The sequence below is a fragment of the Thalia democratica genome, chromosome 8 (assembly GCF_965202585.1).
Source record: "Thalia democratica chromosome 8, ktThaDemo2.hap1.1, whole genome shotgun sequence".
In the NCBI taxonomy this organism is placed as follows: domain Eukaryota; kingdom Metazoa; phylum Chordata; class Thaliacea; order Salpida; family Salpidae; genus Thalia; species Thalia democratica.
Window position 1 is genome coordinate 34,542,592 of NC_139172.1, and position 62,903 is coordinate 34,605,494.

Sequence of the window (62,903 nt, forward strand, 5' to 3'; positions counted from 1 at the left end):
ATTTAGTTTATTATTATGACGTAATTATACTTGTAAAGCTTAGATTTAAACTTTGTTCAAAACTATAGATAAGTTTACATATTTTTCATTATGATTGTAATTTTTTTGTTTTTAAACATAAATTTAATTTATTTCGTCTTTTAAACAAAAATTATTCTTTTTTTAATTTTGAGTTAGTGCAGCTGGAACTAAAAATAATTAATTTTACTTGCTTTAGTGCTTGACCCTTAAAAACGTATTTCGTTGCAGAGGGTTAGTAAGTCTAATGTTTCTCTACCTTAAAAATAAAATTTAATAAATTGACCTAAAGTATTGCTTTTATTATTAATAATTTTATTACCTTTTAATCATAATTACTATCTGTCTTCACTATAAAGTTTTTATTATTTGTTATGAATTGCATAAAATACAGCAGTTATACTATTTTACAAAAAGACCTTTTTGTACTTATCTGGAAAAATTTATATCCGGACATGTTTACAAAAAAATATTGCCCAACATGTCTGGATAAGTGAATAAGAACTGTACTGATTTAGTATTTTAATTACATTTTGATAAATTTTTGAATAGCGTTCAAAAATAAATTCTAAAATGATGTGTATTTTTGTTTAAACTATACACAGTACAGAAAACTACTAGTTATAAAAAACACACAAACAAACTATTTAATATTTACAGTTTGAGCCCTTATCTAAAAAAACACTAAACGCAAAAATAAAAGGACTGATTGGAAAAGATGCAGTTTCAGCAGGGATGCACGCTGGTGATGGCCGTCGTGGAGCAGATCCTGTACAGCGGGATCATCAACGGGTGGACCGCATTAGTCCCCGTCCTCCACGACCAAGGCTACTTCTCCTGCAACCACACCGCCCCCGACGAGCCCTGCCACCGCCAAACGGAAAGCTTCAACCTCGTCTTCACCCTGTCGACGGCCGTCGCTCAGCTGGCGTGCGTCCTGAACGGCTGGGCGCTGGACAACCGCGGCACGTGGACCCTGAGGACCGCGGACTTCCTCCTCGAGAGCTTCGGCTTCCTCCTCCTCAGCCTTTCCTCCCCCTCGTCCTCGTGGGTCCTGTTCGTGGCCTTCCCCCTCATCGTCAACGGCGGCTACGGCCTGTGCACGGCCAACCTCAAGACCTGCAACCTCTTCCCCGCCAACAAGTCCGCCGTCATCGCCTGCCTGTGCGGCTGCATCAGCACCTCCGCCCTCACCTTCCTGGCCGTTAACAAAATTTATTTCACTTTAGGGGCTTCTTTTCACGGGATGATGTTCGGGTTCGCAATGCTGAGTGTTGTTTTTCACCTTTACACTTTTGCGCTGACGCCCAAGTTCCAAGCGCCGAAAGACGTCACTGCGGACTTTAAGTACGGGTATAAAGAGTTGCCTTGCTACGCAGCGGATCTAAAAAGTACTCGTGAAGCAAAAGAAGACGAAGAAGTGTTGCTGAGTAAAACTGAAAAACGCCAAATCGTAAGCATCTGGACGAGCCTCAAGAAGCCGTACTTTTGGAGCAACGCCTTCCACAACTGCTTCCTGAACTTTTTACTGAACTACTTCCTGGGAGTCTTCAACCCCTGGATAGCGACGAAAGTGGAAGGGGACCGCGTGGAAAAGTTCGTCACCTTCATGAACACGACGGTGGCGATGGGGGCAGTGCTCGCCCCTTTGGCCGGAGGCCTGCTGGACTTCAACAGAAACAGGTTGGCGAAAAAAAACACAAAGACGGCTTCCACCATGATGTCTTCGGCCGTCAACTTTCTCGTCTGCGACTTCTCCATGGTCGCGATGTTCGCGCTGAGCCTGGTGGACAGCGGCGACGCGCAGTTCCTGACCGTCTCCTTCAAGGTGCTCGCCAGGGCCTTCCTGTACTCGACCACGGCCAGCTTCATCAGCCACTGCTTCCCGGAAAGCCACTTCGGCACGCTGTACTCTTTGAACAGCTTCCTCTCGGGGGTTTCCCTCTTCGCGCAGTACCCCCTGACCCTGCTCGCCACCAGGGTGCCCGGTTCTTCGTTCGAGGCGGTGTTCGCGGCCTGCCTGGCGCTCAGCTCGTTCTGCTTGCTCCACCCGGTGGCGCTGTTTTCGAAGGCGGGAAAGCACGGCGAGTATGAGCGACTGCAGCGGGCGGACGGTTTGTAGGCTGAACTGTTGCAGACTTAAACAAGTAAAGTTCTTTTGAACTTTGGTAGCTTCAAAATAAGCTCGTTGTCGTAAATAAACACTGATTTTTTTTTGGTGTAATCAAAATAAGCGTTTACTGCTGTTTAGTTTTTCATCGCAATTTTTCAATTAGAGGAAATTACTTAAAATCGCTGTTAGTGTTAGTCGTGCTTAATATATGCATGTTGTTTAAAGGAATTTTTATGTATAGTTTTATTTTTGCGCAAGTTTTGAAACTTTTAATAAACTGATAGCTTTAATCCACAAAAAAAAAACTTTTGTGATTTTATTAAAGCTTTTATTCTTCTAAAGTACGAGACTGAAACAGATAACTTAAAAATCAATTTGCTGTCGCTACAGAAAAAACTTGTTGTTCACTTTTGTAGAAGCAACTTATTTGGTCTAATCAAAATAAAACTGTTTTATTTTTAGTGTGTTATAATTTAAATTGTGGTAACAATTTTAAAGTGGTGTTTGTGTTAGTTGTGCTTGATAAGTCGCACACGAGTTTTTACTTGGACATCAGCTTGTTGTGAAAAACTTGAAAACTTGCTGCTGGCTTTTGAACTTTAGTAGCTTTAAAGTAAGCTCGTTGTCGTAAATAAACACTGATTTTTATGGTGTAATAAAAATAAGCGTGTACTGCTGTTTACTTTTCATCGCATTGCAATTTCAATTTGAGGAACTTTGCTTAAAACCGCTGTTTATAAGCGCTTTATAACCACATACATTTATGGATATTTTTTGATTGAAATTTGTCAAAGTTATCCATGTTTCTATGTATCTACCACAAGATGATTAAAAATTAAATCTAATAGTTCGTAAGAAATTCTATAAGCATGTGTTTTACGACTCGATAACCGAAAGGTTCTTTTGTACACCAGGTCCTTAGACCAAACTTTTTAAGCGCTTTTTTTATTGTTCAATAAACAATATATGCAACTTTTTTGCAGAGATAAATACTTTTTAATAAATATAAAGTAAGTATATATACTCGTATATGTGAACTTGTTTCGATAAAAAATTATATATATATTTTTTTCACAAGTCTATTAAAATTCTTATCTTATTTTCTTTGAACCAAAAACAAACATTTTCTTTAGATAAAGATTGTCTATTTCTCAAGCACGAGAAACTGAAAAAGATGGTGTTGAAACCACTGTTCTGTCGTGACGGACAAAACAAAATTTTGTTGACTTTAGTAAACTCAATTTTTTTTTGGTAAAATTCAAATAAAACTGTTTTGCCTTTTGTTATTCAGTGCATTGCAATTCTAAATTGTGAAAGTTTTTATGAAGTGCAACTGCGTATGTCGGCTATGATGATTTCGTTCATGTTGTTTTGTGAAATTTTGGATGCAACATACTTTTGCGCGAGTGTTTAAAATTTAAAAGTATTAAGGTGTTTGTTTAACAAAAAGTTTGAAAAATAGCAAATAAGCGTATCGATTTCTATCTATCAGTAGTTTGGTAAAAGTAAATTTTAAACAAAAATTTGAAAATTTAAATATCTTGAGATCAGTAGTTTTTATTAAGCTTTTGCTGAACTGCTGCAAGCAAAACCAAATCAAGTACAACGAATACATAAACTGTAACATTTCACATAAACAATTTTTTATTTTTTCTTTAAAAACTTTTCTTGGTTGAATCACAATTTGAAAAAACTGTAACATCTTACATAAAACTGCTTTTTATATCTTATTTAAAAACTTATCTTGGCTAAAACACAATTAAAAAACTGTAACAGCTTACATAAAACCGTTTTATTAATTTTTTTTTTTGACAACATTTCTTGGTTTGATCACAATTTGAAAAAACTTTAACATCTTACTTAAAACTTTTTTTTTAATTTTAAACCTTATCTTGGTTGAATCACAATTTGAAAAAACTGTAACATCTTACATAAAACTGTTTTTTAATTTTTAATTAAAAAAATTTTCGTTGCTAAAACACAATTTAAAAAAACTGTAACATCTTACATAAAAATATTTTTTTAATTTTTTCTTTGAAAACTTTTCTTGGCTAAAATACAATTTAAAAAAACTGTACGTCTTACATGAAACTTTTTTTTAATTTTTTTTGCAAGTTTTCTCGGTTGAATCTTGTTTGAAAAAACTGCTTTTAGCCTTGAAAAAATACAGCCGAGAAAACCTCGATTTTGGTATTGAAAAAGCTTACTTACTATTAATTTGTATTTCTCCCGTTGTGTGTCTATAAATATTTCGATATGTTGTATTATTGATTCCTTTTTTATCAAAAACTTTAAAGAATAAGCAAACTTAAAAATAAAATTAATTTAGTTCGATCTACGTGTTATTATTGCTGCCGACGAAAATATTAAATTATTCGAATTAACGGGTGTATATTCCGTGACAGGTGAAACCGAGTCATAATTTAAAATAAAAAGAGTTGGTGCGCGTTAATACTTTAATAATTTATACTTCTTTCCACAGCGTTGTTGAAATCTAAACAAGCGCACACTTTTGGCTTGACATTAAGGAAATAAAAAATCAAGTGTGTGTTATACAACGTTGTTTAAACGAGGTTGAAAGCGACAGAAGCGTATAAGTAGAACTTTCGTTTGAAATCAATCTACAGTTTTGTTTCGAACGGCCCGGAGGCTTTCGCCGTCAGTTTTAATTTTTGGTAGGGTTTTCGTTACAAAGTCGAAACTGTAGAAAAAATACTAGTTTAAATATTTAATTTGTTCATAGATGAACTAAGGTTTTATTTTTACCATTTAAAAGTATCATGTTAATTAGTTTAGTTAATTTTTGTAGTTCAAGTTACCGATAAATCTCAAAAAGAATTTTAAAAGTATTCTCTATTGGAGCTTCAAATAATAGGTCAAAGTATAGTAAAATAGAAAATGGTCAAACTTTTAACTTTTATTTTGTTAAAAAGTTCATTATTTTTGTTTTAAATCGAATTTTTGTATAATTTTAAAAACGGTTTTATTTTCTAGTTTGTGTAGTGACTTTAAAGTTTAAAACAAACACTTTTGTTAAAAGGAAACCACAGAAAGTGTTTGTCTTTAGAAATACATATAACAAGCGACAAATGTAATGCTAAGGACTTAGAATCAAATTTAAGCTTTTGTAACAATCTATCTTGGATATTTTCAGACTTTAAAGCTTGAAAATCTTAAGATAGTCATTGAATTTAATAATATTATTAAACTAAAAACATTTTTTAACAAAAATTATAACGAAATAAAGATAAAAGCATATTAATATTCATATTTAGACTCAATAAAAGTTATTTTTGCTATTGGACTTATATATCGTAGCTAATACCTAAATTATTATAACTCAGCACGTATTTTGGCGTAAACATATTTTTTAAGAACAAAAATATCTATTGCAGTAAGTACATAGTACTTGTATACAAAAAAACATGCTAAGAGTATATAAAAATAAGAACAATTAATTTCCTACAGCTTCAATGGCTTGGCGGCGTGTCAAAACACTAAATCATTTTGGTCTTTTTTAGCTTAAAAAACATTAAAACAGTTGTAAAAATTAAAAGATTAGCAATTTTTATTTAATCTGAACAAAAAATATTAAAACATTATAATAAAAAAAATGTCTTGATTTTTTTATACGGTTTCTTGAAACAAATATTTGGTAGTTGTTGAAACAAGTTTTAAAGACAGATAAAGCATTTCTTCTGCTTGAGCTGATTACGGTCACTCAATGATAGTAAATTTGCTAGTACAACACCTTTTTCTTGTTAAGTAAATATCTAAAAACATTTTGAACATTTTACCATCAAAGTTTAGGAGCATCGAAACTGTGTTGTTTTCATATTAGCTTTTACTAAGTTAGTAATATTCAAAAAAACCAAATATGTTCCTTATGTAATTTCTAGAAACTAACATTGTAGTGTTAAAAGTACTATGGTCATAAAACATGAAGTGACCGTTCTGCCCACTCTTCAAAACGAAACAGCCAACCAGAACTCCACGGCCGAATCCTACAACCAATCGCTGAGGAGCGCGGTGTCGCTCGTCTCGACCGGAACGGACCTGGTAGCCGCCCTGTACCTGACCGCGGCGCTGATCCACCACAAGCACAAGTCCCCCCGGACCCAGGTCAGCAGCGTCACTAACAAAATGAACGTCTTCGGCCTCTTCAGCTCCTTGCTGGCGTCGGCGAACGCGTTGGTGAACTTTCTGTTTCCCATCTTGGTCGAAACTTTTCACTCCCCGCCCTTCTGCAAGGCCTTCTTCTCCTTCCAGATCGGCACCGTGCTGCTGTCCCGCTCCTTCACCTACGCGCTCTTCTGGGTCAGGCAGCACCACTTTTACAAGCGGCCGGAGCAGCGGCTGAAGTGCCTCATGCTCTTCCAGAAGAGCTGCTCCGGCCCCCTCTTCGTGCTGGGGGTTTTCCTGCCCTTCGTCGAGTTCTACCTGCTGTACAGGCACACGTCCGTTCGCTCCTACCTGCACCCGGCCGGATTCTGGTACTGCGGGAGCCGCGGCTTCTCGGACGAGGCCAGGAGCCTGGCCTACGTCGTCTACCTCCTGCAGACCTTCTTCTCCGTGACCCTGATCGTGCTGGTGCTGGTCCCCATAGTGGTCTACCAGCGGAAGAAGAAGATCTTGTCGAGCAAGAGGTCCAGGGTAGGAGAAAACATCCGGAGGCTGTCGGCGTCCATTTTGGTGGCGTCGGTTTCCGACCTGGGCTTCATCAGCGTGGCCGTCACGGTCCAGCGCGAAAACGTCATAATCGACAAGACTCTGCTGGTCTCGCTGGTGCTCAACGCCAACATGATCTGCAACATAGTCTGTTTGCAGTGCTCCTTCAGCGACTACAAGCGGAGGCTCATGTTCGGGAAAGTCCCCAATGCCAGGAGCAACTCGAAATTTGAGCTTAAGCGGAGGGTGGGGAGGAGTAAGGAGGACAAGCGGGCGCAGAAGGTTTCGTCGATCGCCACCAACTACACCCAGGAAATAACCACTCTCAGCTGCGAAAGAAAAAGCACAAAGCTTTGAACCGAAGTAAAAGCATGCCTGTTTTGAAACAAACAAATTAACATTGAATAAAAGCGTTGTCGAGATATTTCGTCATGTTTCTTTTGTGAAAGCGTTTTCGTGTGTCTTTTCTGCGACATCGACAACTAAATGTTCAAACATTTTTATTAAGAGGTTGTTAATATGAAAAAAATTTGAATAAACTATTTAAAATATAAATTAAAGCCTTTGCTAATAAAGATCCTAGTGAAAAAAATCACTGTAATAAATAATAACAAACTTAAACAGTATTCTTTTGGTATTTATTTTTTCACAGAGATCCGTTAAAGTGTGTTGACTTGTTAACACACAGAAATATGTCTTCGTGCAATAAAGAAAGAATACTGTTTAAATTTGTTAACATTTAGAGTATTGATTTTAATTTTTCATAGTTTAAATGCATACGATAAAAACATTTTTGTTTGTCTTTGAAATTTAAACTTGCTATTTAATTTACTTTAAAGTGTTAAAATCAATATGTTGTCGGAACAAATAAACACTGGTCATTTGCTTCTCAAAAACTAAAATGACCTGATTATTTTTGTTTTGCTTTTTCATTATTTTTTTCAGTGAAAGTTATATTTTGTGTATGTGTTGCTTACTTTTTACTAATATGTACAATCTTCTACTCTAATTGTCAAAATAAAAAACAGTTTATGTTTAGAAACGTGTAGTTTTGTGAAAATTGTTTAAGAGTTGGATTGAATATTGCAAAAAATAAACATAACTTTTTCCTCCAAACTGTTTTTTTAAGCAACATATTTGCACTAATAACTTCTTTTAAATTACGTTTTAAAAAGTTCTTGGTTTTATAAAAAAAGTGTTTTACTTTAATTATAAATTATGTGCATGAGATTAATTCTAATTAACTTTGAAAACTTGAATTTACTAAAGTTTTATAAATTAATTTTTTAAACTTTATATACAAAAACTAAAAAGAGATAACTATTTGTTATAAAGATAGTTTAATTTTTTAACGGTATTACACACTAGTTATAAATTTCCGGACAAAAAAAAACAATTTATAATCAAAAATAAAAAGTGTTTATCTGCGTCCATGTTTTAATTATTCATACTTACAACGTCAATTAACTGTTTGTGCCTGATTAAGTAGTTTGTTTATACTTGTCATGGAGAAATAAAAGTGAATCAGATGTATTTATTATTAAACTGTCGGGTTTTTTTTTTATTCTGTAAATTCAATAAAGTGTTTTGTTTCGTAACATAAAAAATTTCAAAAATGTTTTAATCAATTTTCTTTTTTAAAATGCAAGAGTAGTTGTTGTTGTTGTAAACAAAGTAAGTTTGAAGCTTTTTAGTTTATGTAATTTTTTTTTATGTTCTATGTTTATTTAATCTCTAAATTTATTGATTTCTTTTTAAAACTTTAAAATATAAGTATTAGTTTTTTGAGAAAGAATTACGCACACTATTAAATTAAAAACAATGTTATAAAAAATTTATTAAAATACATCCTTTTTTTCGAAACAATTAAAAGTGACCCAATGTCAATAAAGTATTGTTTTAGAAAGATTTTTTCTTAATAAGCTTACGTAAACTAACTTAATGTTTATCTAACCAATCTTTATTAAGAATAAGTCAACAAGTATCTTAACTTAAAACTATTGTGTTTTGGTAGTAAGAAATATTTTTTTGTAGTGAACGGTTATAACTTAACGCAAATTAAAATAATTATTACTTCTGAAAATATTGGTTAATACCTTTTAAAAATGTTATCTATTGTAATCAATTCTATGTTTTTTTTTGTTTTAAAAATGTTTATTTTAAACTGGTACATTTATAAATAAATCTATTAAGAATCGATTGTCAAATATTTAATTGTAAAAAAAATGAGTAAACATTGTTTATTATTTGATACACACCAACACTGTTATTTTTTTTGATAGACTTTTGTTTACAGGAAAATTTGTTACATTTTCTTACACTCTAAGGTTAACATTTGTAGCAGTTTAAGTCTACACGACTGATAATCAAATAAAATGAGAAATTGTATATTTTTAGGTAGTATAGTTTGAAATAAAGTAAAAACTGATATTTTGTTCAACTTTAGCACTAAATGTTTATTATTTTTAGCTACTAACATGATTCTTTAAGTAGAACTTGAAATCCTAAGTCCTTAAAATTGTTTAAAGTTTAAAAAAAAAAAAAGGATTGATCATACCAATTCGATTAAAAAAAAAACACACATCAAAATTTAGCCTTCACTCCTTTCCATAAATAAACTATAGATAACTGATTATGAATAACATTATATAGAATGGTATGTTTTAAAAACTATATACACAGTAAATACTTGTCTGAAATTGAAAACTAATCTTAGTAAGAACTAAAACTTTTTTATTGTAAAGTTTAGGCTTTCTGAAACTAAGTTTAAGTTTTAAAGTGCAAGCAAATTTTCAACACAGCCCAAAAATGCGTGCCCCAAATTGTTAGCTCTAATTTGAAAACTGCAAATACTGCATTTTTAAGATAAAACTTTTTGATTCAATAATGCCTCTCAACCAGAAGTGCTACTTCATAATTGCGTAATCAGAGGTAAGACTACCTTTTTTAAGTTTTTTTTTAATAAACAATGTTTTTTGCATAACTAAAACTTGGCAAGTTTGGAATCCCTTTTTTCAACGGCTATTTATTTAACAGTAATGTTGTTAAAAACCTGGAAACAAAAGTTGGTTAAATAAACTTTCACAAACTTCTTTTTAACTAACTTTGTAATATTTAATAAAAGTGGTTTTGAAAACTTTTCACTCGTTTAAATAACATTTTCAGTTGATTTTATTTACTTTAAGAAAAACGCTACTACAATACATAAAGCTTATTTGTTGTTTAACCACTTTTGAGACTAACGAATGTTTTTTTCTAATAATTCTAGATTTGTTTATTTGTTTAACAAGCAAAATTAATAAAAAAAAATCAAAGTTTCCTTAAGGCTACATTAAAACAACAAACTGTTTTATAAAAACCAGTTATAGTCCTGAATAAAGTACCTAGAATTTTTACACAACTCTAAAATGTTTTGTTTAAAATCATCTAAATTCTAGATACAGTTTAATTTGAACTAAATTTTTTATTTTTTAAGGAGTGCACGACTGTTCTATTTCTAACAATTTAAGTTTCGACATTTTAAACTCTAATAATTTAAAGTAACTTATATTATTCTCTTTTAATAATATTTTATTTTAGTTTGTTTCTCTATATTTTTAATTTGATCTTTAGGAGAATTTATTTTTAAGTTCGATTATTTTTGATCATTGCTTAAAAAATGTTTCATAACTTAATAAAAGAAGTGCATTTTTAGTAATTATTACTTTTTTGTATATCAATGCATTTTAGAATTTTTTATACTATCGTAATATCTTTAAGTAGGTCATCAGCTATCAAGTAAAGCATTTTGAAAAATGAAACTTCGTTTTTAAATATGGCTCTTAGAATCAAAAATAAAATTGGATTGTTGATATTTAAACAGTCATTATTTGAATTTTCATGTAAGTATAACACTCTTTGAGTAAGATACATAAGTAGGTAGAAAAATTTTAAAACTTTATGTAAATCAATCTATTTTATAAAGTCTGCAAAACTTTTTGTGAAACAAAACATATTTAAATACAAATCAACGGTTATGATATTTGGCATAGGTAACACAAATTCATTCTAAATAAGAGATGAAACTGTTTTTAGATAAGATAAGGTTTCGCATATGTTTGAAATTTTACATAAAATAGTTTAATAATGTTAAGAAGACCTAATGATTTAGTTGTAAACAATGCAAATTAGTTTAAATATACTTGTAAAATTTTAACTACTACTTCTAAAGCAAAATAACAGTTTTTCTAGTTTAATATATTCTTTATTGAAAGAAAATAAAGCGCTCAAATACTTGGTCCAAGAACCTGGTGTACGAAAAAACCTTTCGGTTATCGAGTCATACACCAGGATACAGTTTAAAGTCATGTCTAGGTTGACTTTTAGCTATTAATTTAATCAATTTAACACACAGGTCGGAGAAATTTTGCCCACATTTTTTGGCTTTAAACATACTTTGTTAACACAAATGATTTTTTTTTGTAAGAATTTTCAACTAAGCTGTATTTTTAACAATAACTTATTGCTAGTGCACTATTATAATTTTTATAACAGTTTTATTTTAAAATAGTATTTCTAAATTGATTACTAGATATTAAAAAAAAAACTAAATCTGGATTATTAAAGACTTTTTTTTACATAGTACGGTCTGCGAGTAACTTACCAAAGAAAAATTGCCTGCTGTTTATAGATGCTACCGTGCCGTGCCGACTGCCGACCTCTGAGCTATCACATAATCACCTCCAATTTTCTATGTTACTTCTGGAGATAATTTTTTTACATACTTTGTATTTTAAAAATAAATCTTATCTCTTTCTTTAAAAAAAACATCCTAAAGCTAATGTCACAATCTATATCTAAAAAACATAAAACGTATAATATAGTTAAAAACTTTATTTATCTAAGAAGTACCACTTGTGGTAAATCCCCTTGAATGCATACACAACTTTTGTGTAAATTGACATAAGCTTTTTCGAATGTCTGGTACTTTATACTTTGAAGATGAATAGAAAAGTCAGTAAAGTTTAATACTAATGTAATAGAACTAACTGAAGTTTCAATTCAGTAAATGTAATTTAGCACTGTAGTTTTTGTTAAAACATTCTTTATACTATAAGATATATAAGACACACAATTTCTATAAAACAAGATATATTTTGAGCAATTCTCATCAGTAGAGTACAAAGCTAACAATAGATAATATTTTACAAATTTTTATAGTATACAAATTATCAAAGAGTAATCAAAACATCTATTAAAAACAAAAGCAATTATTAATAATTAAACTCATTCAAGTTTACTTATGTTATAATTAATCTACAGTATAACTACAGGGTTGCCACTTTACCTGGAAACCTGGAAAAACCTCGAAAAACCTGGAATTTGACAATTTAGGCAAAAATAGCCTGAAAAAACCTGGAACTTGAGAAATTTTTAAAGAAACCTGGAAAAACCTGGAATTTTTAATAATTTTAATATTTTCAGTAGTAAAATTTTGATTTGACACAAAAAATCTATCATATAAATAAGATTTTTTTGTCATCATCAAAAAATTTTTTATTAAAAAAAACATTTGAAGTAACTTTACAGTATGTTTTCAATGTTTTTATACTATTTAACACAGTTTCTTATATAGAAATTAACATAAAACTAAAAATAGACCCAAAAATGTGTACTTTTAAAAACCTGGAAGAAATTTGGAAAACCTGGAAAAAATTTTGAAAAAATGAATTGCAACCCTGTAACTATGCATCAATATTCCCAAGAAAACGTTTATTGTTGCAAGGAGTAGAGTTTGAGACTGATGTTTTTTTCCATTAAAAAATATATATAATGAAAGTAACACTTATAAAGTACTACAATAATAAAGAAACAGTATAACCAACATCTTTTTTGCTTACATAAAACAGGTTTCCTTAACAAAATACAAATAGCTTCTAGTTTAATTAAATCAATAACATTACTACAAGTTTTAATAGCTTTAAATCTATTTAGATCAAAACTGTTTCCACATGTTGAATTGTTAACCAAATGTTCTGCAATGGATGCATTTAAAACCTTGACCAGTATACCATCTTTCTTTTCTGAAAAGCAAAAATATCTACACTCTTTGGGACATGCTCTTTTATCCTTCTCCTTGGATGTCTTGTTGTAAATCTATATAGCTTGCTTTACAACAGCAGCTGTATTGGTAAATTACCATACTTTTTTTTAAGTTTGATAATGGATTCTGAGCTTTTATTAATGAATGGGAGTTTTAAAATAACTACACTTTTTCAGGTCCTAATTAATTTATTCCAAATTTTTCTAATGTAACTGAATTGTTTTGTTAACTAACTCTTGTGGGTACCCGCATTTGTTTAAAAATAACTTGACCTTTTTATTTTCTTTTAGTAGCAACTCTAGTATGAATTTAATTGTTACTAAGGGCATAGGGTAGTCAAATATTTTTTTTTCACTGAATATAACATTGGCTCTTATATGAAAGCTTTAAGTACAAACTACAAGCTAGTTTTTATAGAATTGAAAATCTTATTCAACTTTTAAGATATTGTAATTTTTGTGGTGTGTCCGGTAAACATGTAAATTTTTTGGAATCAGTTTTCTCGGAAACTAAAAGAATTACTAAAAATCTGTCTTTTCCTTCAATTTATGAGCTAGAGACCTCAAACTTTCAGGAAACGTTCCTTTTATAGTTTAAAAGACTTTGAATGTTGTGATATTAAAATAAAAAAAAAAAAAAAAAAAAACAGATGGTTTATTTATTTTTTAGCACTAAAAAAAATCCTGTATTTATTTTTTAAAACTAAAAAAAATCCTGTATTTATTTTTTTTCTAATTTAATAATAGACTATTTGTGAAAATTTGAAGAAGATTGGTTAAAAAATGAAGGTGAAGATAGATTTTTAATAAAATAGTCATTTTTTGCGCCTTCCTTTAACAACCTATTGAATTTACCGACCTATTTTCCTAATATCTCAAAAACTACTTCAATTTTTTTTAAGCGGTTAAAAATGTCTAACAGCTCAGATAAAATTATACAAAATAAGATCTACTTGTAAAAATCATAATGGACCCCCCTCCCCCTATGCTCCTAATTGCTTTTGTCTTTAATTAATATTTTAATTACTTTATGATTACTTGATAACCATATAAATTTGTAAAATCTTATCTCTTGTTAGCTTTGTACTCTACTGATGAGAATTGCTCAAAACACATCAATTTTTATTGAAACTGTGTGCCTTGTATATTTTATTGTGTAATTACTGGTCACTTATATTCCAAAACAGTCGATCAAGTTTTGATTTGATGTTGTAAAAAAGGTTTAAATATCAAATACTTTGTATCCAATAATGCAAAATTTGATTTTTTATATTCAAAAAAATACTCAAAATATACTTTATTTGTTTATTAGTTTGTTCAACTTAGTTAGTTTCAAAAAAAATAATTAAAGACTGTGGAAAAAAATAAATTAATATAGTTGAATATTTGTTTTCATGAAATAAAGTGCTTGAGGTAGCTCTTCATGAAGGTACCTTTAAACTATCTATCCTTAATCTGTTAATTCTGAAAAGTAAAAAATAAATTAAAGCAACTTTTAGCTGGTTAAAAGTTTACTAATCGAGCTAACTTGTTCTTAAGCTGTCTTAGCTCTCTTAGGCCTAACATATGTGCACTACTCAAAAAAAGATTAAAACAATTCAGATTTTTTAAAAATTTATACTGTATAAGCTATACAATCAAGAATAGGTTGCTTTAAAGGTTTTTTATATTTCATTACAAATATGATAAAATCTTTTAGTAGGTAAAAGATGGACTTCCTAGTACAGTCGTATTTTAAAAACATATTCATATACGCTTATGCAACAAATTTTTCATCTATGTTGCTTTTTTATTCTGATATTAATTTTTATTTAAAAAAAGTGCTAGTGACTTTTGTATGTTTTCTGTATTCTAAACCAAGTTTTGGTATTTGCTTTTATACATTTTTATTTTTTGTTTTTATAAAAACTGAGAAGAGTATGTAAAGTAGCAAAAAAATTGTAAACCTATGAACTGCAAAATACTTCTGTGTTTTATACCAAGTATAAACAAAAGTTTAAGGTCTGTTTTGAGTTTAGTGAACAAATCTATATTTAATTACTTCAATCTTGTTAATTTTGAAAACTGATTTTGCTTATAGTTTTCAAGAAAACTGTCTTTGTTTTTATAAATTAACAGTGGTAACTTTATGTTTGATTACCTGTGAAAACAGGTAATAAAAACAGGAGAGTAAACTCAATAAAATGCTGCATTCTAAAAACCCAAACAAAATAAGTTTCTAAAAACTATTATAAAAAGTGCTAAATTATTGATATTTTATGTATAAAGACTTTTTATGAAAACTATGTGTACTCAAAAATTATAGCATAGATAAAAAAATTAGCGGGAATTATAAATTTAAAAGTGTTTAACTTTTACGTTATTATCATAAATCTCATTCTGTTTTTTTTGTAACAAAATTAAAGATATTTTTTACCAATTAAAATTAAATACCAGCTGTTTTGCTTAGTTAAAAACTATTGATACACTTTTAATAATTGCTAAAAAACTTGATATGAATATTTCAATAATTATTATACTTTTATAACAAGAACCGAAAAACTGTTATGAATAAAAGTGTTTTAACTTGTATTAATAAAATATTTTAATCTAAAATCCCATTTTAGGCGCTTCAAAAAGTGTTGTTACTACAAAAGAATTTTGAAAAACCAGCTTCATCTGCTTTGTGAGTTTATTTTTGTTTTGCATCAAAGATCTTATTGAAAATACAGTACGGACATTGATAACTTTGAACTCTGGAAAAAGCATGTCCTTTAAGTTGGATGCATACATAAGTTGGATGCATACATTACAGTTTTGAGACAAATTGTATCCTTTTCACACTGAGTAATAGATGATATGTACTTATTTTACAATAAAAATACGTGTTTTCTAATTTATTTTAATTGTTTTTTTTTAAATTAACTGTGTTGTATTTGTTATTATCATGTTAAGATAATTTTTTTTGCTTCATTCCATTTGTGAAATGAAATATTTTCAAAAATCCTCTGTCAAACTAAGTTTTGAGACTATTAACCAACTAACTTGAATGTTTAGTTAGCTCATTAATCAAATATTTAAATTGGTTTTCTGTAAAATTAAATGCTTCTTTTATATTTACAAACTTATTGAATTTTATGATAATGCTTTTTAATTAAAGCTGATTAAAAACAAAATTTATTAAGAAAATTGAAATTTTACTAGTTACAATTATACATATACTATTGTTATAAAACTTAAAATGAATAGTTGTTTAGCTGCTAAATTAGTTCATGTCTTTTACTAAAGCTACACCTTTTACAGGAGTCAAAGGTTTTACAGCTACAAAAACAAGGATCAACATAACTCAAATAGGTTAGGTATTGTTTAAACTAGTTTTCTTATGTTCCTCTACTTAAACTTTTTTTTATCTATTCATCAGAAACTTTAAAATAATTGTTATTGTTACAAAGAGTTTTATGAAAAGTTTAATATATCTTATCAAAAATAAAATACCTTGGAAAATGTACTACTAGACTTTTTTAACCTTTATTTTTTTTGTTGTTAAACTTCTTTTGATTTAAACTGATTATCCACTTGCAGATAAAAAAATATTGTTTAAAAGTTTTAAAAGCACTTAAAGTATAATTAAAGCGTAAAAAGAAATTTGATAATACGTATGTTGAATTTATATACATTTTAAACTAAATTATTTTTATAATTTTTTTATACAGGCTTGCCACACACTCAGGATAACTCAGAATATTTTGTTTTTTAATTAAAAAACTCAAGATAATTTTAGTTTATTTTCAATAATCTCAGGGCAAATTTTTTTTAGACTAAATTAGAAATTTCGTTTGTTTAGTTTTAATATTTGACAACCAGTTTTGTTGAAGAACTTGACTTTCATTAATTTTGAAAAGTAAATTAATTTTTTAAGATTTGAAAAGACTCAGGACAACTCAGGACAGTGTAAAGTCACTCAGTACAATTTTTTTTTGACTAAAAGAGTAGAAAACCCTATGTTTTTATTGCAACTATTCATCATGTTTAAATTGTTGCATATCTATTACTTATATTTGTTATTTAGTTGTAATTATTTAGTTGATGTCTCAGTACTAATTAGTGTTTTTCATTAAGTATAATATTTAAAGAAGTTAACCTATGAATAGCCTTTAAAATTATCATATAAATGCTAAGAAATCATTGTTATTCGAAAGTTGCACTGTAAGGCAAAAATAAAACAGTTCACGTCCAAAATATGTTTTTTTTTATTTGTAGTAGTAAAAAAAACCTTAACTATTGAAACTACAGTATTAGAATTCTATATAGTGTGTATATTTTATATATAATAAATTTAAATTCTTTGTATAAATGAAAAAAAGTTTCATTTACTGTATAAAAGCTGCATATTAATTATAAAAAATGCACGTGTTCTAAAATGAAAGGCTTTAAAAATAAAACTTGCTAGTTGGGGCAACAGAAAGTATGTTCTGACTGGAAGTGTGGGAGTGGCGGCCTCTTCTCTTTTCCTCTACGGTCTTTACAATGAAAATTTGAAGAAAAATAAAGTTGCTGTTGCAAAAGTGAGTGGTTAAAAAAAGTTTATTAACATACTAAACATTCAAATGTGTGCACATTTTGTAAACCTGCTACTGTGGTTTTAATTAAAAAATGTAGTTAGTTTTTATGTCAATGTGAAAAACATGTTTTATTGCTAAATCTTTCACCTAAAAACTAAGAGAGCAATGTTTTTTTTTGAAAAACCATACATTTCTTTAAGATATAAGCTTTGCTCAAGAATAGTTTTTCTGAAATGCTTTTTCTTAAATTGTGCCTTTATCTGTTTAAATTATTGTACTTATTCAATAATATTGTAATTTGTTTTAAATCAAACAATTCAAAGTTCTTGACTAAAATAGGTTTAAGGAGATTTTTATCTATTTTTTATTTCTACAGTTTATTATCAACAAAACAATGTTTCACTCCTTTATTAGCGTATAGGAGATCATCAGTTGTTATAAACAAATCTGAAAAAAGTTTTTGAAAAAAATAAATGGAAGTTATGTAAAAATATTAAATAAAACCAAATGAACAACAAAATATTGAACTTATGGTTAAAATATTTGTGGTTTAACAACAAAAAATAAAACTTAATGATGCTTAACTTAAGTAAGATTTTAATACTTATGTTACATATTTAAGAGTTTTATAGGTACTATAGACTAAAAAAATAATAATAATAGTTAATAAGTTAAAATAGTAAAAAAACAGGACTCACGTTGAAATTAGTTGCCAAAAAATAGAAATATAATAATAAACACAAGGTTTGCAATTAATAAGGTTTACATAGACTGTTGAATATTAAAGCTCAAAATATAATAAATTTTTTAAAAATTAAAACATTATTGTAGCAAGTAATATAAATATTAAGCTTAAGAAAATACCTGTTTTAAAATAATTCTGAATTTTTCATTCACGTTTTTAAATCATGTGAGCTAGTAAAAGTATACTTTATAGTTATATTTTTGAATAATTTTCAAAACTCAAAAAGTTGTAACTGTAAAGTTAAAAGAAAACACAAGGTTTTAACTATCCATTCAACATATGTAAGTGTGAGGCAAAATTAAGTTAAAAAAGTATGTAGATTGCTAACAATATCACTTTTAAAAATCTTTTTCAAGTTGAAAATACTGCATACTTCTGAATTAAATAAAAAGGAACTTATTTTAAAATTTTGCAGAGCTTGCCAGTTTACAGCGCGGACGAGGTGGCAAAACACTCTTCCATGGCAACTGGTATTTGGGTTTCGTACAAGGATGACGTTTATGACATCACAGAGTTCGTGGAATCTCATCCTGGAGGCTGGTTTTAAACATATATTAATAAAAAAAATATTTGAAATAAAGATAGGCAATATACTTTTTTAAAGTTTATGCAAGTTTTGTTTAAATATGTTGTGTTTGCTTGCTCCAGTTTTTAACTTTAAATTATTTTTAAAATCTAAAGTCAATAGATATAATTTTTTTATTTTGTTTTATTTTAAGAACTTGAAAAAATTCGAAAGTTTTAGCTGTTGTTTAGCTTATGTAAAAGATCTGTCACTATAAGTATTTTCAAGCAAGTTTAGTAAAAGTTTGATTGTATGATTTTATTGAAACATGAAACATTTTAACACTGACATATTACTATTCTATTTTTAACATATCAAAAAATTTTAACCTTGTCTGTAAGTTTTCCTTTTAATTAAAATTCACTTATTTTCTTGAAGGTTCCAAAATAATGTTGGCCGCCGGTGGCCCCATCGACCCGTTCTGGAACATGTACGCCGTCCACCAAAACGACGAGGTCCTCGAAATACTGGCAGAGTACAAAATCGGAAGTCTCTCCCCTCAAGACGTAAGCTTGTTTTATGGATTACCTTGATCGAATTTTGTTTATTCCATTAGATTTAACTAAAATATGTTGTGCAGTTTTGTTCATATTATTTTTTTGTACAATCAATCTTTAAAAAAAAAAAAATTCTGTGCCTAGATTCGCGTTGCTTTTAGTTTTGTGAGTTTTAATTTTCATCTTAACGAAATTTTAGTATACAAATGTTTGTTATAAAAAATATTTTGTTTTTTGAAAAATATTGCTGTACAGTAATAATAAAAAGAAAGCAACTTAATTTGTCTATGTATTAAGTGTATTACATATTTTTAAGTGCATTTGCCTTACTTTCATTCGACCTTCATTTTATTTAAGGAATGTACTTATTACAACTATTTTAAATTTTCAATAAAGTTTATAAAAACATTCTTAGGATTTAAAAAACATTAATGTTATTCAGTTGAAAAAAATAGTATATTGATTAATAGAATAAAGAATGATTTTATTTATTCTAAAAAATTCAATATTATTTTTGTAAGTACATCAGCATTTTGATTTAATTTTTATATGAAAAAGACAAACACTAGATATCAAAAACAAATCAAGAAAAAATTCAAACAGTATTAAAAATATCTTATTTTACCACCCATACAGATGCAAGGTATAAAAAAATTTAGTTGAAAACAACTTAAAACGCCTAAAAATTCTCATAACTAAAAACTTGTAGAAAATCAACACAACAAAAAAGTATAAAGCCAAATTCTTCACAGAAGAAGAAAAACTTGGACATGGACGATCCGTTCGCCCGGGAACCGTCCAGGCTTCCCGCCTTCAGGATCAACTCCAAGAAGCCGTTCAACGCGGAGCCGCCCCCGAAGCTGCTCAACGACTCCTTCGTCACTCCGAACGAGCTGTTCTACGTGAGAAACCATCTGCCCGTGCCGCAAGTCGACCCAGAAACTTTCAAGTGAGTTGGAAGTTGTGGTGTTGTTAGCTTTGCTTCTTCAAACCCGTCTTTTTTCCAATGTTTTAGTTTGAGCCTTATTAATTTGACTCATTCTAATTTAAGAGATTAAAGAAAACCAGTAAAGATTTTGTAATAAGAATAAGAACTATGCTAATTTTTTTGCCGCAGTTAGTAATCCAAAATTAACTTGTACACACTGAAATTTAAGTATATATATCTTTAAATATTAAAGCTAACTAAGTATTTGCTTGGTATTTGTTGAGATTAAAATAACACGCAGTTTATAAAAAGCTCTAACGTGATAATAATAAACTTTTTTAAAAACTTTGAAATTTATTATAAAAAGTTAAATGCAGTTGTCTTAAGTGCTTTGAGCTTTTCAAAAGATCCTTTTTTTACTTGTACAAAATTTAGCATAAATTCACTGAAAACAGGATGGGAGTGAAGATTGGTGACAAAACAGTTGAGCTGTCGCTCGAAGACCTCAAGAGCAAGTACAAGCCCTACACCATAACGACCACCATTCAGTGCGCTGGCAACCGCAGGGAAGAAATGTCCAAGGCCAAAACCGTCAAGGGGCTCAGCTGGGGGCTGTGCGCCATCGGCACCGCTAGGTGGACTGGCGCCAAGTGAGTAACCATAGTAAAAGTTACCATAGTAACCAGTTATTAGCATTGAATTTTAGGTATAAACGCTTCTAGGGATTTAGTTGGCTATATACACTGTTCACTAAAACAAAATCGTATACAGCATTGAGATCAAAACATGTATTGTACAGGGTTGCCAATTTACCTGGAATCCTTGAAAAACCTGGAAAAACCTGGAATTTTGAATAAAAGTCACTAAAAAAACCTGGAAAAACCTGGAATTTTAACAACTTTCACATGTTCATTTGTAAAATTTCGATCTGACTCAAAAATCTATCATATAAATAAAAAACATTTGTCATCATCAAAAGTTTTTTTATTAAAAAACATATTTAAAGTAGCTTTACAGTATATTTTCAATATTTTTATACTAGGTATGAGTCCTTAACTTTCAACTAAAAATAGACCCAAAAATGTGTACTTTTAAAAACCTGGAAGAAATTTGGAAAACTTGGAAAAAAATTTGAAAAAACGAATGGCAACCCTGATTTTAGTATTTTTGTAGAAAGTAAAAATTGTGAGATATGTTCAGTTTTATAATTCTTTTTGTTAACATAAGGAAGAATTTTTTTATTATTAATTTTCCTGGAAACTTGTAAAAATTCATTTAAAATCTATTTCTATTTAAAATTCTATGCTTAAGACCTCTTATTTTAGAAAATATTACTTGTATAATCATAACAAAAATATTTTAATGTTTTGAAAGTAAATAAATAAAGAGACTGGGAATAAAATTTAAAAATACTGTACATAATTTTATATTTTTTGACTACATTTTCTATAAAGATTTAGAAAAGCCCCTAAAATAATTTTTTTCTAAGAAAGTTAAGAGTAAAAAACCTTAATGAAAATAAATTTAACACAGTAGAAAATTATATACTTAAACAGTTAGTTTATTTTTGGCTATTAATGTTTTCTTTTGTACAGTATCATTTTTGGTTTCCAGTTTTGTTGATTTATGTTTCAAATAATTCTTTAAGTTTTAGAAAATTTTGAAACAAAATTGGTTGCTTGGTAAAAATATTCAAAACCAAGTTGTAAAAAAAACATTTTTTCACCTTGTATAGCCTTTTTTTTAATGCATGATGATCATAGTATATGAGAAATGTTTTCTTTGTCGATCTCATGAAATCTAAAGCTGGAACCTTTTATTTTAAATTAATAAGGTACACTTAAGTGGGTGCTTTCTTTTTAGTAACTAAAATGTGTTTGATAAGCCGAAAAGTGTAAATACGCAATGTATTATCTTTAGAATTAGGTATATGTATTTTTAACACAGGATTATAATTCTTATACGGATATTGCAGTTAAAATGATAATTTAAAACCCATTGTCGAGCTTATGTATAACTTACATCATTTTTTGATACGCACACAGTACTTTTCGGTTGATCTAGTTTGCCAAGTTTAAGAACAACTGACTAATAGTTTTGTTATAAAAACAATGTGGTTTACTGAAGTACTATATCTTGTGTTCTATTTAAATTCATTGCTATGAAAGTAAAGTTATTTATCAGTAAAAAAGTTTTCGGTCTTTTCAAGTTATTATATGTTTCAAATTTTAGAACACTTTACAGAATATCTCACTCCGAGAACAATTATAATTTTGGTTTTGAAATTAAAAAAAAAATATTATGGTTTTTACGATATAGTTAATTTTTTTCGTCTGTTTTATTTTTTATTATAAGTACCAAAGCTATCAGTCAGTTATTAGTTTTTACTAGTGAAGTTTTGATTAAACCAAAGTAATTTACTTACAGTTGTTACCCCTTTATTAGTACATAACTAAAATTGAAGTATGTAGTACTCAAAATAACCAAGTATTACAAATTATTTTGACGCAAAACCTGAGTTTGTAAAGGTTATAAGTCCATCAACAAATACCAATTAATTTTTGAAAGGAGTTTTTTAACAAAATTATCATAGGCGCCTATAAAACTTATTGACTGGCATCATAATTGCATCAAATAAAAAACACGACAGTTGCCCAAGGGTAAACAAGTTTTATGTCGTAAAACTAAAACACTTTGTACTATTTACACTGGAAAATGATTTGTTCACAGTTTTATTAAAGATTAAACATTGAACCAAAAACAGAATTGCAACCTTTTTTTTTGCCTTGGTAATACCGAAGTTGTTGAAGTAAATGTTTATAAAAGCTGAACTGTATTAACATTTACTAAAGACTAAATTTAGGTACTTAATTAACGTGACATAAAAACTAGTTAAACTAGCTTATTTTTAAGTTTCGGCTTTTGTTCGTACCACTTACAAAGTTGTTTTTACAGTTAAAAAATTTCTCCCCTTCTAATTGTATGCTAGAATGTAGAAATTATCTGTAAAATGTATTGTTTTTTATTATGTATTGTGTTGTATACCGTTTTTGAATAGTGTATATTTGAAAATAATCTTTATTCCAATATATTTTTAACGATAACAAGTACTCTTTTCAACTATACTTTTCATTATGAATAAAATTCATAAAAATTTAATAAACTTTAATTTAGTAGCTTTTTTTTTGATTTTTGAAGACTAATCAATATCAAACGGTTAAAGGCTTGATTTTTTTTTTGAAAATGTTTACAGAATTCTAAAACTGAGAAGTATGATGAATTATTTTAATTTTATCATGTTTATTTTTAGTTTAAAACTATCTAAATAAAACTTACAGAATTAAATACTAAAATTTTATATTTATTCTTTCAAAAATTTATTTTACAAACTAAGTTTCGGTCAAAGACCTCTTCAGTGCTTAAATAAATCTAAAAAAGATATGTGACAGTCATGGAAAATAGCATTTGAACAATTAAATTAAGATAAAAACAAAATATTACTGAAAATTTTTTACTTAAGAAACTAAACAAATCAAATTTTAATATTAAGACTGAGTTTTAGTAGAAGTTTAAATTTTTAGCTAAGTTTTAAAATCAATATAACAACAATAATAATAATAATCAAAGCTGTATGTAGCTTTCTTTTTTCTTCTAGATAATTTACAGACTAAACATTGCTTAAGTAAAAGTGTAATTAATGAAATGAGCTTAAAATTTAATTGAAATTGGTGTAGCTTATTTTAATTGTGACGTAATTATTAAAAATTTGAACAATCTTGTGCTTTTAATCGTTATTAAAATTTAAATTTCCGCTCAAATGCTTTATATGAAAGCTTACAATTAAAACAAATTTTTACCTTAAAACAAAACAAGTTAAATTACGGTACTAAGTTTGAATTTTTGGCAAAGTTTAAATTCTAGTTAAATTTAAAAATCAAAGAACAACACAAATAAATAAGAATAAGGTTAATAATAATAAGTAGGCTTAAGTTAAGATGCATTTTAATCAAGCTGAATTTTATTGTGACTTGAATATTGTAAATTTAAGTAGTTTTGTGCTTATAATAGTTACCAAAGTTTTAAAATTTTGCTTGAATAATTTAGAAAAAAAAAAAATTAACTTTAAGAAAATTATAGCTACAAAAATTAAAAAGCATGCATAAAACCTGTATTACGAGTAATTTAAGTTTTGAAGTGGAGATTTCGGAAGTGCGGGCAGGAATAAAATAGTTCGTACCGTTTGTTTAGATTATCCCTTCTGTCTGCTTTAGCGATCGCGACCTTTTCTAATATGCAAGTACTGCAAATGCTTTGTGGGTTTTTTGCTTTGCCAATGTGGTGGATAATTTCCCAATCTATTTTGTATTCGATGTTCTTATTTTTAAGCTTCCATATATACTTCGATAATTCTGTTCCGTTCTCTTTATAGTTTTTAAAGTCACTAATATGGTTGTACCATCTTTTTTTAAAAGTTCCACCCGTTGAGCCTAAATAGTTTTTTGTTTCGTTTTCCGATTTGATTGTCGCTTTATATACCACATTTTCAACTAAGCATTTATTCTTAAGAGGACATTTGTTTTTTGTTCGGCAGTTGCAAAGTGTTTCGTTTATATCATCGTTTCTTGTTAAAAGCACAAGATTGTTCAAATTTTTAATAATTACGTCACAATTAAAATAAGCTACACCAATTTCAATTAAATTTTAAGCTCATTTCATTAATTACACTTTAACTTAAGCAATGTTTAGTCTGTAAATTATCTAGAAGAAAAAAGAAAGCTACATACAGCTTTGATTATTATTATTATTGTTGTTATATTGATTTTAAAACTTAGCTAAAAATTTAAACTTCTACTAAAACTCAGTCTTAATATTAAAATTTGATTTGTTTAGTTTCTTAAGTAAAAATTTTCAGTAATATTTTGTTTTTATCTTAATTTAATTGTTCAAATGCTATTTTCCATGACTGTCACATATCTTTTTTAGATTTATTTAAGCGCTGAAGAGGTCTTTGACCGAAACTTAGTTTGTAAAATAAATTTTTGAAAGAATAAATATATTACTTCTCATCCAGCAGTTGAGATCTCTCTATTTGTTTTCTTAAAACCAAAACATATAATACTAAAATTTTATTTTAAGTTCAATTGTTTTCTAAAATTGCAATTGATCTTATGTTTTAAAACTATTGTTGTAAAACAAATTAGAAAATATGTGTTTGTCTCATTTACTTAAAAATATATTCAAACTCATGCAAACGATGTTTGTTAAATCCTTTTCTTTTTATTTACTTTTAAAACGAACGTAATCTGAGACAAGTTTACAAAATTTAACCTTTTTCAAGCAAACGAAAGTATAAAACTGAAGATTGATACGGTTGCCACTTTAAACATTCCTTTAAACAAAAAAAAAAACGCAATTGCCCATGCTCAACTATTTCCAATTAAGTTTAGGCAAGTACTACCTAGTATTAATTTCCCACAGGTTGAGAGCAATGCAGAAGCAAAATCCTAGAGGTCGCTACTTCAAAAACCCTGAAAAAAAAAAGAAAACTATTTATTAAACACCGCAGCATATCAATTTTTCCATATCAAATTCAGTCCAGCATTATTTAAATTTTTTCCTCCCCACACAGGTTGAGGGACGTGTTGCTGGACTTGGGAGTGGACGTCAACGACGAGCAGTTCAAGCACGTCCACCTGACCGGTCTGGACGCGGACATGACCAAATCGTCCTACGGCGCGTCCATACCCAAGCTGAAGGCCATGTCGGAGGAGGGTGACGTCATACTGGCGTACCAGATGAACGGTGTCGACATTCCAAGGTTTGTTTTTTATAGTTTTTGTGTTTTTTAATTGTTAACTAGTGTGTAGAACTAAGTGTAGGATGTCTAGCAAACTAAGATGCTTTAATTTTGTTTTGAATAGATAAATTTGTTTATATACCCAACTAAACTTAAAATATTTGGTAAGCATATTATCTTTTTTTCATAAAATTAAGTGCGCACATCTGTAATTTTAATTTAATAGCATAACGATGCTGATACTCTCAGGTTTTATGAAAAAATTAAATTGTGAAATAGTATGTCTAAAATTGTATTTTAGGTGACGACGAAATTTTGGTGATTTCATTAACTAAGTAGATGTTATTTATATTCCGGTTTGATTATATTATGTGCAATTATTAATTTATGAATTTTTTGATTTGATAAACGAATGGTACTAATATTTCAAGATTCGATTTTATTTTTAATACACAGTGTACTCAAACGTGTTTGCCTAGTTTTACGTAAACTTGTTATATAATATTTTAGTGTGCCCAGGATATTTTGGTGGTGGTTTTTTTTTTGTTTTAGCGAGGTCAATTTTTTTGATGTACTGATTTAAATATAGTGTGGTAAGTCATTGACTATAAATGCTTTGATTAGTTAAGTGAAATGTTCATGAAAAACGTTACCGATTACTACAATACTGATTATCTGGATTTTAAATATATTTTAAGCATACAGTTTGAAATTTTGTACTTTGATGATTTATTCTTTCAAGAATTTATTTTACAAACTAAGTTTCGGTCAAAGACCTCGTCAGTGTTTAAATAAATCTAAGCACTGACGAGGTCTTTGACCGATACTTAGTTTGTAAAATAAATTCTTGAAAGAACAAATTCATTATTTCTCCTCCAGTAGTTGAGATCTCCTTATTTTTTTCTTAAAACCAAAACATATATTATTTTGTACTTTAATGTAAAAAGGTGTTTAACTTGCGCCTAAAATGTTTACTTATTCATGCATATACTCATTTAAGTACACTAAACGTTTAGCTGTCAGGTGAAACCTGTATTTGAAACGACCAAAGTTAACCAAAAGTTTTTTTCAAGTTTAAGTTTGTACCATACTATGTGTAGGTATTTTTTATTTACAAAGTCAAGCCTAACTTGAATTTTTGACGGTATATTATTTTAATAAAGTTGGTTTTAAAAAACAAAACTTTTAAATGTTTACATTATTAGTAGCATTTTCCCATTCTGAAGTATATGGTTAGGTGCTAACATATATTTTAGAAAATTTTGGTAAGTGTACTTTAAATTATGACCTGTTTGAACTACTAAGCTACATAAATTAAAATAAACTTGTAAAGTAATTTAATAAATAGTTTAATAAGCCAAAAAATTCACCTAAAAAATCTTGTACCTTTTTAAAATCTTTATAATAAAAAATGCTGTATGTAACATCTTTTGGGTTATAAGCTTTCAGTTTTTTTATTTGATAAGATTAAGGTTATATTTTGTTATTAAAAAACTGTTTCAAAGAAATAAAAGAAAAATGCCTCCGCTTTTCAATGCTTGCTAGTGTTTGTGTTCTACTTAAAACAAGTGCAAGTAAAAATTTTTTATAAAAAATTGCATAGACTTAGCTTATTCAAAAACGTCCACAATAAATAAGTTTATAATTTTTAAACAAAACTTTGTTAGGTAGGTTGTTTTTTAGACACTTGTGTACATTAAGATTGATTTTTGAACGATTTTCAGTATATGATGATTCGAAAACTGTTTGTTTTAAGTTAACTTGAAATTTTCATGAGTTACATATGAACTTGAATGTTTAATTAATTAAAGAAAGGGTTGATCATGCCAATTCGATCATCAGACCACAAGTTTCGGTAGACTGAGACTTGTGGTCTGATGATCGAATTGGCATGATCAACCCTTTTGTTAAATTTGAGCTTGTCTCACGGCAAACGAAAGTCCGGACTTGTTCTGCAGACTTTCGCCGATTTTGTTGATTTAATTAATTAAATGCAAGTTACTTAGTAGAAGAACTGTTAACTATGTATACATATGTTTTTGGCTGTATTTTTAGTGATGAAGAAAAAATGTTAAAATATTTTTTTTTTCTCTTTGAGCTAGTTATGAGTTAAAAGTTTTATCATTATATTGTATAAAAAAGTTTTACAAGTCATAAGTTATAAAATTTTATACAGCACATGCGCTTATGTTGATAACTTTTTGTGTTCTTTTTTTCGTGTAAAGCTTAAAATTTAGATTTAATCACTTATTTTGGTATAGGTCAAATATCTTCTGCTATTACAAAAACTTAATGAGATTAATAAATGTTTGAGCTTTAGTTATCCAATAATTTATAAAACTTAGATACTCCTTAGTAAATTTAAACCTTTTATTTTTATTTGTCTTGTTTTATGTACAAACATAGTTTATTGTCTATATTATTAAAGTTTAAGTTTGATTAAATAAAGTTTCTTTTAAAAAATAATAAAAACGATTTGCTGCAATGAGCAAACTTTATTGACGCTACAATCAAAAACTCAATAATATTTGTCTCAAAACAATCAAGTTGTACTGTTTGCTTAGCTAATATTTGTTTTGTGTTTTATTTGTAAAAGAGTTTTACTTATTTTTTTTAAATTTAATGTTAATTAAGTTTTTTATCAGTTTGAAATACTGTATCCTATATTTAAGCATTGTAAAGTATAAAAAATACTTTATTAAGAAAGTTTTTAAACATAAAAAAAACTTTTATTTCAAGTTTTTAACCTTTATTGATAACATTTTACCTATTTGTATTGTTTTTTAGTTGAAATAAGTGAACAAAAATACAAAAAATATATTTGATAACCATTCAATTGGTAATTTTTTGTCATTGAGAACTTAAGAAAATATTTGAGACTAAAGTGTTAAAAAACAATTGTTGTTGTAAAATAAAAACAATATTTGATATCTAAAAAGCAAAATTCAGCTTGTGTACACGAAAAGTTAGATACATATTATTTAAACCTTACTACTCTAATTTTTTGATTTTAGTTTTTAAACGCAAACAGTCAAAATAAAAGTTGTTTACCCAAGTTTAAAGTTTGTTTAAAAAAAGTTTTTTAGTATCTATGATTTCAAAGAAAAATCAATAACGTATTCATTTTTACAATTTCAGGGTTGCTACAAAGTTAGAAAAAAAAAAAAAAACTAAAGTCAGGAAAAATTGGGGTTTTTGAAGGAAAGTCAGGAAAAGTCAGGAAGTTTTATGTAAACATGCTCTTAATAACAAAGATTATTATCACTAAAAACTGAATTTTGCTAATATTATTCTGTTAAAAAATTACTTTTGTAATTTTATTTGTTGTTTTAACCTGTATAAAAATAAGATTGAAAACTTGACATAATTTTAAGTCTTTGGTATTTTTGAATCGGTTTTGTTTAATAGTTTGATTTAGAAAAGTCCGGAATTTTTTTTCAGCTCGACCTGAGGCAATTTGAATAATGGCTATTTGTTAACCACAATTTTATTAACAATATCAATAACGATCAAGTCCAAGATTTAGTAAGTCGTAAAGTCAACATTAACTACTAAAATATTTTAGTTTTTAACTTTTTTATTAGTATTTTTTGAATGATAAAAATTTTAGAGCTAAGGTAATTGACAGCGTGTTAAAATATAACTAGTTAAAATAAGTTAAGCACCTTTTGAAAAGTGACAAAATCAAAAACTTTTTGACATTTTTACATTTGTGAATAGAATGTCTTTGCTAAAGTCACATAAACGCATATAATACGTATTTTAATATAAAAACAAGTTTTTTGAATGATTTTTAGCACACACTTGGCAAACAAAAAAGCTGGTGTTGTACAACAATCATTTAATTGTTGTAGTCTAGCTGTATTTCGTCTGAAAATGTTCAACGATTTGAAAGATACGCTGTAAAGATACAGCAAGTTTAGTACTTAATTCACAAATGTAAGTTTGTTTATAAAATTTAAGTACATACTGACACTATCACAATTTAAATGATGTAAAAATTTTGTTGCTAAATCTATTGAAATATTTAATTGTATGCATTGGTATTGTTGGAATTAATAAAATCAAACATTCAAGACTTTTGATTAAACCAAATTAGTTTAAGAAATTAACACTCTAAAAAGTGATTCTATTTGGTCGAACAGTAAATAACTCAGTTGAATAAACAAAAACCTATAAAAAACTCAACATTGAATGCGAATGACCACAGTATCTCAGTGTTTATAATATCTGACTTCGATTAAGTTTAAAAAAATCATTAAACCTGGCCATTGTTAAAGGTCTAAACTTTTCTATCTATTGCAATGAGATTTAAAGAATTTCTCAATCAGCTTGTTTTGAAGACGAAACTGTTTATATTTATAAATTTCACTTAAAAAATTTAAGCTACTAAGTTATTTGAAACTCGTGTATCTGCTACTAAGTGAACTTTTTGTTTCATTTTAATAACTAGTTTTTTTATATAATATTTATATAATTCATTTTGATAACTAGTTTCACTTCTATTGTTGTACCCACTTGTTGAACTGTGGTATAAAATGTTGAAGTAGGATTTCTTGCAACCTTCAAGCAATTGCAACTCATCCCGTGGATCTTTTATTTTTATTTTTTTATAAACATCTGTTGCTTAGCAACCAACTTGCCACAGGGACCACGGTTACCCGGTGAGGGCGATCGTGCCGGGTTGCGTGGGGGCCAGAAACGTCAAGTGGCTGAGCGAGGTCGTCATTAGCGACGTGGAGAGTTTCTCCTTCTGGCAGAGGAACGACTACAAGGGGTTTTCCCCCAACACGACACAGCAGACCGCAGATTACAACAAGGCGACTTCCATACAGGTGGGAAATGTTTAAAGTAATAATCTATGATGTTAAATAAAAAATAAATAATGTTTTATGATTCTTTTGGAAATTGTTACAAAGTTGCCACGCACTCGGGCTGTTAAGGTTGACTCAAGCTAGTTTACCTCCGGCCAGTTTTTTTGAAATTAAATGCTTTTTTAACTATGTTTTTGTTGTTATTTTGGTATGCAACAAGGTCACTTCCATGCAGGTGAGAAAATTAAGTTTATATTTATGTTTTACAAAAGACATGTTTAAGTTATGAAATTTAGCGCATAGGGGGAGTGCGACATTTTTTACTAAAAATAATATCGGATCTTATATGAAAGCTTGAAGTACAAACTATAAGCCAATTTTTATAGAAATGAAAAATCTTATTTAACTTTTGAGATATTGTAAGTAAAAAAAAAGTTTCCGGTAAAAATGTATAGACCGCAAATTTTTCGGGGTCAATTTTCTCGGAAATTTAAAAAATAGCTGAAAATCTATCTTCTCCTTCATTTTTTGAGCTAGAGACCTCAAAATTTCAGGAAAATCAAATTTGAAAAATAAAAGTTTTAGATAGAAAAAAACAAAAAAAAAACAGGTGGTTTTTTTAATAAAAATTTAATTTTTCAAAGTTGAAAAAATCCTGCTTTGAATCTTTTTCAAATATAATAATACGCTTTCTGTGAAAATTTGAAAAAGATTGCTTAAAAAATGAAAGAGGAGATAGATTTTTAGTGAAATGGTCTTTTTTGCGTTTTTAGTTTGCGCCTTCCATTAGGAACCTATTGAGGTCACCTACGTTGATCGCTCATATCTAAAAAAATACTTTGAATTTTTTCAAGCGGTTAAAAATGTCTGAAAGCTCAGATAAAATTCTATAAAATAAGATCAACTTGTAAAAATCAAGGTGGACTCCCCTGAGCCATCTTTGACTGTAAAACTTAACCTGATGATATTTCCAAGAGCTTTTATGCAATATACCAATTGAATCTTATTTTTTTTTCTCCTTTGCAACAAAATAAGTTTTTATTTAAAATGAAAATAATGTTATGTTTTTGAATAAAACAGTTATTGTTCGCTTTGGTAATTTTAGCCGAAAAAAAAAAACAATGTTCAATTGTTTTAAGAAAATAATGGCATTTGTTGTGACTACTTCACGACTTCATTAATAAAAATATTTTTATATAAGTCAATATATTGTAATGTTCAATAAAACTATGTTCGTCTAAAAAAAATTGTGAAATTTAAAAAGTGTTTTATTGTTCTTCTGTAAAATGTTGCTATTTTAATTGTCATTAAGCGGTTCTTATCTGAAAAAAGTTGTATAAGTATAACATTGTGTTGTAATGTTCTTTTGCTAACTGGTGTTTTATTAATTTTACTTTTGTAAGTCACTATTTTAAGTAAAACCTAAAAAGGACACCTCAAAGTTTTTAGGTACATGAAATTAAGATTATGTCAACTTAATTTCTTATGAAATTGTTTTAGTACCCGTATCTTGAAAGTAGTTTTAAATTTAAAAAGCAAAGTAAGAATTACCTGAAAATCTAACTATAAAGTTATGATAGTAAAAAACTTTTGAACAAAATTATCAAAAGAAAAAAAGCTTATTTATTTAAATATTGAATAATGATAAAAACATTTTTTGAAGGTCTAGTTTAGGGGTCGATAGGCATTTGATAGTCTAGGGCCAAGTTAAAAAAAAAGGCCCCAGTCGTAGTTTTAAAAACGTCAACATTTTTTTTTTAATCTCCCGTTAATTATGCCTTTTTCTTATTATTCATTTCAGGTGCCAGAATATATAGTGTAAGTTTTAAAAATTTGCGTGCTAGCGGGCAGCACTTTTACTTTTCATGGGTCACAACTGGATGATACCTGGCCTAATTGATAAAACTGTAGTATTATTTTTTAAGTTTATTGGATAAGGTAAACTACAATAGCTAAGAATTATTTAAATTTGAAAGTTAGTAATTTAAACTATTGTTCATCCAAATTTTTCAAGCGCCAACAGTCAGTATTGAGCTAACTCAAAAAAAAATTATTAATGTCATAAGACCTTAAAATTATGAGAAAAAGAACTAAAAGACTAATTGAAATAAAAATTTTAACCACTGGCAGGCGGTAGAGACTAACTGTTTAGCCTGAAAGAACACTTTCTGAAAGCTAAATGTTGTAATTTTAAAGCCTAAACAAAAAGCCAATCACAACTAACTAAACAATCAAACATATCACCGCTAGATATCCGTACAGAGCAAACATATTTTCGCAGGAACTTCCCGTGGTGTCGGCGATCACGGACCCTATGGAGGGTGACGTCATAGAGGGAGACGATGACGTCATAGAGGTGAAGGGGTACGCGTGGTCGGGAGGCGGGAGGGACATCATCAGGGTGGAGGTTTCAACGGACGGGGGCGAAAGCTGGCAGGTGATAATTTTTTTCGGATTTTAAACTATCTAAAACTTTTTGTTTAAAAAGTTTTTCAATTATTTAAAACCATGTTTGTTTATGACTTGGGTTTTAAGATTAAAATATAAAAAAAATCAAAATGAGGAAATGACAGAAGATTTTTTAGGTTGTTTTAATACTTGGAAAATACAAATAAAAATTATCAGAAAGTAGTTAAACAAATTTGAAACTAGATTTAATGTGAGGATGATTCCGTCATTAATGTTTTCTCATTAAAATTTTCAGTATGGTTTTAATGGTTTTTTTAGAGTAAAAAAACTTTTTTTTTTGTCTAATTTTCAAGGGTCTGAAGAAAAGAATGATATGTAGTCTGGTGAACATATAATTATGTTTTTGTAATCTAAAAATGTTAAAAGTATATTTTAATAAAAGTTTTTATTAAATAACATTTATACTGTAATGTAAAGTAATGTTAAAACTTTAGAATGCTGTTGATAAAAAAAAAAACTAGTTTTAAAGTAAATTACAATAGTAGTTGTAAACGTACTTACTCTATGTTGTATTTTAAATTAAATCTTTAATAGTATTTCTTGCATTTGTTTTTGGAATATTTAAAATATGTACAGTTTGAAGTTTCATCTATAAAAAATTAAAAAAAAAGTTAAGTCTAGACAATTATAGTATATATATTTTCGATAACTTTAAAAAGTTACAAAATAACAACGGTTTGATATAGGCTTGCTAATACATTTTAAGTCATTTTTAAAGGTTTTGTGACTGTAATTTATTTGTCATTCAGACAAATAAAATTCAAATCATCCGATTTTAACACTATTAAATTTAGAAAAAAAGTGTAATCGTTTTACAGTTTGGTTTTTCTAAAAATAGCAAACAAAAATGTATGAAGTGTATAAGAATGTGCGTGTTTGTTGTGCAAGCTTCTATATATAAAGCAGTTTTGTGGTAAGTAACTATTATTTGGGATTTAACTTCAAAGTTTTTTATTTAATTATTAATAGATAATTTTAGTAAAGCGAAGCAGTTATCTTAAGGTATTTCTGAAGCCTCAAATTTAAACGAGTAACAATCACGTTTTACTTCATGCAAATTACAATACAAAGTTTATAACTCTACAACTATTCATAACTTAATTAGCTTAGTTTTAAATTATGTGGAAAGTATACAAAAAATAAAACTTTAATAATTGTTACACAGTTTTAAAAGTATTTCAAAACTCGATTGAAAATTTATATTAAAAATATCATAATGAAAAACCAGCATATTGTTTATTTTTTATATAAACAGTTAGTTATCTTGCACAGTTTGTACTTTTTACCAACTTCAAAACTTTTAATAAAGCAAAAACCAACCTTTAAACTTAATTAAAATAATTTTACAATTTCAACAAGGCAGTTCAAAAACAACGAGAAAATTTCCAACAGGAGGCGACGATGCAGAAGAACCCGCACAGGGACGACTCGAGCAGAAACTGGGCGTGGACGCTGTGGAGCTTGGACGTCCCGGTGGCCGAGGACGGCGACAAGATGCAGTTCGTGTGCCGCGTGAGTTGTGACGTCATAAAGAATAACTTTTTATATTAGTCTTTAAATCAACAAGTGTTGTTTAGTTTGTTGCAAGTTCACTCACTGTTGGTAGCATTGAAAGCAATAGTAGTTGTTAAAACAAAAATTCCAGTTGTGTTTACGACAAATAGTTTGTCAAGTTATTAAAAACTGACTGTTTGTCAAGTTATTAAAACTGACTGTTTGTCAAGTTATTAAAACTGACTGTTTGTCAAGTTATTAAAACTGACTGTTTGTCAAGTTATTAAAACTGACTGTTTGTCAAGTTATTAAAACTGACTGTTTGTCAAGTTATTAAAACTGACTGTTTGTCAAGTTATTAAAAATTAACTGTTTTATACACAGGCGATCGACTCATCTTACAATTGCCAGCCGGAAAATGCTTCGTCCATTTGGAATCTCAGGGGTTTTATGATGTTAGTTTTCATAAAATGTGCTATCTTAAAATAGAGTTGTTTATTCTTATAAAATTTTTATGTTCATGTAAACACTTTAAGGAATCATATATACTATACAACTATTGTTTAACAACATTTTACGCTACAAAGTCTTAACTTATTATGAAGTATAATTTTTTATAATTAATGTGTGATATAAAATGAGAGCCATAGTTCAAACAACCAAACAATTTTATAGTGCGGGTATAAGGCTCCAAAATATCATTTTATCATGATAATCCTTGTTAATAACATGATTGATTTAAATGGTTTTAAAAGAAACGATTATTGAAAAACTAAAAAATTAAACTTACAGAAAATAAAGTAGAACTGATTCAAAAAAAACCTCGTTAATTAATTCATCCAAATTTGTTTTGAATACATTTAAGTCAAATACTTTTAAATTATTGCCTCATGAAAAATTCAGTTTAAAGTTTTCTAACAGAACTGAAAATAGCTGTTAATATGTTTTACCTAAAAACTGTGTGCCATTTTAGTCAAGTTAACAAAAAAAAAAGCGATATTTTAAATGAAAAAAATAAACAGCGACAATAAATGCAATAAACACGCCTTGCATATTTCAAACGTAAACAAAAACACCATTTATTATCCAATTTTCCTTAATAACAAGCCCCGAAAAGCAAGACCAAAACAAACAAATTGAAACTTTTAAAAGCAATAACTACAAGTCGTTTAGCAGTTTTGTTTGTACAACTTGTAAACAGTCTTCGTGTAACTTTTAAATTAAACAAATTGTGATTTATTTTCGTTTCAATTATTAACAGGAACGCCTGGCATAGGGTGAACGTGGAAATCGAAAGCGAAGAAAGCGGCGAAAAGTCGGCTTCTGTCTGAAAAAAAAACTCGTGACAAACAACGCGTATTCTCTAATTTAATGTTTATTAAAAAGTAGCAAATTGACTTTGAGTATTTCCAAAACAATGCGCAGCGCCACAATCAAATTTTGATTGATCGTTGGCGGTTTAATCTAATATATTTTTATATTTTCAAACTATTTAATCACGCTAGCACATTAAATACGTCTAAAAGCTTGATGTGGCAATTTGTTCTCAGTATTTCTAATTTACCTAAACCTTGCATCAGTCCTTATACACTTTTAATTTAATGTTGAAGTATCAAAATAGTATAATTTAAAGTTTTTATTACATGTGTGTTCTTTGCATTGGTTTCATTCTTGTGGTTTTATCTAACAAACTGGTTCGTTTGAAGTATAATGCGTTTCAATATAAAATTATTGATTTGGTTTTATTACTGAAAAATTGTATTTTAACAAAGATTTTAGCTTTTTTTCAAGTTATTTAAATATAACTTTTTCTACTGAAAAATGTAAAAAAAAGACATATATTTATATAGAGCTTCTTCATAAAGTCATTTATTGGTTTGCTTAGACTAATTAAAAAAGTATTTATCATATTTACTTTATTATTAATTCATTTATTGAAAGCCTGTATTAGTTTTAATGAGATGTACGATTAATCGTTTATGCAATTTGCTACAAAATAATTTGCTTTTAGTACAATTATAAAATTTCAACTAGTTTTGTGTCGCTTTTTCTTAATTTTGGTGGTAGGAAAGTTGTTATATTTTGATTAAAGATGTATAAGTATAGTTTTTGTGGAAGTTAATCGCATTAATAAACATAGTTTTTAAGTTCTGTTTTTTTACAACATAAAAAAAATATTTGTAGATAGTTTTATAAACTTGCTATTGGGAAAAAACTTGTAAATGGTCTGTAGATTAATAACTACAAAAATATGGTCTATTTTTAAATTACAAAGACCAAAAAGTATTTTAGTTATTACATTACGTTTTTATTAACTTGAAAAGTTACTGTTATTTTTTCAAGTATAAAATAAGTGGAAATAGCTGTTTACATCAAAGTTAAACCTTGATGTCCGTTAAAAATAGTTTTCACATATATTTTTTCCTACTACAAATAACTTTTCTATTTTGAACTAATCCCATTACGACCGACGCTATTATTAATATCCCAATGTGCTAATAACATTAACTTACTTTAAAACCTAATCTACATTAAACTCAAAAACCGCAGTATTCATAACACAATGCACAGTCGCCTGCCATCAAATTTGTCTCAAACTGTTCAACCTTTGAAAATAATATTTCCACTTCCCGACAAACGGCAACAAAATGAACACATCGGCTTAATTCAACGCATCCGGACTTTTATATTGGCGGTGCGTGTAGCTGTAGGAAATGTGTAAATGCGAAGTGTTAAAAGGTTGCCGTTTATCCTCGGCTATTGTCAAAATTCCGCCTAATTCGCGCTAATTAATTGCACTGTCTATATGGCTTCGGTGTGTATTGTCTGCGCTAATTTTGTCGTGTTGAAATATTAAATACTCTGTAGTAAGTTGCAGATTATATTGTTATTAGGATAAAATTCTTAAATACTGTTAGTGTTTTACATTCTGTGAAGCATCTTGAATATATTGTACTGCTTTTGAATAGCTTATAAACAATAGTTAAAACAACAATAAAAATCCAACTATTGAGTTTAAAACAAATAAGACACATATAATAAATACTATAATAAAATAATGATTAATTAAGAACAATAAATTTTATTTAATTTTTCGATAAATATTAAGTGCTACAAAATTGCTAGATGATGCAAATATTCCAATATGTGAAACTTTAAAATAATGTTTGAAAGTTTTGACAATAATAAAAAAATATTAAGCACATTTTTTTCTAACACTACATTTACGTTGTCAAAGTATGTATTCAAAAATAAGTAAACTACAAACTAATTTTTGATAAAAAATAGTTTTGCCCAACCTCAGTGCCTAGGTACTTAAATTGTAAAACATATTATGAAACGCATAGAAGTAATTGTTGCTTTAATGTAGAAAAAATAGGGTACGTAGATTTCATACTAATAAACAAAAAAAAAAAAAGGTCATTCCAATTTTTAGTAACAAAAAACTTCAATGAATACTATTTTTAACTTAGTCAAAAGACCAAATTTAATCTAAATCTTAAAAAGTATTGTATTTGAGTTTTTCAAAAACTACAAAGTCCAGTAACTATTTGTTTCTTAACTTTGCCCAGGTCTAACTAGAGCTTAAAATACATTTAAAACAAAAGTAGTTTAAGAGCTAAAAATACATTTGCGACTAAAAATAAACTTGGAACATAAATCTAAAAAATCTGAGCTCGGCAAGTAACACAAGTAGCTGACAGTTTTGACACCCAGCACAAAGCAAAGCATGTTCGATCAAAATAATCGTGTAAACCGAGCAGCTTCCTTTGCTTTACTGGGGAAGCGCTGATTGTTCCACCATTGTGGGGGGATTAGTAACAAACAAAAACACTGTGAGCGTTTCAAAGGGAGAAAAAGTTTGAAATTTCAGTTTTGTTGATCGCTGAACTTGCATAATTTGATTGAATGAGTCATTGTGAGGTAGGCGCTAATTGGAAATTGGGAAGCAGAAGTTTTTGAAAACTTTTAATGTTTGCATGTTTACTTTGTTTTAAGTGGAAATACACGTTTCTGTGGTTGCTTGTTTGAATTTTTTCAAGATGATGGTTATAGTTTATTGTGATTTCTTAACAGTTTTGTTGATACTATTTAAAATAGTAAATCTAACCAGACAGAAACATCTCATTATAATTTTACCACAAAACGTAATTTAAATATTGTTTTAAAAAACAAGTTCTATGAAGTGATTTTACACTACACTACAAACAACTATTCAAAAAGTTTATAATTGCATGAGTATTACAATAGTTGGTTTAAAATAACTGAAAGTATTCAATTTTTTCTTCTGAAAATTTCTTTGTTTGATCAATAAATAAAAAATGTATGGCTAACTGTTTAAACAACTTAGTCATACCCTTCGTTCTTTTCTTACTTATATTAAATACAGGATAACTTATAAATCGAATTTTCTCCTTGTAAACTTGAAACGGATAAAACAAGTGCTAACTAGTTTATACCTTTCATATTACTAATTAAAACAATCGTTTTATTTATTCAAGTTAATTGAATTACGTTTAGTTGTATTTATTAATTGTAGTAAGTTGTGTTTTCGCTGGATAAAGCTGCCTCAGATTTTATTTAAATTATGCTACAACAACTTTAAAAGACATACAGTAAAAATAATGCTTGAAATATAAATAAAGTAAAATAATTTCTGCTTCTAAAATTTAAGTTGTTACACTTATTATGTTGAATTTTTTTAACTCTCTGTAGAAATTAGATAAAATAATGAAAATTCTTTTATAAACCTGTAATTTTTAATAAAAGTTTTTATAAAAATTGACCTAAACAAAATTTCAATACTTAAAGTTTTTAAAAGTAAAATGCATGTATAGTTTTAGAAATGTTGATAAAAAAGTTCAATCCTCTTTTTTTTTTGTAGTAAAAACAATACTTCCATAAAGCTTTTTAAATTAAGTAATCAATATGTAATTACTTGTAGTAATTATACTTTCGAGTTCGATTGTTTAATTAGCATAAGCATAAATTTAATTTTAGTTCTGAAACTACTTTTTACTTAAAGTATTTTGTCACGCTAAACAATTGTTTTAATTTTTTAAACAGATTGAAGAATCAGTTTACAATTTTATTTTGTTGTATGTTTAAACAAAAGCATAAAAATAACTTTAAATTTATATAGAAAACGTTTAGTCTACCTATCAATACCAAATACATATTGACAGTTTAAACTTACTGATCTAATACCAGTGAATTTTACATCAACGAAAACTTTAAACCATTTTAAAGTTTTAAAATAGTTCAGCAAATACTCTTATTTAATTTTACAAAAAACAATAAATCTTTTTTTTAATTTAAGGAGAAACAAAATCTTGACTAAAAAGTTGTGCAAAAGCTCCACAAGGTTAATTAACCACTAAAACACTTTAATAAATTCATGTTTTGTCAAGGTTACAGATGTTAGAATTTTTTGATTAATTCTGAATTAGTTTTGATAACGCAACTTGTGTACATAAATTTACTGCTTTTATACTTACGTAAAACTTAAAAATAAAAAGTGGTAATTTTTTTTTAGTTTTTTTTAAACTCTCTGTATAGTTAAGACTTAAACTAAAGTTGAGACAAAACGTAAAAGTTATTAAAGATAAAAAAATATAGTTATTCAGAGATTAATAAAATCAATATGACTTTTTAGACAGTCAACAACTGAAATTCGCTGTAATATATTCTAATTGTTAAGTTGAACGAACATCATTTTAAACAACTTAAGTGAGTGTATCTGAAAACTTAGTCCCATGAAGGAGCTCATCAAAATTATTTAGTATGCAAGCTAGTTTATGCCTCATACAGTAGTTATGTTTCTTAAGTAATCTAATAAACAACAAAACTATAGCCTTTACACACATATTAGTCAAAATTGAATGTAAAGTACAATATATTAATCTTATTTTTAACTTTTACAAGCGACTGTAGATAAATCTAAAAACAGCTTTTTCGTGCTTATTTTTATTTATTTATAAACGTTTTAAAACTAAAATTTAGTGATTTTTTAATTTGTAAACGTAAAAACAACAGATTAATTTATGTTTTTCGTAAATGTTTTACATCCTTTTAGTGAAAATTCTATGAGTGAAGCAATATTAATAAGCTATTTAAAAGTATAAAACGGAAATAGTTTTAATACTTTTTACAAGAATAACAAATTTTTGTCGTTATTAAAGTATAAAAGACTTAAATAATTGTTAATAAGTTTCAACTAAAATAAATTATAAAGCAGATAAATGTTTACAGTATACTTTCTCTACCTCATACAACAATAATTTTTTAGCTAAAGTATAGCTTTAAAAAATAAACACTCGTTTATCTAAAAGTTTTAATTTTTTTATAAAGATTCTCTTATTTATAATTACAATTAAAAACATAAAATATACTTATTCTTATTTTCATTTAGATATATTTTTCTATGAGAAATAAAGTAGTTATATATTAGTAGATGTTTTTTACTTAACTTGCTTTAGTTTTTGCAACAATCTAAGTATTCAGTAAAAGTAAGTTTATAAATTTACTTTTACTGAATACTTAGATTCTTTAGTCTTAGAATTCTTAGATACTAAAAGTCTTTTGAATTACTTCAAAATTAAACGTTTACTTTTGAAGTAATTCAAAAGACTTAAAAGTTTTATCAGTTCAACCAAACCATACATCTTAAGCTGGTAATAAGTTACATACAAATATAATTTCAAAAACATTATTTGTTTTATAACTAATGATATACAAATTTCAATTCGTAACAAAGTTTAATAGTATTTGTACAATTTTTGAACAAGGTTTTAGGTATAAAGCATGAACGTTATTTAAACTAAACTAATCTTCATCAAAATACTTTTTTTAAACGTTTAGAAACTTAAATCATCTTTGGTTTTTTTATGTTTACAGTAATCTGTTTTAAAAATTCGCCAGGTTTACTGTCATAAAAGTCTGGATTCAAAAACAACAAATTGATTATAGTGTGTAAATTCTTTAGATTCTACTAAGTTTATGTGCAGCTAAAGGTTGAAAAAATCGGAACAATAAAAATTTGTTTTACAACACAGACACTCATATTTAATGCAATTTTCAACACAATTCAAGATGGTCGTCGAGCGAGTTAATAATCTCTCGCACTTACAAGAAAGCAATTCATTAAGCTGGCAGATAATACTTGTTCGCAGGTTTCACAAGCACTCTACACAGGTACCTATGAGCAGGTGCGCTCATTTGTCAAAATAAAAAGATTTTTCAAGTGCCGAGAATGTTGCGGCCACACATTGTGTATTGTGCAAAAAAATTGAAATGTGGGTAGTTCGTTTGCCAGGCACTTTATGATTTTATGATGAATAAAGAGAACGGCAGAGTTAAGCGCTGTTTTGAGTTGTCGTTGAAAACTTATTTTGATTCATGGCGTCTGTGAAGTTTTGTTCGGAACTTCCTGTCTAACGATGTAGGAGGTAATACTTAAAAAAAAACTAGTTAATAAGTAAAGAGTTACTCAGAAGATTGTGAAAAATTACTTGAATTAATAGAGGTGTCAATTAAAATTTTCGAATATTTTTCAGTCTTACGAAGTGGGAGGAAGTACTTAAAAAAAGTTAGTTAATAAGTTAAAAATTACTCAAAAACTTTGTGAAAAATTACTTTAGCTTTGAATTGTCTGGTTAAAAGTATTTAAGTTATTTTTGTCTGACTCTGTAGGAGGTATTACCTATAAAAAAGTTAGTTAATAAGTTAAAAGTTATTCAAAAATATAGTGAAAAATTACTTGAACTTTGAATGTCTAGCAAAAGTTTTCAAAGTCTCTTTTTGTCTAGCATTGAATGATGTATCACTATGAAAAGTTTGTTATTAAGTTAAAATTTATTCAGAAAAGTTGTGAAAAATTACTTGAACTTTGAGATGTCAATCAAACTTTTTGAATCTTTTTTAGTATTACCAAGTGGGAGGAAGTGCTTTTAAAAAGTTAGTTAATAAGTTAAAAGTTACTCAAATAAATTGTGAAAAGTTACTTGAACTCTAAGAGACCTGGTTAAAAGTATTTTAACGTTTCTTTCGTCTAACATCATAAAATCGTTGGTAAAGGATTTTTTGAAAACTTAGTAAAAAGTTATAATGACTCTTTGTAAAAATATCTATAAATGAGTTTAAGCTTAAAATAAACTATAAAAAACTTCAGTTTTATTTTCTAATCATTCGTATTTTCAAGTTAACACAAAAAAATAATTTATCTTACTTATAGTTCTGGTATAAGCAACACATAGTTTTTAAAATTTGATTTTTTGGTATAATACAACCTTTGTTTATACTTTTTAATTGTTTTATTTTAAATAATAATTTGTTAACAATTTAGAAAAAAAAACTCTTGTTGTTTACTGTTAAATATACTAAAATTTCCTTATTTCAGCTAAGCTTGAAAAGGGTTTGTAAACAATTTAAAAATATTATTTAAAATTTAAAAATATATTAAGGCTAAATAGACTGTTTATTAAAGTTTTATAGTGTAAGTTTTAAACGTTTAACGTGAACTTAAAACTATATTTTACTTTTCTAAAGGCTTCAGAAAAAAAAACTTAAAGTAAAGTATTCAAGTTCTTAAGAAACTTATTATAATTACATATTGTTGAACTATAAATCAAAGTTTGTTTATACAAGTGGTGTGTAAGTAGTTTATAAGTAGTAAGTACTTGTTAAACACTGAGTTTTTCCTACTTGCATATAAATGACTTAAATAACTTGCAATTTTATTAAACAATAAAAGTTATTAACTCTTCATTAAACATTTCAACCGTTGTAACGATAAAAAAGTGTTTTGAAAAAAACATGTTAACAGAACTATTAACAAACAGTTAGTTAAAATGTTTTAGAGTGTTTTTTATATATCATGTCTTTTTTCATTTGAACTTATAAAAGTCATTGTAATAAGTACGTATAGATTTGTAAGTAAAGTAGTAGAAACTAAAGTGTTATTCTATAAAAAAAACAATACATTTTAACTTTTTAAGTTAAAAAACATGTTAAACATTTGCAAACTAATTAGAAAATTATATAAAAGTAAAAAAAAAATCAAATAAAAAAACTATATTTTATCAAAAATTATTTAAAAGTTTTCAATAATATTCAAATTCACTACTTTTAAAATTAAGTTTTATTAGCATGTGACTACAAGTTTTACAAACGATTATTTGCAGACATTAAATCGTTTGTAACGCTAACAAGCATAAACCAAAGGAATTTAAACTACTTTTAAGTTATGTACAAACAAGTATGCCTACAATGCTTTGCTTTTTTAATCCTTAATAGTGTTTATTTAGTTTTGAAGAACTTAAATGATGCTTGGCTTTGGTCTTAAATAAATTCTTTTTTTGATTATTCTATTTGCTTATAAAAACTTATACTTAGTGTAAACGCTGTAGTTTAATCCTTTTAAAACAATTCAGCTTAAAAATTTGAACTAAACTTTGTTAATGCAATCTAATGAAATAATTGTTTTCTAAAAACATTTGGTCAAAATGATTTATAAAGCGGTTATTATTTTTATTCCTAACCACAAGGTATGCTTGAAAAGCACACATGCATAAAAACTTTACACGAAACTTTTCTTTTGGTAAGAAAGTTTCATCAATGAAATTTAAAGTTTAAACTATTAAAACCAGATTGTTTTAAAACTTTACTTTTGAATAAGCATTTTAAAGAACATTTAGACTATCAAAAGCTTTTAAAACTTTCCACTGTGTAGCTGATTTATTTTCAACGCAGGAGCCGCGCTAAAATGGCTGTTTCGTGTTTTGGAAGCGAAACACGAAACATCGAAGCATCGCGTGAGAAACAAAGAGAGACGGGCGGATTGTCGCCGAACTGCGCGTCTTTCTACATTCACCTGACCGCCCCGGGCCCTCTCACCTGCCCAGCGAAGCGGTGAAATCGAAAAAAGCCAAATTCTCCTCACAAGCTTTTGTTGTCTTCAGATTCTTTTGTGCTTTTTGTTGCGGCGGCGCAGAAGTTTTGTGTTCATTGTATAAGCACTTGTAGCCCTGCATTGTTTGTAGTGTTGTGTGTGGTGAATGAGACTTAACTTTATTCTTAAATTTTAATTTTGTGTTGCAATCTGGCTGGTAAGTTATCAGACTTATGGCAAAGTTTTTCAAGTTTCCTGGAATTTTGAATGAAGATTTGCATTTTATCCCATTGTTTAAAGCCCTTTTGTAGCAGAGTGTTGATGATACATACAAAAAGCTTAATAGTTGATTTTTTAAATTAGATATTTTAGTGTTTAAAGTTTACTGTACTCAATATTTCTAAATAAATAAAAAAGACCAATTTTTTTTTTGTTTTTATTACGATATGTACACCAAACATTTTACGATACATGCTATATTTTGAAAGTATCACTATCACAAAAATTAATGCCTTTTCAGTAATGACTAATAAAATTTTATTGAATTTAAAAGATGTTTTACAACTCATAAGATGTTTCTATCGTTACATAAAAGCTCGAAATTGTTACACCAAAATACCTAAAACAAATTGCGATACATAGATAGAAACTGTACTTTTTACATTGATAAAAACAAGGTGTAGCGTTTCCAAAATAAAGAAAGTTACACAATTAAATGCAACGAAATTTCAAGCCAGTAAACCACGATCGATCATTGAACTCTAACAAGAAAAATAAACTGACAAAAAAAATGTAAAATTTAGAGAAAACATCGCTCGCACTACTGCGAGCCAGTTTCTCAGTCCTTTTGTGAGTTGACAAGCCACCACTAATTAGTTGAACACCTCAAAAAGTTTGCAATAAAAAAACTCGCTTCACTCTCCGAAGTAGTCAAAAGCAGCAGTTTGACTTTTTGTGTTCACACGAGCAAAGCAGCTTTTTCGTTCACACTTTTTTTTTTTCAAATAAAAAAGGTGTGAAGCAGCAAACTGGGTGTGCGTTTGTTTTTTTGGTTAATAATTTTCGAACCGGTTGAAAAAGAACCGATTTTCATCAATTTTTTAAGTAATATAATACGTTAGTATGTTTAGCTGCAACCAGAATTAAGTTGCGTTTTTTAGTTCACCATTTTATCTAATTGTCTAGCTCACAATAACATGCACTCTAAAACACCCGTTTTTATTTACACTTTCGTCGGCTGCCTTGTGCACATCGTTCTAAAATGCACACTTTTTGTGCACACTTTAGGTTTGTGCCGAGAAGCAGCGAGCTCGTCTTACCGCAGAACATTTTAACTTTTTGAAAAGATTTTTGTGCAAGTACAACCTTTGAATGTTTACTGCTTTGAAAAAAAACAACACCATTCACCATGAGTTAGTAGCAAGCTGCTGCTTTCTAAGCGCTTTTGTTTCTCTATAAATCAACTTGTTAATTTCAGAGATAAAACGCGCCAGATCGTTGTATGTTAATTACGACACCCAAAAAAAAACATCAAAATAAAAATGAAATAAAAACATTGAAAAAAAAAAAACACGTAAAGAGTACAATGTGAAAAGTCAACACGTGAAAATGTTCGTGAACTGACGCGTGCGCTCCACCAATGCGAAAGCATATGAGAACGCAACGACAAAATTTCAAAATGTATAAAAACTGTACACGACGTTTTTCATCAAAATTAAAAAATACAATAAACTTCGCAAAGTCCAACATGCTGTTGACTGGAGTCGAGATGAATTCCTGCTTTCGGTACTTTCCCACAACTAATATTAACTTCAAGCGGACAGGGGCAGGGGCCCGAACGGGTTGCTCTTGATGGCGGTAGGGGTCCTCACCTGGATGGGGTGGGCACTGGGTGGCGTGGTTGCCTGGAAACGGGACGCTTGGGGCTGCGGCATGAACATGTAGGCGAAGGGGTTGTGGAGAGCGGTGGAGGAGGGGAAGTAGGGGTTTCCCCCGCCGAAAGCCGCGGCGGCGACCTGGGCCGCAGTCTGGGCCGGCGAGTTGAACAAGAGAGGTGAAGAAGGGGCTGTAAAAAAAAAAAAGTATTAACATTTACACTTCAAAAATTGAAATTTTAATTTAAAGTTAAGTAAAGTGTTTATTTAAAAAGAGTGTTATTCAGTTTTGTAAACTTTTAATAAACTTAAATAACTTTATTATTTTAAGTACACAGCCATGCAAGGGCTTTTTTTCAAAATAATTCTTTAAACTGCGCCTGAACCAGCAGCGAAATAAAACAAATTAAAAGTTAAAATCACCTGTGCTGGTTTGCGAGTAGAGGGCTGCCGAGTTCTGGTACAAAGCGGCCGCAGCCAGCCTGCTGTGGGCGATGGCCGTCGCAAGCTGATTGGCTGCTGTTTGCTGGGTATTCCCCTGGAAGCTGGCTATGGAAGTCGGCGGGACTAATGGGGAGTTTCTGGCTTGCGACAGTTGGGCTCCGGACAGTAGGGCTGCCGCAGCGGCTGCCCGCGCCTTTCCGGCCATCGAGTCCATTTGCATGTGGGCCGCGTTCGCTGTTGAGAAAATTAAATTTTAATATTATCAAATAAAAAAAAGTAATTGTGTGTTTTTTTTCTCATTGTTGTTTACTTGCTTTCAAATTAAACGATTCTCTATGTTGTATACAAACAATGAAAATCATTGTAATTTGATTGTTATAAACAATTTGAATGCATACAAGTTTTTCATAAGTTAAACTGATGTTTTGTTTTTTTGTGCTATGTTTTTGGATCTAAACAATTTTTTTTCTAGTACTTTGAACTTTGTTGAGAACAAAGACAATGGTTAGTGCAGAAAAGATGAAAGAACATGCAAATTCAAAAGGCTTTGTTGAATTTTCTGATGAATTTATTACATTTATACCTTCAAAGTCTTATTTGTGTAGCTTTTTAGTATTAGACTTTCAACTAAAAATTTAAAACTCGTATACAGAAAATGTCAAAACAAATACGACAAAGCATTGATATTTATTAAATTAGTTTCAGCATAATGTTTCAGATGTTTGCAAAAACATCAAATCATGTCTTATTCTTCAAACATTCGACTGTAGCTCAAAAAATCCTTTTTATTAGTACAGTTTAAAATGTAGCAACAAACAAGACATTGTCTCGCGACAGTTTGAAATTCGACACTCAGCTATTTACGACCCAAAAAAATTCTCAAGTGGGCATTCTCCGTCGCTTAAAATAAAACGGTCATTGTCGCTCGAGAACAAAGTGCTTCTTTCGAGCAGTTGTCAGTTTAAGCTGCAAATGCGATGACAATCGAAAATGTGACAACGAGCTCTCGAAAAGCCTCATTTCCGCCGAAGAAGCTTTTGAACTTTGCTGGAAATTGCGAGTGGGGGAGCTCTAAATTGAAAGTGTTCTCCGCTTCCATTGTTGGGAAAGACAAATGCGTCCCGAAAATTGTTTTTATTTTCGTTCGTTCCTTTCATCGCGGCACAATGGATCAAAGGGATTAAGGGTGACACGAGTGTTGCTTGCAGTTTGAAGAGCTGATGTTTTTCATGGATGTGGTGGCGAGCGTTTCTTTGAGGCGGTTTTAAAGACTTCTCGGTTCTTTTGTCAGCATGAAAGCACTGAAAGGCTTTCGGCTACACATTTACTGCTCGATTGCGGATACATGGCTTTCAAATTACTTTTCGTACAAAAGGTATACACTGTCTGTAACTCTTGATTTATTTTTGGAAATTTACAACCATTGTGTGTTATGTAAGTTACTTGGAAAAGTTCAAGTAATCTTATTGTCTGCTGTACACAACTCACATATTTGTTACAAAATAATTTGAAGAAACACTCAAGTGTCTAGCTTGTTTCACAACACAGTATCAAAAACAATGCTTGAAATTTACTTTTAGTATTGTTTGAATCTTTGAAGGTAACAAAAATAAAACAAACAAAACTTTTCACGTCGAAAATAAATTTTGAGCATTTAAAGTTTTGTTAAGCTTAATGGGCTAAAGGTTGGTTATGATGATCATTTTTTGGCAAAACATTTGAATTTGGAACAATAAAAAAACAATAAAAAATATTAATTTTTTGTAGTTTATTAATACAAACCTGCAGCTTGGTGGAGGGCCAGTGCTGACGCTTCGGGGTGATGGCTGTGGTGGGGAGGGGACGGGGGAAAGTTTGGAAAGGAGAACCTGTCCTTTGCCTTGACCAGCGCCTTGGGCTTCCTCCTGGGCCGGTACTTGTAGTCCGGGTGCTTCTTCATGTGCAGCGCCCTCAAGCGTTTGGCCTCGTCGATGAAGGGTCTTTTCTCCATGTCGTTCAGCAGTTTCCACGAAGCGCCCAGTCTCTGTTTGTTTTTTTGGTAATCAATACAAAGTTGTTGGCAACTTGATGTTCATTGAAAGTGTTAGCAACAAGAGTTGCGTTTGAAAAAAATAAGTTTTTATACATACTTGTTTAAGTGGTTAAGTTCGAACTAAATTTTAGAAAAATTAAGAAACTAGTTAAAAACAAGGTGTTTTTTGTATAAAACACAGTTGGAGCCAAAAAAAAAAAACTAATTACTCACTTGTATATTCAGAACAACTTTAAATAAATTTTAGCCTTTTGCTTTTACTATTGTTAACAAAGTTTTTAATTCAAATGACTTTTGATTTTTACAAATATTAATACAACATTTTGTAAGCTTATTTTATGTTTTTACAAAGGTTTTCTTGGTTACTATAGTAGTTTTGACCTTTCTATGTGATTAAACTGCGTCTTTATTAAAGTTTCTTGTCGTACCAATTATTTTAATTGAGTTAAATTAGGCACAAATTAATTTTGATATGTAGCGCAAAATGTTTACCAAATTACTTCCATTATTAATTACATTAGAACACGGCACCTCTCACATGTTTTGTCTGACATTTCGTTCAAAAAGCGAGCTTAAAAAAAGGGTGTTGCTACTTTGCCTGATTTTTCTTTCTTATGAGCCTAACCTCGCAGCTTCCTGTTTGAAGCAATCAAAGTTGCACTGCGCGCTTATCAATCAAACCGAAGGAGATTTGAAACGAAAAGTTCGAGTCACTCATCGAGATTGACACTCTTTGATGTCATCATTCTGTTCCACCCCGCGTAATTGAGGCTTAACCCAGTAATTTTCGGGATTAACGCCCCGCTTTTTGCACGGCGACCTCCAAATGTATTCAGACTCATAAAAGGCAATAGAGGCGGCGGTGAACTTTAGATTTGCGAACAAACGGGCCGTTGTTCGCTATAAAAAACGAAAAGTTCAAGCTAATTCGTTCGGTGTTAAGCCGAACGGTTCGGTAATGTTTCCAAATGCTGATACAAAACTAATGGAAAAATATCTTTAACACGGTCGAAATGAAATGATTTAATTAATTTCGAAGTGTTATTCGCGGCGGGCTTGACTTACAGAACGTACAAAGAAAGCTACCGCGCATCGCTGTCAAACCGCAACTTTTTCATTTTTTTATTTTTGACTACATTGTTTCAAACTCAAAGCAATGAATAAAAAGTTCAACACAAACAGCTTACACGTCTCGCGATAAAAAAACAATAATCGAAAATCCTTTATTTATTACAGCAGTGCGGGCACAATCGAACAATTAAAACCATCGTTTTCATGCGCAACAATAAAATGCACGAAACGAGCGATACAAAGGCGGATTGTTTTTACTTTTACAATGAAACAAGCGCACAACACCGCAAACCGCTTCATTGTATCTCCGCTCGTTTCGTATCGCCTCGGGCTACGAACACACTGATGTGAGCAGAGAAACGTCTTGAAATTCAGATAAATTTTCAGCTGTTCTTTTGTGCAGGTTAGTCTCGGCTGTTTGCGTGTACAGCAGTTCGTAGAAGTTTGAGGCAACTTCGCGGTTTTCCTTTTGTTCAGCATACATGCAAAGTAATGAAACGATTATAGTTGTAACAATAATTAGCACAATAGGGGTTGGAAGGGAGAATTTTCTTTTCATACAACGAACACCATATATAGTTTAACAACGGCACGTGATGAAACAGCTTTAAAATGAAAAAACAAATTTGATTTCAATTTAAAAAAAGTGCCAAAAAAAGCTTTTCAAAACCTGCTTGACTTTCGGTTGACAAACAAAATGTTTTGTCTTTCAGCAACAAACAAAAACCAGCATCACTTCCTGCTGTAATGCAGTAACTCACGCCACGGTGGTGCACAGTGACATTACACAAAATACAACGGGTGTGATGCGCTGAACGACTATGCAGAACCATACATCGAGCACACAGGCGCGGTAGTTTATGTGTATGTGTTGAATAAAGCGTTTGTGTGTGTTTTAATGTGAAAGCGTGCGAACGTCATTGGGAATTCGTTGCGTGCGAAGGAAACTGTGATCAGTAATTATCATGTGTGTACACTTTTCTTACATTTCGCCATTCACACGTTAATTTCCCTCCTTTATTCGGCCAGCAGCAGACTGTAATTTTGCGCATTAACATAAAGTCGAACATGTAGGCGCAGCTGATTTGTTTTTTTTATGAATACGTGTCTTTCTGTGCGAAACGAATGAGAAAAAATAAAGGCTTAAGCGCTATCATCCGTCTTTTTCAGTAAAAGTTGTGAGCTTAAGCATTTATGCGCTCAAGCAGTCGCCAAGAAAGAAAAAAACACAAATGATAATTTATGATCTTAATTAAAATTGGATATAAGGCCGCCTTTGACAATGTACATAATTGATCGCTGATAGCGACTTCAATAAAAAAATGAGCCAACGGCAAGCTATGCACAAATTCTGGCAGCGCGCCTAAGTGCGACTGTTGCGAGTTTTGAATGCTGAAAACTCATTGAAGCCGGCCCCGTCTTGTGTACTTCCATATTAAACTTCTTACTTCAAATCAAAAGCGAGTGAGCGCGACTTAAGCCGTTCCAGCAGTGAGATTACAATTGAGTTGATTAAGTCTATTGTCGACACAAATCATGTTTTTATATTTCGTCACCTCTACACCGAAGCAACCCTTTCTGCACAATGCCGTTTGCTAAATACCCTTTGGCATTGTCGAAACAAGTCATTTGGGAGGCGGGGAATTGTCGTGCTTAATTACTTTTTATTCTGCAAGTTGTGTTTTTAAAGTTTACGCTTTTCGTAAATGGTGCTGCCTTTCTGTGAATGACTAAGCGGTTCGTTTCGCCTTTGTAAACTGTAATTTGTGCTGTGAAATTTGTAGAGCACTCGACGCGAGCAGTCATGACCTTTGCAGATAGTAATTAGTGCGAGTCGTAATCTATAACAAAAGTTATACAACGACGATTGCATAAAGCTTGTTTAGCGAGTAACAGTGCAGCAAAGTTGTTATAGTTTTCACTATTGCTAGTACTGAATAAAAATAAATAAAAATACATTGAAAATGATTCAAAGTTAAAACGCCGTGAACATGAAACTTTATTTTAGACTACATGACTTGAAAAAATAATAAACAAACAAGTTACCTTTGAAATTTCCGAGTTGTGCATTTTGGGGTTGTCCTGAGCCATCCTGCGCCGCTGTCCCCGCGACCACACCATGAACGCGTTCATCGGCCTTTTCACGTGGGCCGGAGTGCCGTTCTGGCTTTTCACGCAAGTGGCCGGCGAGGCCGCCTGGGAGTGGTCCGAGTCGGAGAAGCCCGAAGCCGAGGGGCTGGAGGCGACGTCGACCATCTGCTGCTCGTTTTCCATTGGTTAAAACTAGTTGGATCCGAAGATGTGATTGGTTCTTTCTCCTTGAGGTGGGAGAGCGTCGTAGTTGGTTGTTGGCTTTCGAGCGGTAATTGTGTCGTAACAAATGCGGAAGTTGTTGTCGAAGGCGCGCAGTTTCAGGCTTCAGTGGACTTACTTGTGTGCGTTGAGGGGATTTTTTATTTATATATTCGCGTTTGTGAACGCTTTTGTCTTCTGAAAAAAAAAAAATGTTAAATCGTCACCTTTAAACCGACCTTTCAGCAGAAAGGGCGGTCGTTATTGTGTGTGAGAGTTAATAGCAAATAATGGGTAAATTTGGCCTCTTTAGCACGAAGTTTGTTTTATTTTGTTTTTTGCGTGCAAATAGAGGGCCAGGCAAAGGACAGAAAAGTTCAAGCTCGCGGGCGGCCCGATTCGGCAGTAATCTTTTAAAATAGCGAACAAAAAAAAAAACAACGCACCGAACAAGCGGTGCACGATCATTGGTAAATGGAAGCGAATTAAGTTATTTTCCAACTTGCAAACTTTCTCTCACACGATCTACACTCGACCTTTGCGCGATCGCGAAATTAAACGCTGAAAACACAAAAACTGCGGCTAATTCGCCATTGGGCTTAATGCGCGACACGACTTGCATCTCGTCGTGTTGCGTGCCGAGTTTCAGCAAAAGTTCAAGTTGGTTGCAAGCTAATTCAACATTGTTCAGCGCAATTCGGCTGCTTGAAAGTCGACACGCACGAAGGGCCAGCTGACTTTTAAGTTATTCGAGCAAAAATTTTACATTAAACTTGACTGAGATCGGTTGGGAAACGAAAATTTTTCTATTGTTTGAAGTCACGTTTTGTTAAGCTTTTTTTTTGCGTTTTGCTTCCTTATAAAGTTAACTGCCATTTATAGCAGTGATTGCTTTTCAATAAAATTGCAAAAATAAATGTTGTTATATAAATAAAAATTATTTCTTACTCAAGTAAAATTAAGCTGTAGTTTTTGCAAAATTACGATATACTTAAACTGTTTATAACTTTTACATGCCTGCTAAGCTGAATGACTAAGCAGAAAATTTTATTTCAAAAACTAAACACAAAAATTAAACTCAATTGTTAATACTTACGTATTTACCAATCTATTTTAACTTTAAATAAAATCCCAAGCACTTATGCCGACTACTCAGACTACACTAAACCACTCAAGACAAACACAACACACTTCTTTATCTCTTGTTCTAAAAAAAGCTCGCGTGCGTGCAAAACAAAAGCTTCCTCTCCCACAAACACAATCAACTTTCAATACATCTGAACCTCAGGTACTGCCGGGCGGTTACCATTTACACCGATGGTACCATCCCGTTCTCGATCGCCGCTCAATAACAAGAATCCGAACACGCGTAGAGCTTTTGTCGCCTCTTTTTTCCTTTTTCTTTTTTTTTTTGTTGCTGCGCTGTCTTCGTGCAGCTCTCGAGACCGGTTAGCGGCGAAACCTGACACCTAATTCGATGTTAAGTTTGACGGCTTAACGAGTGTTTAAGTTTTTATTGCCATTATCTTTTTTTTGCGGAATTTTTTTTTTTCAAAAGAATTTTTGTTTTTATTTATGTATGTTACATAAAAATGTAATATTGATTAAAGTTTTTATACAAGTAACGGTTTTACAAAACTTTGCTTTAATAACAGAATATTATTTAATTAACAATACAACAGTTTTTTTTACTGCTTGTTTTTCTTTTGAATACATTTCTTGCAAAAAATTGTGTTTTAAGTTTGGTAAGAGTACAACAAGCCCATAAACAATACTTTTTACACATGATACTTTCTTTTACATAATTAAGCATAACACTAGCTGTAAATCTTAACCAATTTAACTTTTGACTTGCTAGTTAACTTTAAAAATAACAAAAAAATAAACTCAATAAACTTAAATAAAAAACAAACACGCCAAATCACCGCGCTAATCGGCAAAATGATTATCTCTTCAAACTATGAAAACCTTTTAAATAAGATAAACAACTGCTATTAGGCCCGCTAACGACTTTACAGAAGTGCCTAATTAAACAAAAACAAAATTATTCAACACTGAGCACACATATTACAAACACTGCGAAAAGGTAGCGCGTCAAATCCCCCGAGGTACGGCTGCAACGTTCAAGTGCAACTACTGAGATGTCGTCCGCGATTTCCGAAATCAAAAGCTTAAGACGGAGCGTTCAGTGATAGCCGCTGTTTGTCCTGCAATCTCGCCATCTCTGGTGTGTTTGCACTTCCGCCTGTATCTCCCTTATTAACTTTGTCTCTCCGTATTGCGCGCCACTTTGTAATGCTCCGTAATCTGATCGCCCCGCTCCGCTTTTTATTTTTCTCGTGTCGATTGCCGCGCTTGTGCTGGAGGTAATTAAGCGAGGGTTAAAAGCTTCAATGTCGAGGGTTCAATAAAGTTTGTTGGTTGAGATAAGGCTGTTGTTTACATGTTTTTGAAAAGGGTTTGTGGCAGTTAAGTTGAAATTAAACTACGGGCTTTTGTCGAGCTTGAATTTTTTTTTAATGATAATATTTGAAACATTGAATGAAAATTTTTAAGAAATGATAACAAAGTAAGTATTATTACCCCAAAATTCCTCAAGCTAGTGCTTAAAACTGACTTTTATAAGTTTAATTGTTGTATTCTTTGTTAATTTTTTTATTTCCATTAAAAGTTATTTTTCAAATTTTTTTCTTCAATCAATTTTACACACAAGTTTACTTAGGCACATATTAGGTATGTAAAAAAGCACTTGTAATGATGTATCTATTATATGTTATAAAGTATGTTTAAATATGATATTTTGCAAAGTTTATTTTTGGCTTTTATGAATATAAATAACAAACAAGGTTTATCTTTTACAAAATATTTACCGGCTTGTGAGAGCCAAACAAACTTGTACTTTGTTGTGAATAAAAACTGTCTGTTATCTTGACATCAAATAAAATATCAAATTGTTGTAATCAATATCAGGGCTAATAGCGTTTACGGACCAACTTTCAATGTTCAGATTTTATCAAAACAAACAATTAAGCAACAAACTTAAAGGACCAAGCAAGCAGCGAATGAAGTTGTAATTTGTGTATATCTGCCAGCTAAAACTAAAAACCTATTAAGCGAAACGGTGTTTTCAATATAAACAGCAAATATCTTCACACAGAAGATAAGCAAATTGTTCATTAGCGGGTACAAATTTCGAACCCGCTTATCAATACATCGGCTATTAACAGTTTAGCTCATAATCGAAATATAACTTCTTATTTAGAACGTCACCTGTCTCTTGTTCGAGCTTTTCTTTTTCCCACTGATTTGTTCTACTACACACACGCTCAAGCGAGCAGTCAAGTGTGAAAGGGGCGCGGGGGGATTGCGCACAATGGCCTGTTGTTATAGCAACACGCCGCCCATTGTAGCATCCAGTCGCGCGGGCTGCACAGAAAAGAAAAGTTTCTGCTTTGCTTGCCATTATATTCCGCTTGTTCGAATTCATGTTCGAATTCACGCTGGCGTGCACCTGCAATGAGGGCAAGTTTAATTTCCCTGATTTATCTGATGCGCTCGTGGCGATCAAACGAAGCCTTTCTGAAAAAATCGCTGCCGTGTATTCAAGTGTACTTCGTTGTGAGTTTAAATCGACAACAAAAGCGCATTGACGGTCATTTGGCGTTTGGCGGCGATTTACAAAGTTGTTGTTTCAGCATCTCGTTATGGCTTAGCGGTGGCTACTTAACGCCGTATGATCGCCCATCAATTATGCTGCTCACAAAAGCGTCCCTGTCATTGGACGCGGTCCGTAACGCGAACTGGGCCGCACCATTGTGACGGCAAACGGTTTTTTGTTGAAGTGAAAAGGAATTGTTTTCGTGCGAGCGGATTTACACGACCGCGCATTCCGTTGTCGCACGGAAACAAAACGGATTAAAAATTTTCCATGTAATATTATTCTGTGTATGCTTTCTGTATTAAGATTTTAATTACATGTCTGACATGAAACGCTTTGTACCTGCGGTCGTTCTGACTAAAAAGAGAAAATAAATATTATAATGGTGGGGGTAGTGTAAACAAACATTAAGCCAAATAAAACTTTTTCACTTCGGCCACGGCAATCAAACGCTTGTTTAATTGCAAATAATCCGTTCGGTTAGACTCAGAAAAAAGTAATTACCAGCGAATAAATCAAGATTTGTCGGCAAGAAAGGCGACAAAAGCGCCCATGGCCTGCATGATTAAGGAAGTGGTTTCTAATGAAAAGCTTGTACCGAGTGACACAATAAGTTCTTATTATTGCCAGGCAGCGAACTCTGACCCGAGCCGAAATCAACACCGAGACGCCTAATTGAGTTAGAATTGTTTTTGTTTCTTTTCTGCTGTCACTTCTCTGTTGTGTGCTGCTGATTAGTCAGTGTTTTTTTTCTTCTTTTTGTCGTGCCGTGAGTCACTTTCGGTGAGAATTACTCAATTCACTTCAGTTTGGAAGGAATTCAAATAAATTGTTGCTATAGTACATGGTTTAAATTAAACAAATAACTTCTTGACATAACCAGCTGTGTTTTATACAATAATCAAAGTAGTATAAGTTTTGTACTGCTTAAGTTGTTTAGTTTCAACTCGTAAAAACCAACTCTAATGTTGCTTTAACAAGCTTGTTTAAATGCTTTTATTTTCAAAATGACCACAATAGCTTTGAATCGAAGCGAATTGAATTGTTTCAGCAACTTTTTTGGCATTTGTTTTTACTTGCTATTTTTTCAGATAAAGTTGCATAATGACCATACTGTACAGTCTGAACTGCTATCCGATTGTTCTTTTCACAATAATCTTTTGTTTACAGTCAGGCATAAAAATGATGAGCTTAAATATAGTTTGTTACTGGTGTTAGAACATAAAAATAATAATAGAAACGGTTTTGATTAACAATGTACAACAATGACTAAGTAGTTATTACAATTGATACACAATGAGTCTTTGGTGCATTAAATTCAAGGTAACTGTGTAATTATTTTCAAAATCGTTAAAGTTGGTTTTCATGAACTCAAACCGAAGAACTTAAAGTATATAAGAATTACATGTTTTAATACTTTTTTACATGCAATTAAAAAAAACGTTTTTACACGAGTTTATGTAAATAAATTTGTGTTAAAGTTTTTAACAACAAACAAAAAATAACTAATAGTGTACAAATTTTGTTTACTTTATAAACAAAGAAATATAATTTTTCTAGGTAATCTCTTACTTACTAGTTTTTAAACATAACTAATTTGAATATAAGGTAGAAATGTTGAAAACAAAAATCAACTTAGATGTCAAAATGGAAATAAATAAATATTGTTATACAGTTTATACTGCTTTTGAAACAAAACATAGTTTATAATGCAACACTTTTACATTCATTTAGTGCGTAACAGAAAAACTTAACACTGTAGTTTTACAAGACTGTATTTCATAAAGAAGTACTTAAAAATTGTAACTTAATATTTGGTATCTTAAAATTAAACCGTTTTTGCAAACTTTTAAAATATAATTTTTTATTGTTATTATTATTATAGTTTACGAAATCAATCTTATACAAAAAAAAAAGCAAATTTAAATAAAGCAATTAGTTTAATAGCCGTATCGGATTTCGCTACGCTTTATTATGACTTTGTTTATTTTATAAACTGCAAGTAATCATTTACAACACTGAAAGTCCTTATCAACTGGATCTTCAACTTTATTTAGCAAAAAGTTTGGTTTTATTGTCATAGTCTGTAAACAGTTATATAGTATAAGTTGACGGAACGATTTTTAGAACAAAAAACTTAATGACTAAGTTTAGGACTTTTCTTTACTAGTATTATAAAAAAATATGTAACTCTTAAATAAAAACATATTTATTTTTTTAAATATTTTTTCACTTTTTAAACAAACATTGGTATTTACAAAAGTATTTAATTGCATATATGTGTAGTTATAATACTAACAGCTGTTTGTGCGTATGTTTCTAATGTATTTTATATGACAGTATTTACGTAATTACAAAATTTTCCATTTCATTTGTTAATTCTAAAGTAACAAATTTTACAAAGTATTACTTACTTGTTTTACAAACGCAAATCGCTTTGCATAAAGTTATAAAAAAAGATAAAATACATAACATATTATACAGCATGTTTAAATTTTTACTTGTTTAATACTTATTTGAAAAAAAAACAATGCTTACAAATAGTTTTATAAGTTTAAAAAAGACATCGGTTGCCATAACTAACTATTTTTAATAAAAACATCAAAATTGCAAATTACAGGTTTTTCTTACACACATACATGCACTGTATTCACCTAATACTTGGAACTTTTGACTTGAAAGTATCTCAATTACTTAAAAAGGCTGTTGTGAGTAGCAAAGTACTTTCAAAGTGCAGCAGTAAACAATCTTTCCTTTTGAAACTGCATTCACACAAATTACAGTACACTTCAATTTCAACGCATAACGCGCGCATGCATTTCACCGGGAATATTTTAATGCGACAAATCGCGATATGATGCATGATGACATGCGATGCTCAACTTTGCAAACTTCTGTCATTCACACGCAAGCATAAGTTTGTGGCGCGGAACAAAGTAAAATCTGACACTTTCAAGCAGTGAGGAATTACTCTGACATGTTGTCCATAAAATAACTCTACACTGGAGCGAGAAATGCGGCTTTTAAATGCTTTTATTTCTTTGATATGTGTTAGTTTTACGGTATATTCTTGATAGAGATATGTTTTACCGTGACTATACCTTGACTGAAATGTGTGTAGCATGTTATATTTTTTATATGTTTTAAAGTAATGAACGATGCATTTTATGTTACAGATAGCATGTAGATTTAAAAACTAAAAATAGTTAATATTTTAAAAACCAAACTTAAATTAAAAATCTTTTATAATAAAATTCCTGTTTATTGTCGACAGTAAATTTTTAGGGATGTACTTAGGCAATATAACTATTTACAGCTGTTTTTTGTTTTAAACTTTTTATTTTTATAGTTAAGTTTTGTTTACGTCTTCTGATTTCTAAGTAATCTCAGAATTAATAATAAAAGTTCAACATTTTAAACTTTTTTTTGAACTGCACAGCAAGTAATCTTAAATTACAGACTTGTTCCTTATGTTTCTAAGCTTACAAGCAGACACTCTTTTTTTCAATATAAAGACTTTTCGCATAGCAATTGTTGTACACAACTATACTCAACTTATTTGCATACTTTTCATCTTTTCAAGCAATCGAAACTGTAAGCACTCGTAGTTTTTATTTCGGTTTTCCGCAAAGCTGTCCAACGAAAACCGTAGCAACCGAGCCGCAGATTAACAAAACTAGAAACCCCGATAACGCGTTCGCTTGTTATCTGCACGCAAAATCTTCCCGCATTCGAAACCTCGGTAATCCGCGGCTTCGCCCGCCCGTGTAATCCACGGCGAGCAATTTGTTTTATTCGTCCGCACCGACCACCGAGCGGGTCGCTCGGAAAGTTCAAAATCGTGCGACGGGAGAAGCCGCGTTTCGCTGCAGTCCAGAACGTGACAGTATTTCCAAATACGAACTTTCGAAAGGAAGTCGAGGCTTTGTGATTTCAAAAAAAAAAGCCGCGAAGCAAAATAATGCTTTTTAAGAAAAAATGCGCTAATCACAGTTTCACGCTCCATGTTTAAAACGGTCGTTTGGAGCTGAAAATTAAAAGTCAAACGAGCACCGTTTACGGTTGATTCCGGCGACAGCTACCTTACAACAAACGTAAAAGTCTGCTCCTTTCGGCCGTGATTGATGCGGGCTCGTTTGAGAAGATTTCAAACGTGTGACGGGCCGATTCGCCTGAAAGTCGGCCTCTCCGGGGGGGTTTTCCTCGGCAAGCGGTCGCAATAAGCATATGCCGACTTTTTGTTGTCGCTTAGCAAAATGCTTTCAGAACTTGTCGGATTTGGCGCGCGGGCTGAAAACGCCAGACTCGAAAATTTATTTCTGCTGAGCCGAGGCTAAGCGGATTTCCGAGCTTCACCTGTTTTGCGATGAATAAAATAATGGAAAAATACTTTTGTTTCTGTAAACAGCTATTTTATTTACTTGGATTTTATATTCGACTTGCATCGTTTGAAATTGTTAACAGCAAAAAAAAAAAAACAGACGCACACAGAATTTTGGTCGTGACTGGAAAAAGGGCTGTTTACAAAACTTTGTTTTTCGTATGACTTGCGTTGTTGAAATGAAAACGGTTTTGTAAATATTTATTGGCAAAAACAAAACTTCAAATCACGGAATTAACTGTTTACAATTGTGGAATGCATTTCAACTTTTGTTGTTTGTTTGAAATAGCTCATTATTTAGATTAAGCGGTGCTGGAAATTTTCCAACTTCAGCAGACATAATAAACTGCATCAAAGAAAACAAATCTACAAAGTAATCACGCTTTTAATGCTGTTCACTTTCAATTTGTGTAACTCTTTTATACTTAATAACTTTTGTTATTTTTCTTAACAAAAAAGCTTTGTGTAATCTGATTCAAAAATAAAAGATTTCCCTAAATATTTTAAAATTAACAGTTGTACAAATGTTTAAAAACTGAAAGTTTGTACATTTGTTGTAAAATTAAAAGTTTTGTAAGTGTTTAAAAAATTAAAATCTTGCAACTGTTTTAAAGTTAATTTTTTTTATATAACTTTATTAAAGCTAAAGAAAAAACAACTTTTTGGACAAGCTTATTTTAAACAGTTTTTTTAATACAAAGTTTTAAACGCTAAAGCTTCTAAAAAACATAAAGTCTTTTTAACTTTAAGCATTCAAAGTTTAATTACTGGGTATTAAGAATTAATCGAAGATTTAAGATAGTTTTTAATATCAATACATAATACTTACATTAATTTAAACTTTAAAGATCGTGAAACGACCTTATTTGACTAGTAATTTAATTTACTTGTAACTTAATTGTTTGCTTAATGAAATAAAAATAAAAAGAACATGTTTTCTACGCAATTGAGTATAAACTTCGCATTTTTGTTTAACAAATACAACTTTTACTTGTTTTTAAAGCTTTATGTATATAAAAACAGGAATTATTTATATTATGGCTCAATAAATAAGTATTTATTATTAAACTAAGCTACAAAATAAATATAAACTAAATTAATAAAAGTTATAAAGTAACGTACACTAATAAACTTTAAAATTAACTAATTAACAATTTGCACTTGTGTACAAGTGAAGATGATTTAATATAAACATCATTCTTTTTAAATTTATTTTTTGTAAAAAAAAAAAACAAATTTTTTCAAGAAAAGGTATGAAACTAGTTTTTTTTTTTTTTGCACGATTTAAACAAAGCGTAATAAATAGCAATGGGTATAACAAAATAAAAAGTAAGAAAGAGATGAAACAAAGTTAACGACCACCGAATTAGTAAACACCAAAATTTACTTTGGAGCCTTTAACAAAAGAATATTAATTTTTCATAAAAACTTGTTTTACGAATTTTTATGCAAAGAAAATCACATTAATGCAGGGGTTAGACCCATAGAGAATCCAAGTGACTTTTTAGTGCCTTTTAAAGATATTTATTCTCTAGTTAATTTACCTTATTATTACATAAGTTTTTTTTAAAAATATTTGATGAAAACAAAATTTTACATTCAAATTTCGCATAAAATTTATTCAGAAACATACTTTTGATTTTTTACCACATTTTATAATTTTGTTACGAAACAGATAAGTTTGTAACAAATATTCTAAAATGTAGGATTTTTTTTATTTTGATACCAAGTAATAAATATCGTTTATAACTTTTTTGAGTAAGTAAATAGACTTAAAGTATAAATCAAAGTCAAGCTTAAATAAGTTTAGTTAATATTTATACTGTTGGTTAAATTCAAAACACAAAATGTCAAAAGCAAAAAAGTTTAAACCGAACATATTTTGTTCAGATCTTTTGACAGTAAGTTTACATATTCTTGTGACACATTCTAATCAATATTTTTGGCGAAATAAAAGTTCTATTAAGTCAGATTATAATGCTGAGTATGTGCCCAGAAACTTTTCATCAACTTTCTGTATATACTTCAAGGCCAAGATCAAAGGCACGTGTATGCATCCTATTTTTCATTAAAACATTGATTTTGTTGACGGCTTAAATGAAATTCTCAATGATTAATATTATGTTTATCAGTATTTTTTCAAGGCTTACCTTCGTTTTTAAATAAAGTTTATTTTTGTAAAAATTTTCATTTGGGTTTTTTTTTCTTTTAGTTTCTGTTGCATTAAACAAAAACTGTAAAAATGTTAATACTTTATAGCTCAGAATGCGTAAACTTTATAAAAGTATTTGTTTAATAAATAAACAAAGTAATAGGTATTTATAAACTGTACAAAGATAGCAATTGTATTTTATTTTGTTATAAAACTAAAACAAACTAAACTTTTTTTAAAAACTCTATGAACGTTTTAAATTAGATAAACCTATGCATGCCTCTTAACTATTTTTTTAAGACCTATAAAAATGTAAAGTAAAAAGTGTATATCTAGTAAAAAACATATTCAGCAAGTCTTGTATTGAAAATTCTTTAAGA

General features: G+C 29.8%; 3 protein-coding genes across 3 annotated transcripts; 2 read left to right on the forward strand and 1 right to left on the reverse strand.

The window, feature by feature from the left end:
* The first annotated feature begins 736 nt into the window (after positions 1 to 736).
* On the forward strand, positions 737 to 2,140 carry LOC145843173 (equilibrative nucleobase transporter 1-like). Its single transcript, XM_082950633.1, has one exon. The coding sequence runs from the start codon at positions 737 to 739 to the stop codon at positions 2,138 to 2,140; it is 1,404 nt and encodes a 467-aa protein (XP_082806759.1).
* A 9,619-nt stretch (positions 2,141 to 11,759) lies between these two features.
* Positions 11,760 to 36,727, forward strand: LOC145841962 (sulfite oxidase-like). Its single transcript, XM_082949280.1, has 14 exons — positions 11,760 to 11,791; positions 15,487 to 15,545; positions 16,163 to 16,213; positions 17,310 to 17,424; positions 18,582 to 18,702; positions 19,110 to 19,237; positions 19,981 to 20,177; positions 20,612 to 20,806; positions 25,786 to 25,974; positions 30,602 to 30,788; positions 33,049 to 33,204; positions 34,629 to 34,748; positions 35,115 to 35,185; positions 35,992 to 36,727. The coding sequence occupies exons 1-14, from the start codon at positions 11,780 to 11,782 to the stop codon at positions 36,059 to 36,061; spliced, it is 1,671 nt and encodes a 556-aa protein (XP_082805406.1). The 5' UTR covers positions 11,760 to 11,779; the 3' UTR covers positions 36,062 to 36,727.
* Positions 36,728 to 46,285: 9,558 nt separating this feature from the next.
* On the reverse strand, positions 46,286 to 52,468 carry LOC145842798 (uncharacterized). Its single transcript, XM_082950280.1, has 4 exons — positions 52,087 to 52,468; positions 48,720 to 48,960; positions 46,917 to 47,171; positions 46,286 to 46,684 (listed from the first exon to the last, which is right to left on the reverse strand). Exons 1-4 carry the CDS (start codon positions 52,312 to 52,314, stop codon positions 46,431 to 46,433), a joined length of 978 nt encoding a protein of 325 aa, XP_082806406.1. The 5' UTR covers positions 52,315 to 52,468; the 3' UTR covers positions 46,286 to 46,430.
* Positions 52,469 to 62,903: the final 10,435 nt, after the last annotated feature.

Excerpts from the sequence above, each read along its gene's own strand:
- LOC145843173 (XM_082950633.1), top strand. The coding sequence starts at position 737 with ATGCAGTTTCAGCAGGGATGCACGCTGGTGATGGCCGTCGTGGAGCAG.
- LOC145841962 (XM_082949280.1), top strand. Across the intron at positions 30,789-33,048 it reads ACAAGGCGACTTCCATACAG|GAACTTCCCGTGGTGTCGGC; the intron begins GTGGGAAATGTT and ends ATATTTTCGCAG. Across the intron at positions 34,749-35,114 it reads AGATGCAGTTCGTGTGCCGC|GCGATCGACTCATCTTACAA; the intron begins GTGAGTTGTGAC and ends TTTTATACACAG.
- LOC145842798 (XM_082950280.1), bottom strand. The coding sequence starts at position 52,314 with ATGGAAAACGAGCAGCAGATGGTCGACGTCGCCTCCAGCCCCTCGGCT. Across the intron at positions 48,961-52,086 it reads ACAACTCGGAAATTTCAAAG|AGACTGGGCGCTTCGTGGAA; the intron begins GTAACTTGTTTG and ends AAAAACAAACAG. Across the intron at positions 47,172-48,719 it reads GGCCCTCCACCAAGCTGCAG|CGAACGCGGCCCACATGCAA; the intron begins GTTTGTATTAAT and ends TTTTCTCAACAG.